The sequence below is a fragment of the Tyto alba genome, unplaced genomic scaffold, assembly GCF_018691265.1.
Source record: "Tyto alba isolate M040663 unplaced genomic scaffold, T.alba_DEE_v4.0 Super-Scaffold_40, whole genome shotgun sequence".
In the NCBI taxonomy this organism is placed as follows: domain Eukaryota; kingdom Metazoa; phylum Chordata; class Aves; order Strigiformes; family Tytonidae; genus Tyto; species Tyto alba.
In genome coordinates this window covers 9,424,720-9,496,808 of record NW_024881316.1, presented here as the reverse complement: position 1 = coordinate 9,496,808, position 72,089 = coordinate 9,424,720, and positions in this window count along the sequence as shown.

The window sequence follows — 72,089 nt, the reverse complement described above, 5'->3', positions numbered from 1 at the left end:
GTCTGCTTATAGTTCCCTAGCTGGGTCCATAACTATTGTCTCCCTTTCCTACTCCAACTAAATTATTTGGAACTGTTTATGCAATGAAGCTTTTGTAAAAAGTAGTATGTGAGCAGGATGGTACAAATAGGAGTTTCCAGGTAGAAGTTTGTGGAAAGTATGTTAGCTGTGGAGTTTACATGCAGCTGAGCACGATAGTACATGAAGCATAAACATAAGACTGGACTCCTGATCTGTTACCTGCAGTTGCAAGAGTCATCTATAGATGCCTGAAATCATGCCCTTCATTGAGAATTTGTGTGAACTTTGCCTGTCAAACGTGGAAGGGGCATTGCTGTAGGTGCACTGAAAGATTTCATCTAAGAAATTGTCTAATATGTGGGCAGGAGAGCTGAAGGAGAATGTAGTTAAGCTAGAAAACATCCATGGTTGTGAAGACAATTATGCACACAAAATCCTCCAATGATACAGAAACTCATTTGGTCAACAGAAAGTATGTTTGCCATTCCTAAGGAAAGAAAATTACTTTTGCTGAAAGGACACAGTGAGTTTCAGCTCTGAGTGGCACCTGCTGTGATCAAGAACAAAATCACAGTTCCAGCAACAACTGAGAATCTATATTCAAATGGCCTTATCCTGTCCTCCTCTCTGGCTGTTCTGGATGAAGGTCTGTTAGCAGGAAATGCATACATATACAGTATGTGTCTACTTACTGGTCTTAAACACCCAGGCCTATACAATAGCCAGCCCTGGACCCCTGGTCTCTCATCCCACCTGCTGGCATGTGGATGCATGAATCCCCAAAGCCCACAGCTCCAGTTCAGCTGTTGTTACTTAGATGTACATACACAGACACATGCACTGTGGATCCCCTTAGTGGCTGGTCTTACACTCTCAGGTTAACCAGTAGCTGGCCACCAGATCCCTTGCTAGCCCAGCTGCTTCGTGTGAGGACACACACATGCAAATGGGTTTTTCTGGTAGCTGGACCAGGCTTATGACCTTACCAGTAGCCAACTGACAGACCTTACATTCTCCCCAGACACCAAACTGGACCTCCTGATCTCTTCAGTAACCAGCTCTCAGGCTCTCTAGTCTGTCCAATACTTTGCCCAGATTTATAGCTGCTCTAATATCTGACTGTGAAGCTTCTTTTCTGCTCATTAACTAGTCCAGCTTTGTCCTTGCTAGTGATGACACATTGACATATACACCTGCACAATGTGCATACACTCTGATCTCTCCAGTTTCTGATGTGATGGGCACATAGTGCTAATGACCTGTGGTCCCCACACCAATTTCTGCCACTGAAACCTGCACACACACACACATGCTCACAGAACAGAGGTTACCCTCCTTTAGAAAAATAATTAGAAATGGAGTTTAATGAGAACACAGAACAGACTGTGCAGATCAGATGCAGGTCATGGCCAGGCATGAGTACTAACAAGCAACCTGTTTATGTGCTTGTTTGGCTGGTTTATCATCTTACCCCTCTATTTTCCCACCCCTGTTCCTCACCAGACCACCTTACTACATCCTTTCCCTGCCTTTAGTTCCTCCCTTAAACATCACATAATAAATCTTGTGCAATCCCAACATGCTTTTCCTCTGCATACCATAAGAAGTCTTATACCTCTAAAGGCAGTGTCCACCCTCAGTCTGTAAGGCTGCCTGGGGAGCCTATCCAACTGTCTGGTGGTGATGGGTCTCACTCCCTGCCCATGGGGATGACACACTTCTGGAATGCTCTATAAGGATTACTGGGGTTCCCTCAGCTTCCACTGTGCCTCTGAGTTCCTTTGTATGTGTGGAGATGAGCCTTTAATCACCCAACCTACCAATTTCAACGTAAATGTTTGTACATGAGATAGTTGCCTAGATCCTCCTTATGGTCACTATCAATATGTTCGGTGAAGCCTGGAGTATTCCTCTACACGCTTGTGTCTACTGCCATCTCAGGCTCCACAGAGAAGGAAGACTGCTCAGAGCTGCCAGATGCTGTGCAGTACCCCCAGGGGACACTCGAGTTTCTATAGAAACAGCTGGATGTCTGGCAGGATAACCTGTGAGATCTCAGATGGAATTAAAAGCCACCATGTGGTCAACTGAGTGGAATTTAGAGTGATGGATCAGCAGAATCTCTTACCAGGATCAATCAGTCACTGAGTAGATAAAATGGAGATCTCTCTCTTGACCATAACATCATTTAGTCATCTATTTCATTTATCAACACCTACATATAAACACTTAAGTTTAAATAGGTGTTATCAGTAGACAAATTAGTTTTCTCATCCGATATATTTTGTTGGGAGGCCCTGACTGCCTTGTGGCAGTTCATGAGGTAGACAAATGGCTGTCAGTGACTGCTTTGACTGAAACATGTCATGAAATCCAGGATATATCAGAGTGGTGCAGGGGGAACCTGGCTCTCTGTGTTTCAAACAGCATTCTTCTATTGTTTTGCAAGAACAGCAGAAGTGGGGAGTTTAAAAGGGGTCATGAAAGAAAGCAGAGGGAAAAGTTGGGAAGAGAAACTGAAACCAGTTCTATATCCAGTAGTTAGAAAAAACAGCAGAGAACTCTCCATTATCCAACAGTTAGGAACAGAGTACCAGACAGCGTCTTCTTCTTGCTTGCTTGCTTTTTTTTTTTTTTTTTTTTTTAACATATACTGCAGCTTGAAAAATGTGGCATGATACGCTGGAGAGAGAGCAAGGTTCAAAGACCAAGTGAACTGAAGTAGAAAGGATGGATGAGACAGAAGAGTTACAAAGGAAGACAACAAGCTAATGAGTCTTTCCCTGAGGTCAGGATATCTGAAGGTGATCTTCAACATTCTTTCTCATCGAAGACATACATCAGAAGTATTTGTGATTGTGCAGTGTGCAATGAGATTCATGTCCTCTAAAATGCATGCTAACAATTAAAACTGTTAAAAATTCACATTGTCTTTAATTCTATTTGAATAAATGGTTTCAGAATATGGTTTGTTTTAGAGCACAAAACATTTTTCTAAGCCCTGTCTCAGGGCAGTTTTTGGGGCCATGAATTTTATTTCCCAAAGCTGCATGTGCAGATTGTTAAACTCATGTTCTTTCATATCCATCATATTTACCAAAGGTCTAGGACTGAAAATGTAAGCTTCAAGTTATACTTTACCTGTTTTTACAGGTGGCCACTTTAGCACAAAATGGCAAATAACAACTGTCATCATGAAACTCAAAGGAAAAAGGTTTTAAAATGTTTCTTAATACTTCTTTAGGAAGAAAACAATGATTAAGTGAACTCAAGGAACAATAACTTCTTGATGGTTTCTTGTTTTGTTTTGTTTTATTTTGTTTGTTTGTTTTGGATTGGTTTTTTTTTTGGTTTATATTTTCTGTGTAAACACTGTAAGAATTTCTATGGGAGCTTTTCTGTCTGTGGAATTATAAATAGTTCAGAAGTATTTTAATGCTTCTGGTGTATTTTTAATGTGTCCATTTGTTTTTCTGTGGTGAATCTGCTGGCAACTAGAGATTATATTTGTAAAATTTGCAATGTGAATATTTATGATAGAAGTTTATATTTTCCACTTTTTCAATGCGTAAAAAGATGTGTGTGCAATCAAATTGAAGGAATTAATGAATTCCACTCTTAAATGAAAGCCTTCTTTCTAGACCTAAAATTTAGGAATGGGTTTTTAATTGTCTTGGAGGGCTTTTGGTCTCAGGCATTGAATACTCTATCTTGTTTAACTTAAAGTGAATAACTTTTTTTTTTTTTTTTTTTTTTTTTTTAAGGTATAAATGAGAGAAGGGTAATTTATGAAAACTAAGTAACATTAATCAGAGCTGATGTGAGATGTTACATAGGGACTCCAAATTCAATCAAGAATGAACAAATTCATTTTCCAGTAAACATGGGACAATAAAATTAGCAAGGTGCTTGTTATACACTACATTTCATCAATGCATTTCCCATTTAATTCAATGTTTTTTTCTCTCTTCCTTTACTGTCTCCTTGCAGATTTCTCCTATATTTTACCAGTTACACTCTTAATGGATATATTAAATATGCAATAGTTTCACTCCAGTTCTTCTAAGTCTAGAACAGTAACTCTGAGATAGGCCCTCTAATGGGATAGGATGTTGAGAGCAGACATTAACAGTGACGCATGTGGACTTGGAATCACTACTCTATCGTGGTTTCAGCCTTCTTAATTAAATTCCTGTGTTGTGGGACTTCTTCTAAAGGTATAGATCCTTAACATATTCAGTTTTACTGTGACTCCTTTCCAGATTTTTGTTTTACCATTCATAAATTGTCTCAAATGAGGAACCACATCTAATGGAAATTGCCCGTTTCTGTTGCACTGGACTTGTCTTTCATATTTATCTATGAATTTATGTTCTATTGAATCACTTGCTTTCAAATGCCAACTTTCTTCTCAGTTTGTATTCTTTATATTAAGTGTAGTATATTAGCACAAAAAATGGCAGCAACATATTTTCTTTTCCTGATGTGAAATTATTAAATGTCTACTCTAAGATCAAGCTGTACTCTCAGGTCTTTGAGAAAAGTAGGAGGTTTATGGGCTAATGATTTACTGAAGATCAGATTAGATTACTCTTCTGCGTTAACACTTTTTCTTGCACCAGAGTTGTGATGATCAGCCAAAGGTGGAGGTTGAAAAGTGACACTTGCATGCACTCTTTACTGACTATGAAAAGAGACTGGATGAATTTAAAGCCCCATTCATAAGAAAGCATACTTTCCCTCCTCTGGCCTCTAGTAATTCATTATGGATCTTACTGCAATATTTTTTCTTCTGGGGGTTGGAGTGTTATTTAGAGAAAAATATAGTGTGGAGTAGAATTATAATCCATATTGAGTCTGTCAGTTCCTGATTTGCCTGAGATGTGATCACAGTTGGAGAAAGGGTGCTGCTGCTATTTGAATTGATTACATAACCTTGCTTTATTGTGCTTTAACGCTTAGGTCAATGCTATGCAAGGATGTAGACAGATACTCTTTGATGTGAAGTGTTTAAATCAAAAGGGAAAATGAATAAATAATTAAACTGACTGCATAGTTTTCTAAATCCTAATCATGACCTGAAAATTAAACTAAGTTTTCTCTGCCTTTCTGGGGAGAGGGATGTGCAGTATGGTCCAAAAATAGGTTGTGATAAAGAAATAAAATATTATAATTAAGACAATTTTTTTATTTCTTTACCAATTTTCATATTTTCTAATATGTAAACTATTATAGAGCGTCTATCATGCTATGACAAGTTTCTGATACCTGTTCAAGTGAACAACAGATCAGAGAATACATTTTCAGAAATATACAAGGTAGTATTTATACATTTGAATTCTTTTTATGTTAACTAAAAAAAATTGGTAATATACCAGATTGAAAATTGGGCTTGTGAAAACACTTAGATACAAATGTAATGATGTTCACACTGCCAGTTGTACCGATGTAGTTATCTCACCTGTAACCCAATATACCGAAATTGACATTAAAATATAGATAAAATAAATGTTGTGAGAGAGATAAGAGATTGGAGAGGGATGGGGAGAAAAAAAGAGATCTGGGCATCAGAATTTACAGCAAAAATGAGTTTTGTACTTTATAACATGACTGGAACCCTCCTCTTTTTCTTTTTATCTTCTATGAAATTTGATTTGCTAAATGTCTGTTGTCAGTTGGTACTAGTTCTTACAATATATTTTACCACTGTTCTTTTGGGAGGAATGCTGGATGCTGCAAAATAGTATTCATTTGGCTGCTTAGTTTTCAGTTAAATGGTACAATATGAACTGCAGTAACATAGGCAGAGGGATGGTCTAGATGAACCAATGCTGTTTCGACCAAAAATGTTTGCTGCTCTGTATGTAGCATATAAGCCAGATGCTGTGAATAAATGTTCTCTTTTTATGGCCAGTTAAATCAGCACTTGTACTTCTGTAAAAAAATATTATAAAGGAAATTGTAGATATGGGAGACTTAGTCTAGACAATATTTTGTGAAAATGTAACACAGATATAGAAAAGCATATTTATTTTAACATTTTTACAAAGCTGAAAACAAGATAACATTTTATAAATAAATAAATAAGAAGAATACAAGGAATTTTTAACAAAATGCTTGGGAAACAAGGAATTATCTACTGTAATCAATCCATCAGGCTTAAATTATGACTCTCTAAGGATTTATTAGTCAGAGCAAGACCTTAACAATGTCAAATAAATGTGTCAGCCATAAATTCCCAGAAATGTTGACCGTACACTGTAAATGTTCCTCTTGCATGAAATGACTCCTTTTTCTCCTAGCTAATTCAATTAGTATAATGAACTAGATGAATTTATCTATCTATAATTCTGAAAAAAAAAAAAAAATCACATCCTAAAGTGAATATAGTGGTTCCAAATCTTACCATGTTTACAAACTTTCTCCTTACTTGTCCTTAAAATCTACTAGAGTGCAATGCTGAGTGACAATGGAATAAATTTTTAAAAATATTCATAGTCCAATCCAGTTTTGGGTGTAGGAAAGCAGCCTGACTGTGTACACCAAATTTTTAATTTTAGAGGTTGTGTTCTCTCTGGTGTATCTACAACATGTAAATATTATGGAGGTAGACCAGAACATGACCAGTCCCAATAACACAGGTCTGTATCAGACATGTACCTGAGGGTTTTTTAAAATCAGTCCTCATTATTCTGTGTCTCCCACTCCCTGTCAGGACATACATCACACATTTTCAGAATCACCCATGTCAGTTATATGAAGCAATAGATACCTTATCAGGAGTTTCTACATGTTACCTAAGCAGGTAGTGCCCCATGAACCATGTAACCTGAAATGAAAGAAGTTTTGGTGTGTTCTGACACAGACAGGGAGGTCTGCTGCCTACACCACTCATATGTAGGGTGTCCTGGGTTTGAGTGAGTGGTGGGTTTTTTTGGTGGCAGGGAGGGGGCTATAGGGGTGGCCCCCTGTGAGAAGCTTCTTGAAGCTCCCCCAGCACCAAGTCAGCTCCACCTCTGCATCAAAACTGAGCCAATCAGCTGCGCCTCTGCGATAACGTATTTAAGAAGGGACGTGGTGAGGAGGAGTCGGACTTGTGAGGAGGAGTTGCTGCAGCTGCGTGAACACCAAGGTCAGTGGAGGAACGGAGGAAGAAAGGAGGGGGGAGATGTGCCGGAGCAGAGACCCCCCTGTATCCTGTGGTGAGACGGCAGGGCAGCCCCCCCCTGCCACCCATGAAGATCTGTGGTGGAGCAGACACTGATTTATGGCCTGTGTTTCTCCTGGATGATCAAGGTGCTGTGTCCAAGGAAGGCTGGGGTCTAGTGGGAAAAGGTAGCCCCGCTGTTGTAGTCAAGAACTGGGAGGATTGCAGCATGTGGGGGTGTCTCACAGTGGAGCATCTTGGGAAGGGCTGTAACCCGTGGGAGGGACTCCAGTTGGAGAAAGTTGGTGTCCCATGCCAGAGCAGTGTATGGAAACGCTGCACATGGGAGGGACTCATGTCAGAGAGAGTTTGTAGAGGAGTGTCTCATGTGAGAGGGGGACCATGATGGAGCAGGGGGAACAAGTTCCAGAAGCTCCTCCCACTGAAGATGGAAGAAGCAGCAGCACTGACTGCAACGCCCCCCCCCCCCCATTCCCTGCCCTTGTGCTGCTGGGGGGAGGAAGTAGAGATATCGGGAGCAGAGCTGAGCCTGGGAAGAAGGGAGGGGTAGGAGGAAGGTGTTCTCAAGATGTGGCAATGCTTCTCACTGTCCTACTCTGTTAGATGTTGTTGTTAGTGTCTGTAATAAATCTGTGTTCTTTTTTTCTTCCCTTAATGAGTCTGACTTTTGCCCATGACCATAATGGGTGATTTGCCCCTCCTGGTCCTTTCTTGAACCCCAAGCCTGGATCATTTGTCCATTCTCATTGCTGAGAGAGAAGGAATGTGTGAGTGGCTGCGTGGTGCTCGGTTGCCCTCTGAGCTCAAACCATGACATAGGGTATGTCAATACTGAGTAACTTTGCTGAGAGGCTCTCTGGACCAAAGCTAGTTGTCTTTGCATGGTCCTGCATTGCTCTGTGCTAATTCAACATTAGATTCACAATCCTTAGTTTGGTGCACTGGAGACTGAAGATCTCTTGGTGCAGAGCACTGAGAAGATTTACGTATCCTGGAAAGTTATTTGACTTCATCTTGGGTACCAAAAATTACCAATGTTGTCTATAGCACTGAGAGCCTTGAGGTGTATGAGCACATACTGGCCCTGGTTGCTCAGGTGGGATCTGGACAACTACATCTCTGTCATTTAGATCAGTTCTCTGAAGGGTCCTGAAATGGATCTCAATTCAGAGTTATTTAAATATGTAACGTAAATTGAAATTTTCAGATTTTAATTCCTAAAAATATGAGAAACTTAGGTCAGTATCCTGTTAGACACTCCTCTCTGCCTTTCTTATCATAGGAAGAAGTTTTCATCATTTTCTTATTATTGAGATATGATCCCTTTAAGTATCTGAAACATCAGTTTGCCATGTCTCTTAAGCGAGTCCTGTGACATTTTACAAAGGTGCTGCCTTGGCCAGCATGCTGACACCAGCTCTGGGAGTTGTCATCTCCTCCACTGACAGCTGCAGCTGAAATGTTCCTCCTGCTGAGGTGGAACCCACACTTGGACCATTCTTGAGTTAGCAGTGCTCATCCAGGAATTCATCCAGGGCCTATCTGTATTCATTATACAGGCTTGGATCTTGGATCTTCTATGCTCTGTTCCTCTCTTTTGCTTTCCCTTCATCTTGGGTGAATTAGTTTTTGAGAGACATTTCAATCACCCACAGATTAATACAGAAAACCATACATTAGTTTGCTCCCTCATATTGTAAAGATGTCATCAGTTTGCAAAGGGCTCACAAAGGAGCTTTATGGGCTTATTGGACTAACTAAAGGATCTGTGATGAGCGTAAGATGCTCTTGGATTATTTATGTCCTAAACAAAATTATTCCTTAGTCACTGGGATTTTTTATCTTCTATGTACCACACTTCTGGCCAAGAAATCTGTAACTGAACCCTGGGCACTTCTTACCTTGTGCATACTGGAGTCAGAACTTCGTATCCCTCAGTAAAAGCTTTTGAGTCTTATTTCACTCTTGCCATAAATAGGGTGTTGCACATGCTTAAGAAAGAGAACATTTCTCCTTTCTTGACTTTGACATTGCCCACAAAGTATATTAAACTTTATTTTATGATCTAATGAATGTATTATTCTAAGCTGAAGTATACATCCCTGATTTGGTCTGCACATAATTATTTAAATTGACTAGATTTCAGGTTACTTTGTAGATCAGAAAGTTACTGTTTATGTCTATACAATTCTACACTATTCAATTAACCAGTGCCATTTAACATTCCTGACCATAATAAACTTACTGCCTATATTTTAAATAGCTTAGGACAGTTTGTCTACTTCTGAAATTCCATCATTTATAGAACACACAGACACCAGAATTATAATAATTTGTACATTTTCTAAGGTCTTGAAACACAGCTAATCTTGACATTTTAATGCTGAGTTGAAACAGAATTTAGAAGGCTAATAAGAAAGTATTATTTCAGATGATTGATCCTTATATCTTTACAGACAGTTGTTTTAAGAAAAGTTTGATCCCAGCAATATATCAAAGAGTATCACCTTTCTAAATGTCTTCTTTTCATAAACACATCACATATTTAAATGCTTTTCCTATAATCTGGAATTTTTGGCAGCTGGAAGAGTTTCTCTCGCTGGTCAAAAATTTCTGGTTCATTTTGGGTAATGACTGTTTGTACTGGGTCTGGATGGGATGGAGTTAACTTTCTTCATAGGATCCTTCATGGTGCTGTGTTTTGGATCTCTGGCTAAAACAGTCCTGATAACACACCAGTGTTTTGGCTACTGCTGAACAGTGTTTCTGCAGAATCACATCTTTTTCTAGTTCTGCCTCTGGCTGTCAGTGAATAGGCTGGGGATGCACAAGAAGTTGAGAGGAGATACATCCAGGACAGCTGTTCCAGAGTGACCAAAGGGATATTGCATACCATATAACTTTGCTCAGCAGTACAGTTGAGGGGGTAGTCTTTCCCAAAACTATGGTTTCTCTGAGACTTCTTGGGTTTGGCCTTCTTCTGGGAGACGGTTAGTGACTGCCTTTACATCACCTGCTTGTTTTATACCTCTCTTTGATTCACTTATTAAACTGTATTTATCTTGACCCAAGAGTTTACCTTCACCCTTCAGTCCTCTCCCCTGTCCCATTGGGGTTCATGAGTAGTGACTGAGCAGCTATGTGGGTGCTTAGATGCTGGCTGGGGTCTACCCACCAAACAAGTGTATTCACTTACATAGACTTATTTTAGCTGACAGGGAGAGCCTATGGACTTACCAATATTAAGAAAATAGTAAAAAAAAAAATCAGCAATGAGCTGCCTTCTGAAAATTGCAGAGGAATTAGATGTATTTCATCAGAGTGCAGTAAATCATTATCTAGGGCACTGGCCTTATCTTGCAGCTTCATTGTGTTTTGACTTTGATTTACCTATCTAGAATAACATTTTTTATTTACACATGAAAGCTAAAACAAATTAAGCACTTTACAACACAACAGTTTCCACTAGAAAATCCAAAATTGTTAAGGCCATCACTGGCCTTGATTGTCCTAATTGCCTAACATAACTGTATATTTCAAATTGTTAGTGTAGGACCTGATATTTTTTTGAACCCAGACTGAATAGCAGTCTCAAACAATTGCCAGGCACATTTCAGAAATTAAATTGAAGCAGGTGCTATTCACAGCGGATAGTTTGCAGGCCCTATATTTTGCTGAATATGAAGATTTAGAAGTATGGAGGTGGGTCATTCTGTGCTAGTGAATCTCAGTGCCAAAACCAGTCTGGGAATGCTTAATTTACTGGTGTATCTATCACCACTGAGTTTGTCACTTTCCTGTAAGATGAACTCAGTTACTGAAACATTTGCAGGAACTGCAATTAGTGGGTAGAATACCAGTTTATGATGCAAGGCTTATTTAAATAAATCAAAGATTCTTATTCAGAGGAGCACTTGAATGTAGATCCCTCATATTTGAGGAAGGATTCAGTTACTGCATCATTTCAAAGAGCTTTTCCCTCTCTCTTTCTCTCCAATTTTTGATGAAGAAATAAATAAAAATGATACTGAGATGGAATGTAAATAAATTTGACTAATTCAGTTGTTCATAAACAACATATTTTCTAGAGAACACATAACTATAACCTCCACTCTCCTGACCAGGAACAAATTATTCTTTTTACTTAATATCAGAAATGACAATGTAGATGGCTACCTCTGAGCTTTCTAGACATGTTTCATCCAGCCTATTTTATGCATCTTCCTTAGATGGAATAAGTCATCTTCTAGAAACTGCTTTTTCCCTCCATTTATAGAGGTTGTTTAGATGATTGGTTCATATTTAGAAATCTGCATTGTAGTTGTCTAAAAACCTAAGATGAATCCCTCAGTGTAGATTTATTCAATTTTTACTATGTAATTTAAAAATAATGGGGTTGTGAAAACCTGACTGTGTGAAACCTGATTATACTCATGTAAACTCTAGTCTGCTAGATATAGGCAACATTACAAGTTGTTTCTTGGCTAGGAATTCATAATTTCAAAAATACATTGTATTGACAGCTACAGGGACTGCTACTTTCTCTTCAGAGAATGGGTTTAGGGAAGATACCCTGGAAGATTTCCTGGACCCATACATCTTACTTCTAAGGATAATAAAATAGAAATTTAAAAGTGTAGCTGCTACAAAGTTATACTTTTGTGCTACACAGTCAACAGGAATTAAACTGATTTTTAATTATGTTAATGACTTTTGTGATAAATATGAATGTTACATGGGACATAGACCATGACTGACTCATTTATCACCATAGCCACAAGGCCTGTTAGAAGGTAACAACTTCAAATTTCTAACAGCATAATTGGCCTGGCACTGGCAATCTCCACTGAAGAGGCCTTACACACCGTTATTGATCCCATCAGTCCACAGAAGTAGTTTGAAGGTATGATTTGTGGATAAACAGGATTGGTGAAATTCTCCCAGGCAGAATGTAAACAGTAAGGAGATGTCAGGGGAACTGGTATATGAAAAGATGTTATTTTAATAAGTAGTCTAACATAGAAGAACTATTGAATTACTGGCCTACAATAGTATGAATTGGAAGGTTATACCACAGTGTCTCTACCAACTTCAGAAATCTTAATGTAAATACTGAGGCAACTTCTCCACAGATTACAGCCTACAAGAAACCATTTATTAAATGCATGTTGCCAGCACTGAAGGTTTTACAAATTGCAGTATGTTCAACTCAAATTATTCCAATCAATGAGCATTTTTCTTATGGACTGTCAAGCTTCTACTGTAATTACCATCCACATTGAACTTCTAGTGCTTTTTGCATGCCTATAAAATCAGACCCTTGCAATACTATCTACTTGTGATTTCATAAACATTCATCATAGCTTTCTTTGCTGTTGGCTATCCCCAAGGACTTTAAGACTTGTGCTGTTCGATGCACCTGCCCAGCGGCACAGCTCAGTGGCACCAAAGTTTATTGACATTTCTTTTGCTCTTATGCAGCCCTGCTCTGTAACATTTACTCTGTCAATTACATTCATTTTGGTATTCGTAGTCAATTCTATCTCTGTGTGACTTTAATTGTATTTCACTAAATTAAAGAGGCATTATAAAGTTGTTACCCTTTGATTCTGTAGCTTTTATTTCATTTTTCTTTAATCTTTGGAGCACACTAGATTATCAATTAGCATAATAAAACAGTCACTGTGGAATTTAGTAACAAAGCTGGATATCCTGTGAAGTGAATCAGCCCATTTAATGTTAGTAGCATGACAACAGTATGTGCACTGAGTAATAAAGTAGCCAAAATTCTACTCCACACTTCTACAGTATCTCTGTGCATGAATTAAAGAATTTTGATATTTTTTTGGGGTGTTGTTTCCAATGATGGTGGGCTCTTTTTGAATGTTTTGTATACTCTAAAGTTGTAAGAAATTTGCAAGATCTTAATTCTTTGAATATTTTCTTCATTTAGAAGATTCAGTCACTGTTATTGGTAGGCAGAATAAAGTCATCTGATACTTTAGCACTGTCTTAGAGAGCAACTTTCAGAACAGTGATCTCTGCTCCCATTTTGAGTCTTAGCACTTGCTTCATTCTAGTGGTCAAGACTTCCTAGATTGTTGTTTGTGATACTTGCCTTGGAGAGGCTAATAATCTTTGTGTTTTTCTTGTAGGTAAGTTAAGCTTCTCTGTTTATTCTCCTATATTATCTGTTTTTTGTAGGGATGCCAGTTCTACTGGTGCATATTATGCATTCCCTGAACACACAGAGGGAAATTAGATAGAAAACTACCTATTTCTTCTATCCCTGTCTGTGTGCTTAGACAGTGGTGAGGCCAGCCATGTTAAGTGACAGGATTCTAAGCATGTACATTTTGAATTTATTAACCAAAACTGAATGTTTGTAGTGGATTTAGGTTCCAGGGTTATATGAAAGCCAAGAGGAAGGGAGAAGGCTACAGTTATAAATCCCTTTGTAGTACTCCAAATCTTTATTGTATTTGGCAATTTTTACTTAAAATGCAGATGTTTATCAAGGTACGTAAAATATGCATTTCAAAATATCTTCTAGGAACAGTAGACAACTGGAAGAGATGACAATATCTAGTCATGCCATTTTTTGAAAAACAAAAAAAAGTCAATGTGACTAGATACAAGAATTACGAATATGAAGTCATTGCAATTACCTAACTATTTCTGAAGCAGTTAAAGTGGGAGGGAAGCATATAAAACAAAGGAGAAGTGTGGAACAATATAAAGGAAGGAGAAGTGTAAAAGAAAGACCAAGAAAGAGTGATCAGTTTACACATTCACAAAACCAGTAGTAGACCATCTGTTTTCCTCATAAGGAATAAAATTTCATTGTTACAAGAGTACAGCCTTTTCTGAGTCACTGTAAAAGATTTCTTACAAAATTGTACCACAAAAGCTTCTAAAAAGCTACAACAGAATTTTATTGGAAAAGAAAAGCCTTCGTGAGCTGTGGTCCCCTGATGCTACCTCCACTGTCAGTCCTGCCAGCCCATTTCCCTGGTCATTCTGGGTGAATCACTACCAAGGACTGGTGAAATTGGCCAATGACACCGTGACACTGGCTGCAAAGTCAGCAGAGCTACACTTCCCTCCACCAGGCTCTCCCTAGCTAGACAGCACAGGGCCAATAGGCAGAATGAGTCTATTTTAAGGTGTGTGAATGTGGGGAGAGAGAAGATGTGAATGAGAGCTCCTCTTCTGAAATATTTCTGTTAAAACATGTCAGTTGTTTCCCCTCCTCTGTTAACACCAAAGCTGATCTTAAACATGCTGCATTCCAGACATCATGTGCTTTCTATTTGTATTCATCGCAGATGTGCACTAGAACTACTGCAAATAATTTAGGTAATTGGCAAACCACAGGGGCACTTACCCTGTTCACTGGCCTATTTTAGGCTAGCTCATCATCACCATTCTAATTGATGACAGGTCTCTAGTTTTTCACTTGCCAGGCTGTAAGACAAGGAATACTAATAAAGTATTCTGGCAGTGGGAATGTTGTAACTGTTCCCAGCCTTTTGCAAGCAGTGAGCTCCCCCGCCCCTGCCCCTGCTGCTAATGCACAAGTGATGTGACGGGGAACTTTTTCAGTATAAGAACACTCTCTTCTCTCCATCCACTCAGCCCCTGCAACTACCTAATTCTAATATAACCATAGTTTTTTTAATGAAATGCTGTGCCCTGCAACATGTTGTTATTAAAAAGTAATGCCATCAGAGCAGCTGACATCCTTATTGAAATAACAAATTTTCTCCCTTATTTAAAGAATATCTCAGAAACTAAAATTGGTTTTATTTACTGTTTCCCAACGTCCTGTGCCCTAGGTGCTCAGCATTAGTTTTCATTAATTGGGGAACATATATGCATGTGCCTCACTGTGCTTTTCTCTGCAAGGACTCGCCACAGAAGCCAATTCCTGGCCCACATTTTCTCACTGTCTGACTAGAACACAGATAATGGAGAGCACTATTGAGTCCACTGTACAGTATGCAGAGGCAGAGAAGTCACAAGACTGTAGCAAACAAAGGACTCTCAGACCCATAAATTAATTCTTACTGTACCTACATCCAGGTTCATGCCACCCTGTAGTGAAAATGCAGTAGAATTTCTCTGCACTGCATGTAAGGCATAGGAAGAGTTAAATGCCTCAAGATCTGAAACACCAAATCTTAAATACCAAAACACCCCACACCAATGCCTGCTGAACAGAATTTGTGCTAGTCAATACCAAACAGTAAGCACGGGTGTATACAACACAAATGATTGCATGTTGCTTCTTGTGGCTTGGCTCATGGCTTTAGTTAGGTTCAAAGTCCTTTCCTGAGAGAAGGCAGTGGAAGTGGCTGGTGTCATACTTTTGTGCAACACTGTAGAACTGGAAGGCCCTCACTTGTGGCTGCTTTCCAGTCCTACCCTTCCTGATGCTGATGGGGATCATATCACATCTTCTGTGCTAATGAGTGTCTTTGTCACTACTCAGTAGTAAGAGTCAAAGGAAATGAAATACTTAAAGTACCAAAGCCCTTTACAAAATCTAACTTTAGTGACTAATTCAAGATGATATAATTAACCTTAGCCATGCAGAATAATTGCATACACATTTCCCTTTAGTTGGTGTTTTATCCACCCTCTATTCAGAGTATAGTCTCATCACCCATGTAGGGCCATAATTTGCTATATGATTTAAATCAACATATGCTGTTCTGCTGGTGAAACAGGCAATCTTGCCCACTGTTCTGCTGGTGAAACAGGCAATCTTACCCTCTGTTCTTTTCTCTTTCCTTTTGCAGTACAAGCACTGGAATGGCCATATGGTCATATTAGAGTACTGATCAAGGCTTACATGGCTGGAAAAAAAAAAAGGCTCTGATAAGTCATATTGTAGGGGACTCAGAAAATTAAACAAGTCACAGGAATTCAAATCTGGATAAATGTTTCTTTTAGAGGAGTATGGGAGCAAAGTCTCAGGAAGTTATGTCACTTGGTCTATACAGCATACCATCTGTCACCACAGTTTTCGAAATCTTTTGCTGTGCTTAGAAGAAGAAATTCATGCTTTCCATTCCTTTCATCTCGAAATAGAGTACTAATTTGTACCAAAGTGTTGAATGTGGATTTGGAAGACATGAGTGACCCAGGATTGACCATAGTTCTTCTTGAATATTTTCATATGTTAAGAATACATTCTTCACGGTTAAAGTCAAAATGTTTCATCCAAAGTTAGCTAAAACTTCAGTAAAAGGCACAGAAACCTTTGACTGACTTGTTTATTTAAGACCATTAAAATAATTCTCAGCACTTTGGTCCTCCTAAGTATTTGCATGCTAGTGGTCTAATACATGGATGAAATTCATCCTAACATAAGATATCTTGTGTGTAGGACTGTATTTCTGAATCTAAAGATATTTGTCAAAAGCACTTTCATAGTTAAAGGAGAAAAGCATCTCATCTCATCCTAAAAGAAATCTTTTAAATAGTACAGTTGAGAACACCTCTTAAAAGCTCTTATTTTTCCAATTGACTACAGAGTGAATTAAACCAGCTACTTTGACATTGTCCATCTGACATTAGATAAGGTGAAGCTCACTTTCAATTCCCTCATTTTAGGTGCTTCCTTTTGATTTACTCCTCCTACTTGGCACATTTAACTGCAAAGTGACACATGGTGTTCTAGGCTTCGCAGCAGTGTCAGGGTGTGCTCTAACTATCACTTTTTGTCCTGTTTTGTCATACAAGAAGTTTTCAGGCAAAATAAAATAAAACAGATAGAAAAGCTGTCTTTTGAAGAGTTTCTATATGGTTCCTTGTATAGGAGACTATTCCTTGGTCAGGAGACCTGCGTCGGAAGTTTCATCAACTTCTTTTCCTGTTAGGTTCAATGTTGCTATGATATTTCAACCAGCCTGGGTGGCAACAGGGGTTGAGTGATTCAGATGTGGTATTGCTTTCTTACCACAATAGAAATTCAGCAACTACTACAAGTTAAGGCTATTATCCTGCTTTCAGGATAATGAGATAGATGTCACATTTTATAAAGCAAGAATTGGGTTCCTGGGCAGAAGCATACTTCTAAGTATGATTTATAAAAATAGGAAAAAATAACTCTGCCCTCCATCTGCTTTTGCTTCTGTGCCTGATGTTCCACAGTGCTGAATTTAGTACTATGTTTCATACTGTAGCCAGAAGACCACCCATGTGATAAGGAAATCCTCTGAACCATTTGGCCTGTCAGCGATAACTGGTTCAGGAAAAGGAAAGTAGTAATGTTCGTTGTACTTAACACTTTTTCTAAATCAGGCCTGAAAGGAGAAAAGTGCTAGTGAAAGGGGAGAGCATAGAAGGGAATGTTATTTTATTCATTAAAAATAAATGTCTGGAGTTTAAACATGTCGACAGGCTAAAGCTCTGTTCTGTGAGGCACTGAGTGCCCTTGAATCCCTTTGAAGTTAGTGCTAGGTGAGGTAACTCAGTGTTCCACAGGACTGAGCCCTGAGGATCCTCTTGAAGGAAAGTCACAGAGAAGAAGGATGTCCATGGGTTTTGAGTTGAACTCTACTTCCATTCCACTCTTTCTGTCTCTTAAATCTAGGTCTATCTAAATGTGTGGTGTTAATTCATTTGAGTGTATTACATGCGTACTAGAAGATTTAGTGTTCAGTTCAGCATAGTGTCTTTCAGTTCAAATAGATGAAAGGAAATGTCTCATTTCTCAGAGACATGCTGTTGTTATTCCATTGGCGAGCACAGGAGGCAAAGCTTGTGCAATCCAAGCTGTTTGCTATGTACTCGAGTCTTACACATAATCCTGAATTTGACACACAACTCCTGGAAATAAAATGAACTACTAGAAATAAAAGGACAGTGGAATTAGATCCCTGAGGGATTTAATGACCTAGTTATTTTCTGAAAATATGAGGGATCTGCAAAGATACTTCCCAAATTATGTTTTGCAGCAGTTCTTACTCAACATGGTAAGGAAGTTCAGAACCACTTTATCAATTGCCTCAGCTTCTTATCATTTTGCTGTTTTATGTGAATAAGTTGCAAAATCTAGACCTCTCTCCGGTCCAGTGTTTGACCATCCTCATTGCAATTTCTTTTCCTTATATCAAGTGTCCATTGTTTCTCATCCTTTCACTGTGAACTTGTGGAAAGAGTTTGGCTCTATCTTCCCTACATCCTCCTGTTAGGCAATGGTAGAGTAAGATAATACACACAGTAACAGAGATCAGGTTGTTTCACAGAAGTTATACAACCTCACTGATGTACAAGTTATGTTTCGGTTAAACCCTGAAGTGTATCAATACTTGAGGGGAAAATGAAAAATCCTTTCAGAACCAGGATCAACACCATGTTTCCTGCCTGAAGGTGCGATTCCATATCTACTCTGCTGAGCAGCACAGCCCAATGGCTGATGTTTGTGGGGTGGTTGGATTAACAGTAGATGTGGCAATTGTGCTTGGGAATTTCAGAAAATTGGGTATTGAATCCCTAACTAAGTGGCAACTGTTGTGTATACCACTGGTGCATAGGAAAATTACATATGTATATCCATGCATAACCATGTACATATACGTATTATACACATGCTGTATATTTGTAGTTTTATACATAGTGCACACAATAGTCAGGTCATACACAGTTAATTCACATAAAATTTCATACGGTATAGTTAGTATATGTTCAATTTTTGTTTTGTTTTTTCAACAGTATATTTAGTGACTGAGAGCCTTTGATTTCAGCATTGATGAAAACAGGGGGAAGAATTATTTTTCTTATGTGAACTCATCACAAGCATCTAGAAGACTAGATAAAAGTACTTCAAGGATTCCCATGTTGCATGTGGAAATGATTGTTTAGTGCTAATCTGAGGTTTGTATACATTTTATATTTAACCTCTTATCAAACTGTCAGAAATCCCATCGTTTCTTTAGTATCAAAACCCAAGCCTCCTTTTAATGGCACTGATTTTATGAATTCTTACTGAAATAAAAATAAATATTTCTCATATTACAGTGAGGCCTTTGATGGTGATACTGGGGAGAACAGCATAATGTTTTACAGAGAGATTTCAAAGGTTAAATATGTGCATTTCCACAGCTCACTGCTGTATTTACTCTAAAACTGATGGATCTTGATAGATTGATTTCTCTTCTGAATAATATAATGTAGAGGTTTTTTTTTTTTTAAAATGCCACAAAAGATCTCTTTATTAAAGTATAGACCAATACGCACTGAAATCAGTGTCAAACCCCCTACTGAGCTAAATAAAACCAGGTCAAAGTGTTGTGCAATCGGAATTCCTCACTGTAAAACAGGCTACTCCTCCTTCCCTCCTTCTTCATGTTCTCTGTGTTTTTCTAGCAGCTGTGTGATCAAGTGATGGATGGAAGGAAAGGTTGACTCTGATGCTAATTGAAAAAGACTTATTTGGAGACAGCTGGTTTGCTACATTTGTGAAAACAGTTTGAAAGTAGAATTTTGAATAAGTCATCAAGATAGAACACTTAAAGCAAATCTCGTTGATCATGCAAATCCAATAAAAAGATTTAAAAAGAAAGAAAACAAACAAACAAAAAAATCTAGTAAAATTGTCTGAAAAAGGTCCAACATCTTAAATGGCATGAAAAAGTGTGATCACATTTAAATATTTTCTTAGAACAAAACACATTTTAGAGTAACACATGTAATTTTCGCTTTAAAAGTTTAATTCATCTGCAAGTACCATCTGAGAAACACTAATGTTATAATACCAGATAATCCATTCCCTATTCATGTAGATTTTTTTCAACCTGGTCTTTAACCCAAGCTCTTTAATGAAAGGATATTATGTAGATATTGCACTGAGGGGTAATTGTCCTGCTAGGTTAGTGATCAACAGTACAAAATGAGAAGAAAACTGAAATAGAAAATGTGTTCAAGGAGGGAAAATGTGGTTGTTTTTTTTTTGTTTTTTTTTTTTTTTTTTTTTTTTTCCAGGAGAAATTAGGCTCATTTATCTCTACTGATAAAGAACAGGGGAAATGGAAGAAGGACATGTTTGTGTGTGTGCTTCTGTGGGTAAATACAACTATTTTGGTATTCTGCTTGTGACCTTTTAATCTCAAATATTCTTACAAGCTTGAAGTCTTGGTATTTTAACACCTCAGTAATTAGCTTCCAAAGGAAGAAAGAAAAGAGTTAAGGAACAAATTATTATTGGTAAAGAGTTTCCTTATTCTACCCTGGATGAGAAGCATAATGAAACTTCAATGTCAAATCTGCCCATGGTCTGCCTGTTAGTCCCATGATCTGCAGCTTTTGGTTCGGTCATGGACTGCTGCTCTTGAGATCAACTGAAGTCTAACTTGGGTTTTATGTTGGATTACTTTATTTATTTAATGAGTCAGCTAAAGAATTTTGTATCAAGGACAGCTCATGTATCCAGGGCATGATTGTTAGTTATCCAGTCCCTTTCTGGCACTTGCTCAGCTGCCTGTCACTGATCAGGTGAGCTCCAAAATGTGATGGCAGAGGGGCTGCATGGACTCTTGTAGTATCTTGCCTGCCACACAAGACAAGCTCTTGTGGCCACTGCAACCGTGATGGCTAAGCATTCCTGAGAGTCATATGTGGTGCCACAAAGTAGTTGCACCGGGTAACATTTTTAAATGTTACAATATTTTTTTGACAGAATTTTGGCATGACAAAGGCTGTAAAGTAGGTTAATCCAAAAAACCAATGTGTTTTAAGGGACATGATTCAGTAATCTCATTTCCTTTAACACTGTAATGATTTGAATGTATCTGAATGTAATATTTGTCATGAATACTCCTATCCTGTTATCAAGATAGTGTCTGCCATATCTATATATGTAGCTTCACCTACAAGAAATATTATAATTTCTGCATCCATACTGTATACTATGCAGAGAGAATATTTTGTGTCTTTAGGTAAAGATAGACCTAATTATCAGAAATACAGTAAAAACAACAGGTATTTTGTAATGGAGTAGATTTCTTCATTTAATATATGGGAACACAGTCATGCAACTCTTTCATGATAACAGAGGTCCATGGCCAGAGATTGTACATCTAATGGTGAATGAGCTCCTAAGAGTTTGCTCTGTCAGTCAAATCTCTATATTTATGTTTAATAATATTAACTGTTGTATGGAAATATTAACATTTTGAAATTTTCTGCTGTAATGTGATGCACTGATCATTGGATCCTTTTTATTCTGTCATTGTGCGCAGGCCATATTACTTCTCTCATTCTCTTTCTTTCTTCCAGTCTAGAAGAATCACTTTTTGAAGACTTATGTAGCTATTTTTCAGCAGAGTACACACTTGACTATGGAGAATTTTGCAAGTTTGCAAAATGTGTCAGTAAAAAAATTAGTCTTAGGGAATGATTATACAGTTATTTCTAAATCAATACAAGATATATTTTTCCCATATTAATTGGCTATTTCCAGCCCAAAAGAATGACTATAATTACTCTGGCCAGCAGATGGAGAAGCAGAAAAGGGAGACTTGCTTTAGATATCTTTTCTCCTTCTGAAGAAGCTTGGTTAGCTCAATTGTCCTGCTCAGATAAATGATTTGAATCATAAAAATTCTGTTCCATCTGAAGCTTACATAAGGAAAAAATACTGTAGGAATAATCTTGTATCTCATAACACAAGACATAGTGAGATGTCAGGACTAAAGGAAGACACTGAGAAAATTAAATGAGCAAGAAATATCCTTTTCTCCAGGCAATCACTGGAGGCTTTTATTAGGCAGTGCTTTCTTCCAACAAGGACATAAGTGCCAGACAGATGATTATTACAATACAGCACAAAACCATTATGTGTTTTGCTATTAAACTCTCACAGTTTGGATAACAATACATAAAGATTTGGCAGAACATTTTATCATAATCTTTCCAGCTACACTGGCTAGGTTCAACTACCTCCTTCAAGGAAGTGAGCAGCATGGGGCCTAGGAACAGCCTACAGGTACTCACAGAATCCTTGTAGATCTCTATTATGTGCTTATGGGAACCCTTCTCTTCCCTTCTGTCTTGCTACCAACCAAAATGACCCAGGAGTTACTGAATACCATAAGTATTGTCCTCTCCAAACTAAATAGAGTGGGAATAGAATGGATGCTGGATCTTCATCACCAGCTGATTAGCTCTAGAGATCCACTGGGTTGTGATGCACTAGTCATTAGTATCGACATTACCACTGTGTATATATATATGTTCCACAGAATCTTCTACCCCTTTGCTTGCTGCTAAACGGCTTCAATAAAGAGATAATTATAGTGAAATGAAGAGACTATCATGGGAAGAACTTGGGAACCACTCATCACAATAAAACAAATGAGACTTTTGCAGTTAAGTGTCTTTAACAAGTTCATTGTCCTACTCTTGAGAGCTTCCTAGAAAAGGAGCTTGAAGGCTATCAAGTCTTCCACTAAAAGAAACCATGAGAGGACAAGTGATTCTGATGTTTATCAAGTATCATTTTTTTCACTTCAATGATAGAAGAACCTCATTTTACTTCAGTAATTTCTGTGCCAATGATGAGGGATAGGCATTAAGAAGGAGCTGGACACAACATGCTTTTGGCTGTTGGAGTGGAACGGAAAACAATACAAGATTGGTGAAACCATACAGTGGAAGAGGGGGAAGGGACCTTCCTGATGGAGAAGAATGATAAATTATTTCATAAGGTGTGTTTACTCATGATCATCGGAGAATGTTTTTCTGTTAGAAAATGCAACTTGGACAGTACCTAGGTTCTTAATAGATTTTAGGAACTGGGGTTCTTCAACTTGGAATTGAGGTTAAGTGCTAGAGGAAAATATCTGTCTGCTATAAGGCATTTTACACAAGATTAAACATTAGCAAATGAAGAAGAAAATTGACATAAAACCTAAGGGAGTTTAGACAAGACATATATCAGATTCCCCAAGAAGACAATGGAACTATTGTCAGGATTCCAGCAGGATTCAGATCCAAGCTAGCTAAACATGTACTAAACTCAACATGCACTAAACATAGCCAGGTACTAAACTAAACTTGTACTAAACATTGCAAAATGCACTGAAGCAAACTTAAGGAATCTTTACTTTTAACCCATAAAAGTTATAATAGCTACATAATAACATGACAAGCAATATATCCAAACAAGCTTGCTCTATAAGAAATGTTGAATAAGAAATTATTCTATAATTTATTATTCATGAAGAACAGTAAATTATTCTAATCACATTTTCTCCATTATGAATATTCTAAAAAGTGGTGCTGCAGGCAAATGAATGGACATGATTATTCATTCCAATCTTTTTTTAATAAACTTTATTCAAATTAAAGGAAAAAAATAATAATTACAGGGAAGTGCCTAAAGACTATCTTTGTGAAATGACCATTTGCTTTAAAAGGACATCAGAAGCCTCTTCACAGCAAAATCACATTTCCAATATTAAATCTTTAGGCCGGGTCCAGAGACAGTAACACCTGTGTTTAGAAAGTTGATTACAATGCTTTGAACTCTAGTGCCAATTAATATATACTTTGGGGCTCTCCACTTTGCATAGTCATTGAGATATCTTTATTTTGAATAAATGAATACACCGGACTGCAGTAAAATCCAGTGAATGTGAAAGCTTTATTTTTATTTAGTAAATGGAAAGATAGCTCAATGGGTTGTCTAAGTGAATTTAGGTGAAGCTTGACTTTCTGGATGCCAACAAACTGGTTTTAATCTGAATTAGTATTCTGTGTATTTTATAAAACTTCAATGTGTTGAAGAATTTGTGTCTCAGGTATTTTGAAAGTGTTCAAGTATTATTTCACATGTGTTTACACTGGACAGATATTTTAAAAAACACAGCTTTTATGGAATTTAACAATTATTATTTTTCCTTTCTTCTAGACTACAGAAAACAGATCCTGTACAGAACATCATTGCCTCCAGAGATAGAACCACTAGAAAGCTGCTTGAGAACTTTAATATTGCCATTCTGAAATACCAATAGGTGCTAAAACTGGGGGAATGGACTAGAAACCCTCTAGACATCTTTTTTGTTCCTATATTCTATAACTGTGTATTCCTATACTATTATTAATATTGGCAATACAAAACATCAGGTATAAATAGGGATTCCTAACAACTTTCCAAGAAAGGTATCTTGCCATTTTATGAGATTTAGTGACACCCTGAGTTTATGCATCATTTTACAAATATTTTTCTTTTTCTACTTTTAGTTTTATATCCTTCTTACTATGTTCTTATGAAGCTCTGAGTTCCAATTACAACATACCTTAAAGGACAGCTTCTAGATGTTATTCTTCTATGAGAATAACAACAGTACTGTCTGTACAGAGGAGAAATGCTTAGCCTGCACTAAGGTCCATACAGTCTTGATTAAACTGCTACTACATCAGACCATTTTAAAAATAGATGAGATGTGTAAGTTTGTGACTGAATTATAGACCCAGCCTTTGAGTGCTCAACTAACATGGATTTCATTATAATCAAGACATGCTAAGCCTCTGGAAAAAATAAATTAAAAAAAAATGTATATCAAGACAGCATCTTATAAGTAGACTTTTCATGAAGGACACAAAAACATAAGGAGAATGGTTTATGCCAAAAACATATATATTTGGTTCTTCAATAAGATGATTTAGGACATCATGAAATGAGTGTCCAATACAGGCAACAGTTGCTAAGAAGGGCGCTTACATGATTACATTGAGCTCGAGGGCTATTCTGTATGGGGCCAAACTTAGGTGAGATGAATCCCTCCCAATGGTTATTAGATATGGGAAGGTCAGCAGCCTCTCTTTTTTGCTAGGTAAATTAAATGTTTTGGGGAAGCCAGCAGGAAAATGGCATAAATAAAAGAAAGGTATAGCTACAGTGAGACATTATTTTCTTAAAAGAACTTGAGTCACATGTTGGTTAAGAAGGTAACCACTGACTTTATTATCATTGATTTATGTCTTTCATGTTTTCGTTAGAGGTATTTCTCTATCACATGCAAACAGAGAAAAGAGTAATCCTGAGGGGCAGGCCATGGCTTCTTCAACCTGCAGGGAAGTGTGCTGATATCCTTTTGGCATGGCATGCCACAACCAACTGTGTTTAGCAGAGAGGAAGCTCCACAGAGACATATTTCTTCACTCTGGTGACCAGGGACTCCAGGAGTGGGGAACATCCAGTATCTTTCCATTTTTAGAGTACTTTATGACATATAATGTGGCAGGTAGGGATATGGTGGTTTGGATGAAGGCTGAGGCTTGTTCTTTACTTTGGAGAAGATGGGAGATGGAGAAATAGTCTGTGACCCACTAGGTCACAATTTTCATCTCAGGCTGATATTGGGGCAACCAACTGCTCTGTACACTGGGCTAAGCTGAAAGCAGCAGTAATGAATGTCCTCCAGTATTTAGTTTGTCATTTCCCTCCACCCTTCCTTTCTTATTAAGAAGGCGATTCATTTCCCATTTCAATGAAAGGAAAGACCCCTGCAGACTGTATGGAAGCTGGATCGTGCTGCAACACAGTTAATGTTACAGGACAGCACAGTGTTTCCATCAAAACTAATCCCAGCAGTAGCATATCAAATCACCCCATTTCCATTTAGCTTTCGTCAGTATCATACACAGGCAGATATGGATTTGGTCTGTGGAATGGCATTTGCCTTTGAAGTCTTTTTTTTTATTTTTTTTTTTTTTTCTTCACTACATCATGCATTCAGAACTAATAGTGAATTTCTTTTCAGGAATGAATTCCATTCAGTTGCTGAGCATGTATCAGCTACACTGCTGATCAGCAGTGCGATAGGGAAATTTTAGGTTTTCTCTTCTGCATAAACCTCGTCTCTTTTTCTCTGCTTTGCATGGCTGTTCATTTTTGACATGTAGCAACTTAGTTGCTGCAATTGTTCCAGAGATTGCTTTGATATTTGCTCTTTTGTTGTGTTAATAGAACCACTAGTCTCTCTAACTTTGACCTTGCATTATTTTGTCAAGGCTTTCAAGCTCCACGTTCTTCTGTACAGGCAGTCCTTATTTTCATAAAGCTTTAATTACAGATTAGCCCTTCCTGCAGCACTGAAAATGAACGTGTTTAGGCTGTTTGATGACATTTTCCAGAGAGAAAGCTAATATTATTCTTTTTTTTTCTGGTCATGTAATTGGTCATTATTGGATTTAGTTTGCCCTTGTGTTTCAGTCATGCATCTTGGAACAAGGTCAGATTTTATTTTCTTCATGTGTTTGGTCCTGCTACTTCAGTGTTGATTTTGTGCTTAGGCACCACTAGATGCAGCCCAGTCAGAACTTGTAGCTTTTTCTTGGTTTCCACAGCATAATAATCTATGTTGACATATAGTTCATATTTCTTTCATTGAAGTGTTTTCTGCCAGCAATATAATTTTGGATGCTACTGAATGTACTGAATATTCTTTTACCCCTATATGAAAACTTAAAGCTTGGAATGGGAAACATTCAAACACTACTGTGAGTTTAGAAATGATGTTTCAAAGGAGAGCATGGGCAGACTTGAGAATTTGAAAATTTATGCAGTATAATTTTTAAGGCTCCTTTTGCATCGAAGTCTCTTTTGTCAATAATCACATTACTGCCTCAGTCACCCAGCACTTCTCAGCTCTTAACCACAATCTCCAACTGAATTCTGTGGTGTGTTTCAGGGATGCTTTACAGATGAATCTTATATAGCAGGGTCCTGTTCTCTTACTTGAATGCTTTCCCTTTAAATTTCTTCCTACTCTTGCTAATATAGTTTTGGGTGGAGTGGGGAACATTCTTTACAGTATAATGATTTTGTCTCAGTTAAGGCTAAAGATTGGAGACAAACTGAAATATATTACTGATGCAGGTTTTTATCTTCTCAGCTTTCTGCTAGTATTGTGTATTAGGAGCAGATATTCTTATAATTTATGTGAGATTATAATTATCTCTGAATTTTGATAATTATTGATCTTGTAGCAAGTTGTGTCAAAACCTAAATGTGTTATACAAGAAGATAATTCCATTAATCAGATTTTAATTTCCACTTTATTAATGTAATGTTCCTCTTTATCTTTCATAGAAAATCTCACACCTAGAAGTTTTTGTGAAATAGTATTTTAGGAAAGGAAAATAATATTTTCATATATATCTATCTATGTACAAATGTATGACTCAGATTTATTGTGTGTCAGGCTTCCTGCATCAACAAATGAGTCTGAATTATTTCTTTCTGGTATTCTAAAATCTCCTTCAGGCCAGATTATGTAGTATATTTATAATTTAAAATGTAACTATTTTGTTTGTTTGTTTTCTTAAATAAGCCCATTTCTTTATAAGAGACTAGCAATAAACCACATTGCACTTTCCCTTCACTTTTTATTATATCTGGCAGCATTTCTAATTGAACCATTCTAGTGTGCTTTTTAAAAAAAATAGCAAAAAAAATCATACTAATAAGGAAATTAATATGTTACCTTATGAAAAAGAAAGAAAAATGCCCTTGCAAAACAGCATTCACTAACATCTATAGAGGTCCTACTCAATATTAAAAAAATAATTAAGGATTTCTTTTGTTATAGAAACATTTATCACATTTGCCTTTCTTATGACTGAAAAAATATCTTTAGATAGATGAAATTAAGCCAACATAATAAAAATAAAAAACAACTTTTTGCCAGTAGACCTGATAATAATTAGGGAACCCATATGTATGAAATATCCAGTCATGTTTCTGTAGGTGTTAGTTATCTCTCAGATAACAGTGTGAGCTTCTTTGGATACCTCAAATTATCCTCACTAAAAAAATGTTTAGTATTTGTGGCAAGGTCTAAAATATAATGTGTCACATCAGGCTTGGTCTATAGCAGAGATTTTCCAATATATAACACTTAGTATGTTTTTTCCTGTCACCAGATGCTGATATAATCATATTGGTAAAAGCACTTGAATAGATATGGTTGTATTAGCAGAATATTCTTCTTGCATGTGTGATTTCTTTTCCCCCAAGAAACTGATGTTAGCTTAACACAAAAAAACTGTGTTCTGTGTTTCCAAGGTGAACTATGTCTCTAGCATAGTGGTTTGTTAGTATAATTCTATTGGCATGATTATAATTACAATTCCTTTTGATTGCACACAGGACCTCAGAAGAAAATAGATATGTGCTGTCTTCCTCTCATGTTCAAAAGTCACATTTCACAGCTTATATCCATAAATCAGTGGACTATCTCTCAGTGCAGCAACGAACTAGCATTTTGCCTCAATCTATTTCAGGCCCTGGCCTTAATGAACAGTTAATGGCTGAAGAGAAAAACAGAAAAGCCAAAATATTAGTCCACTCTGAGTTAAAATCCTCAGAAATGTCTTTAATTCCTTGTTGAATCTTAACCATTTTCTTGACATTACCCTGTAAAAATATCATTTAGAAAAAAAAAAAAATTTCCACTTATAAGCTTCAGCTCTGTTCTTTCTGAAGGTCATAGGAAAGTAGGGCTAGTTTTATTTTGTTCCTTTTTGAAGTCATATAAAAGATTTTTTTTAAAGACATTTGTTTTTCCTCTGGAAAACTGATGAATATTATAACCTCTCATTGCACTTTGAGAAATACATAATGTTAATATGAAAAAGCATCTGTGAGGAATGTGCATCATTATAATATGGATGAAAAATCTTTTACTAAACCACAAATTAAATATTTTAATACAGGTTTATAATCCATGCTATCTAGAAAAAATCTGAGTGTTATTATCACTGCATTTGATATATTCAGTTTAGAACAGCTTATTTTGTTTGTTCAGTTTTTCTGAAGCCTTGGGTTTTAAGCATACATTGCAATATTGTATACATCTTCTAGTATATAGTTTTGGGTTGTTTTTTTTTTTTTTTTTGGCATTTGCACCTCCTGGGAATGAAATTGTGAGTTTGAGCCATGTTAGTGCTAGACTGCAGAAAAAATGTATATTTAAACCATAATTTCTTTATAAATTAAACAAGCTATAAATATTTGAACACTCTCTGAGGATATATTTATAAGATTTGTAAACAATTAGTAGCATATACAGAAATAATAAAGTGTCAGGGATAAAACAAGTGCCATTCCTCCATAGATCATTTGGGCTCAATGAAATTAATATTATCTGCTGTGGAGTAGCTCTATTAAGGAGTTTCAAATGCATTAGATTTGAATGCATTCAGACTGGTTTATTGCATCATTGGGCACTACCAGCAATATATGTGTGAATTATACCTTGTTGAAGAATTCTTTATGATTACAAAACCACATTTCTTCTCATTGTCTTTGTCTCTATAGTTTTTTGTTTTGTTTTTTTTTTTTTTCATCAACATAACATAAAATATAAAACTGTGGGGAATTAAAGGGGTGGAAATGAAAAGAGGATTCCAATTTTCTCCTAGTTAGTTCTTTAAAAGCAGATGTCATATTTTCTAGAGTAAGTGTCATGACTGAAACACCTTAAACATTTCAGCCATGTTTTCATGAATAGAAATCTGCTTTCCATGTGGAATTAATGATATGTTCCTGGCAAGTCTACTGTAGAGAGCAAAACCTGGACAGTAGCTTTGGAAGTCCAAAGGCATTAATAAACTTTTCTTCAATCAGTCAAAGATATTGACAAATATAATTGAAAAGGCTTTTAAAAACCCACCGTAGTACATATATTGCAAACATACGAATATTCAGTTTTATTCTATATGAAAGACATATTCTATACCTGACCACTATTCCCACTTGACCTGTTTATTCCAGTTACACAGGAAGCCATATCTTAAATTCACCTGTGTCATTTACACATCACTTGTCTTTCAGTTTCCAAACATTAATTCAGCTTAGAAAGAAATCAGACTTTTATTGTCATTATGGCTTGGACAAAAGCACAGAAAATGCAAATTTCCAAATTTGTCTGGCATTTAATATGAGCTGTAAAACCTTTCTCCCAAACCTCTGCTGATGTCAGTAATTATCACTTTAAAAATTGAATTGATAACTTTATCCTTAGTTCATACAAGGGAAATTTTATTGATGGTGTTGAAATACATTCAAATTGGACTTTGCATCTTTGTCTCTTTTGGGGCATCTATGCTGGGTCTGAAGCACAATCTGCAGGGCTGGCTGGCATAACATAACAATGTCCTAAGTGGGAGCAGGTTATTGGCCACTGTCCACATAGCAGTGCTAGACTTGTTTTCTGGCTAGAAATATTATTTAAAATCATACCAGTATAGAGAAGATATAGATTAATTTTTTACCTCAGCTTACTGTTTAAAATATGGTGAGTTAAAACTGTAGCATTGGACTTAGATGTCAGACACAATTCCAAACACTGATTTAGATTTGAATTTACTCATTTAAGTGTAATACTAAGGACCTCGTGGATCAGCGCATTAGGACCTATGCCTGGCAAAACTGAAGAAAATCTGCCAGGGTGGCACAGTTGAAGCTTGCAGTGGGAAAAAAACCAAAACACTTTTCAAGCTTGCTTTTTTTTTTTTTTTTTTCTTTTTTTTTTTTTTTATGGTTTGTGGAGCTCTCTCTCTCTGGCTTTCTTCTCTGTCAGAGGAGAATTTGAAGAAAAAAAAGGCTCTTCATAGCTTCCTTGGTAGGCTGTTGAAGCTTTTCAAACATAAGAAAAAAATGTTGTGGGAAGGAAAACCCAGCAAAGCTTGGTCAGATTAGCTGGACCTTTAAAGAGATTATACCCAAAGTTCACAGTCAGACTTAGAAAAAGTTGAACTTGACTGTTATCTTGAAAAGCTTTCGAAGGCAGGGATCATCAACACCACCACAGCTCTCATCTCTGGCAAACAATTTCAAGCAGCTTTAAGTATCAGATAGCATAGTCTGGGGACTCAGGAAAGAATTTTCAGGGCTGCTGTTTCTTTATAGGTTTCTGATTTGGAAGCAAAGTTTACCATTGCTACATCTAGAGAAAGAAAAATAGTAGTTAGATGCTGAAGATGTGTAAGATGCTCATTCTCTCATTGTCGTCATTATTTTCAGTGGCACCAAGAGTAAATCTGAGGTGATTAGATTTATTTTAGAGCCAGCTAAAGCATTAGATGATCCTTGTGGCTAGAAACAACACTGTAGGAAACTTTTATCCCTCTGTCAGACATGGTATATTGTCTGCTTAAAAGATGGCTTTTATTGGAACCTCATGGTGGTTTGGTGACTAAATGAATTAAACTCTTGTGTTCATTTTGGCTTGTTAAAAGGAAAAAAACCCAGCAAAACCATAGCACTTCTGTTGAAAGCCTTATTATACATGTCAAGGGATGACTGAAGATGGCACCTGAAGTTATCTCTTAACATTTTTTTAGTATTTTCTTTGTGGGTACAAGTGACTGGACATTGTTCCATTCCAGGGATTAGCAAACAGAAAGTGCTATTACTTGCTAACAAGATTTTATTTCAAAGTCTTCTGTGTTTTGGAAAATGAGAGATGAGGTTCGTGGTCTTGATTCACAGAAAGAATGAATCATGTGTAAAATAATTATGCCTGCCTAGCGCAACTGTATGCACTGCCACAACCTGCCAGACCAACAATATGGGGGATACAGCTGTCATTGATAGCAAACTGTTATGTAGATCTCTATAAGATTAAATTCTTCCAGACTACCAGTCTATTACTAAAATTAAATAGGTATTTTAAATCAGTTAAGCAAGTCAAAGGTCAGCAGTAAAGATTAATTAAAAAGTTTTATATTTTTATGCTGCTTTGCCCGAAACAAAATCTTCCAGTGACACTTCCCAACTATGTAAGAATCACTTGGAAGCTCATTATTTTCAGTTTGATCAAAATTATTTGTAATTGATAACCTCTGCCTAAGCATCTCGGAGAATAAAAACATGATAGGGGTGACATGGCATCACTGAGGGACATCTAGAGTCAGGAAAATGTAAATTCTATTACAATGAAAAAAATATGGCTGTAAAATTCAGTAATTTTAAGGAAAGAAAAAAAAGTCACTATCTAAAATACCTATATGTTTATTTAAGGTATTCTACCCAATTCATCATCTTCTTTTCTTTATCTGTGCTCCATTGTAGTGGTCAGAAGCTAGTCCCAGCAAGTTCTGGGCATGTGCAACTGTTGGAAAGTAGCAGAGTATTTCATTGACCAAGTTGGACTGAAATGGAAAATTACTTGATTAAAGTCAATTATCTTGGACCTTATAAATAGTGACCCTAAGAAACATCCTTTAAGCTCTCCTGGTTCACAGCAGGTTGTGATCAGCATCATCCATCCGCTGGGATGACTCTCAGGCTCAGACTCCTCAAGGTTTAAAGACCATCTGCCAACAAAGCCAATGAAGGGCCAGGGCGAAGCCAGACTTATTCTCGACTCTCAATTATTGCCCGTTGAGAAATGCTGATGCATTGTGAGTATTGACACTAAGCTCAAGAATAGAGAAATTTTAACTACAGGCTAGCCTTTTCCATCCACCTCTCTACCTATCTATGTGTTTGAATACGCACATTTGCCTTCATGAGTGGAGGTGTCTACATTTTTCACTGCATCCAAATATTTCTGTCTTTCTGTGTGTGTATGTTTTGTGCTTATACATATGTACATACATATATTGTGATTTAGGTTACCTTGTAGTAAGTTAGTGTGAATGTTATAATTCTCAAATCTATAATTAAGTCACTGTTCTAATTATAACATATTCTAACAAATCACCTTGTTAATCTTTCAAAATCAAATTCAGATTCAAATCTGTCAAGTATTTCATCCATGACACCATGCTGAGGCACGGGGTTGGTAGCTCCATTCTCTGCAGATGTTAAGAAATGGACTTGTTCATTTTAGGAAATGGAGAAGGCTACAAAATCTCTAACAACAAAGATTTGTATAAATACTTCCTCTGCCTCTGTTGTGTGATGCTTTTCAGGATGTCACCTTCTTCAGTACTCAGAGAAAAGATGTTGTTTAGATTCATGTTTTGCTTTATTAACCTGTCCTAATCATTAGAATTTCAGCTCCAGCAAGTATGATATGTATATGCAATCTATTATAAGGAAGAATGTTGAAACAATAAGTTTTCTATGCTTATCTTAGCATTTATATAGTTTATTCATCATTAAAATAGATGCATAATCATAACTGGATATATGAGCAAGCTGTCAGGCACAGTGACAAATCCAAGGAGCCAAGTAATTTACCCAAGTCTGTACATTTGACTAAGGAGTAACAAGTTATGGTGGTAATCTTTCCAATTGATCATTTTCAGTTCATTTTTCAAATGCAAATTTAAATAGAGAAAGTATCTTTGAACACCCAGTACAAGGACAAAATATAAAAATATAGAACTAATGAAATATCTTATCTCAGAGTGCTCAGAAGTTGATAGGTACATGATAATGTAGCTGCTTGCACCTGTACTTTTCTTACCTGTATTAATATATTTGAATATCCATACTAACATGTGATTCAGAAGTCTTTTAGCTAACTGGGAATAAAACATATGAATAAGTAGTCTGTCCATGGCAATAAGAAGTCTGAGTTGAAGTATGTAATATTTGTAGAACAAACACAGATCCATTTCTTAGTCTTTATCCAAAGTTTCACCCATATCCAACAGAAGTTAATCATGGCCTAATCCTGTTGCTATTGCAGCCTCTGGAAAAGTCTCAGACTCTGACCCTCTAGTGGAAGTCTTTCCACAAGGTGACAGCAAAAAGCTTCCAGAGAAGAACAGAAGTAGGATCTGAATGACTGCAATGCTACAGAAGCAAGATTTCAGATGTTTCCCACTGGTCTGGATGAGGAAGGCACTTAGCACCTGTTTTGCAGGTTCTTAAAAGAGCAACGGTCTATAGAAAATTTACTTTTGGGAAAATACTCCCTTGAATTACATATACATAAATCTCAGACACTGGATGATAAGTTTATTTTAATTCTTGCTGGACAATAGTTTTCAACTCGGAAGAATTTTGGCACATCCAGGAAGGCACCAAAACTGGGTTAGATTGAATAGTGGGTGCCTTGCACACATTAACACTTTGGTGTTATATAGCAAGCCTTATAGAACACAAAGCTTTTTGCTTTAGATCATGGAAAGCTTGGCTAATTAGATCTCTGAACAGCTGTTCCATGCTAACTTTGAATTACTTATTGTGGTAGGTTGACACTGGCCAGCAGCTAAGCATCCACAGAGCTAATCATTCTTCCCCCCCCTTTGTAGAGGGACAGGGGAGAGAATAGGAAGAGGAAAAGCAAACAAATTCCTGGTTAAAGATAAAGAAAGTTTAAGAAGTGAAGGAAGGAAAGAAAGAAAAAGAAAGAAAGAAAAGAAAGAAAAGAAAGAAAAGAAGGAAAATAAAATAAAATAAAATAAAATAAAATAAAATAAAATAAAATAAAATAAAATAAAAGAAAAGAAAAGAAAAGAAAAGAAAAGAAAAGAAAAGAAAAGAAAAGAAAAGAAAAGAAAAGAAAAGAAAAGAAAAGAAAAGAAAAGAAAAGAAAGAAAAGAAGAAAAGAAAGAAAGAAAGAAAAGAAAGAAAGAAAGAAAGAAAGAAAGAAAGAAAGAAAGAAAAGAAAGAAAGAAAGAAAGAAAGAAAGAAAGAAAGAAAGAAAGAAAGAAAGAAAGAAAGAAAGAAAGAAAGAAAGAAAGAAAGAAAGAAAGAAAGAAAGAAAGAAAGAAAGAAAGAAAGAAAGAAAGAAAGAAAGAAAGAAAGAAAGAAAGAAAGAAAGAAAGAAAGAAAGAAAGAAAGAAAGAAAGAAAGAAAGAAAGAAAGAAAGAAAGAAAGAAAGAAAGAAAGAAAGAAAGAAAGAAAGAAAGAAAGAAAGAAAGAAAGAAAGAAAGAAAGAAAGAAAGAAAGAAAGAAAGAAAGAAAGAAAGAAAGAAAGAAAGAAAGAAAGAAAGAAAGAAAGAAAGAAAGAAAGAAAGAAAGAAAGAAAGAAAGAAAGAAAGAAAGAAAGAAAGAAAGAAAGAAAGAAAGAAAGAAAGAAAGAAAGAAAGAAAGAAAGAAAGAAAGAAAGAAAGAAAGAAAGAAAGAAAGAAAGAAAGAAAGAAGAAAAGAAAGAAAAAGAAAGAAACCCATTTGATGCAAACACAATTACCAATTGCTCACTGACTGCCTCCCAAGGGCAGACTGATGACCATCCACCACATAAGCAACTACTACCTTGCAAAAGAACCTCCTCCACCATTCCCACCTCCTGCCCCCTCCTCTCATTTCCCATTTTTATCACTGAACATGATGTTATTTGGTGGGGAATATCCGTCTTGCCAATTCAGGTCAGCTGTCCTAGTTTTACCCCATCACAGCTTTGTGCCTAGACTCTTGACACTGTTTAGTCACAAATCCAAAACTCAGCACCATACAGGCTGCTATGAAGAAAGCTAACTCCCTTTGAGCCAGACCCAATACATGTACTTCCCTAGTAGAGATACATCATCCACCCTGACAATGGCAAAGATGATGAACCATTTGAAACAGGATAGATATGATAACCTGGCAACAGGGACTGAAACTGAAAAATAGACATGCGTTCTAAAAACAGAAAACATTCTGTTGGGATTATGTATCTATGGAAGTACTTGGTCTGCGACCCATTTAATTTGGAGGCTAAAAGCACATGTTAGAAGGAAGTAACTAATTTTTCTCACTGTAAAACCAAGTGGCTGAATGGTAAATATACCTCAAATTTGATTTGGATTTATTTTTAAATAAGACTTTAAATGGAGTTTGCTATACACAAAAGTGCTTAATTTAAGCCAGTTTAGCCAGTCATAGGAAATGCTGAAGGCGGAGATAGTAGTAGGCCAATTTGTCACACATTCTTTACTCCTGCCATAAACTGTGCAATTACTGAAAACACCTATTTAGAGTTCCTACATCAACTCTAAGCCTTTGAATTCAACCATCATAGAACTATATGTATATTATAATTATATGTGCATAGTAGGGAAAGAGGGTGAATTAATGTTTCTGAATAATGTTAGGAAATTGATAACTGTACTTGTTCTGTTGGCTAAGGGGAACATCTGGAAGAGATGGAAACTAATGACATTTATACATAAAGATTACTTAATGAGTCAGTGCTTCAAGGCACATTATCTCCTCATGGGTATTGAATGTCCTCTTCTGTAATTTAATGAGGTTTTCAAAAGCATGGTGAAAGCAATGTAGAAGCACTTGTCTTGGTTCCCTAGTGGGAGGGGAAGTGTCTTAATGCTTGTGACATCAGTAAGAAGATGTTCAGCATGATTATGAAATAAATGTGTCCAGTGACACACTGAGTGGCAAAAACCACAGTGATCCTTCAGAAAATCAGTTCCCCCAGCCATCTGAATAGCTGAATTTTCTCTCTCCTTCGTGTATTGTGCCTCGGGGAAGAAACAGTAAAGAGTTCTTCTTAGCTTTCATAAGATTCCTAGATGTATGTTAGAGTCAGCAGTGAGTGCCTTTATATTATATAAATACGTTTGTGTTCATCTGGCTTTATCACTAATTTATTTTCCCCAAGATATATTTTTATGGTTAATTATCTACATACCTAGCAAGCAATTTAGAAAGAAAAGTCAAATTCATTTTACAAATGCATGGTCATTAGAAGCTCTATGTGAGAATCACTGGATTCTCACTGGAGAATCTCCACACACTGGAGAATCACATCCAGGGGTTTGGACAGTATATAAAGATAAGCTGATAGTATTAGCTGGTATTCTTTTCAGGAGTGGTACTGAGCTTCATTACTTTCGGAAGAGTGAAGAGACATTTATGCCTTAGTAGTCACAGTCTTCTCTAAAGATTTTTGTTGCATGCAGAAAATGCACTCTTAATATAAGATTGCACACATCTAAACTCAAACATATCCAAATCAAGGTGTTTGTGAGACACAGGGTGAGCACTCTCTAGAATTTTCTTTATCTCTTGATTATAGAGGGAGCCCAGATAGTGCCTTTGTTTAGATTTTTTTTTTCCTCAGATGACTGAAGCTGTGAAAACAAATCCAATCTCTAGCATCTTCTAGTATAGTTCAAATGAGATCTTTCTTACACTATCTTAATCTTTTTGCTGTCCAGATGGCAGATTCTGTAGGAAGCTGTTGTTCTTGAATAGAAGCATGCTGAGAGGATAGGAGTTTCTTATGTGTTATAAAATTACTTTGAATTTGTAAGCTGTGTGCAAGGAAAAGCTACCTTTTTTTTCCCCCTTTATTCTTTTCTTCGTAAACAGCTAAACCTACTAAATTAGTTTTTTAAAGAAGTCCGAGTAAGATTAGACAAAGCTGGTGAAAAGACAAATTCAGATTATGTCAGACCTGAAGTAGTACATAAAGATGCATCATTTGGCAGAGTGAGACATTCAGGGGGCTGAGCACTGGTTAGCGATGTAGATGATAAGGTTCTGCTTGATGCTGTGCTGGCCTAGAGTGATTAAATAAGAGTTTGAAACTGATCCTCTGTTAGTTTAGCTAAGTTTCCCAGGCAACCAGCTGTGTGGTACACAAGATACATACTTGCTTTTCTGCATCTAGAAAGAAAATCAGGTCGCAGTTTGAGAACAAACTTAATGACAGATTTATTTTTTACTCCAAAATTCTTAAATGTGTTCATTTTGAAATTAAATGCTGATTCTGCAACAGAAACATCATGTTAGGGATTGTCCTTTAGAAAAGTCACTTCAGAGCCTCCCTGTGTTTTCACCCTGGTGTCTAAAGAGTACGAGAAGGCTATTTTTCCTCTTTCCTTGAATAACTGGAGATCCTGGGGAATTGCATAGTTAAATTTCCTCTCCTAAGTCAGATAATGTTTTAAAATGCTGTTCTTGTGGAACAGCAATTCTATAGATGAGCAGGCTGCTAGAAATGCTGTGTTAAGAAGATTTTGCAAGACTGAGTGCAGCAATACACAGCAGCTGGTCCAGTATGTCAGAAGGGAAGGATGTTCGCACTACACAGATTCTTGAATCTTGCAGTAATTGCAGTAGAAATTACATGTATCAAAGATGTTTGTGAAAGAAGGAAATGGAATGTATTGCATTATCCCCTTTGGAACCAATATGCAGTTTGGGGGTAAGGTTAAGTATCAGTTGTTCCATTTGACATCTGCAGTGGTAGATTCAAATAAAAGAAAAATCCTAAACCTATCACTGATCTATAAAATATATTTTTAGCTATTAAATGAAATATTTTTTGCCAGAATTTTTTGCTCTTCATAACCCCTATTTAATATTTCCTCAGAAAACAGGACTTACAAGGATTCAGAGGTCTCCTAAATTTTGTACATTCTTACTTTTGTAGTACTTAGTGGCTTCTTTTCCCTATGCAGTACGACTTGAGACTTACTGGATTTGTTCTCTTTCTTCCTCTGTCAAGAAGCGTCTTCTCAGCTCTTTAATCCTGCATGAGCACATTTTTTCCATGCTATCTTTCTCTTCTGCTTCTTTCTCAGAAACATTTATGTAGCCTATAGATACATCACCATTTGGCATATTATGTACCTAAACTGTTTTATCTATGCACTAGGTTGTAAAGTCCTTGATATAGAGACAATTTACTTAAATGCAGCATCAGATGCATGCAGCTAACTTGCAGATGATGCATAATAAATACAACCAGGTCTTTAGAAGTGACTACTAATTTTTAAGCATTCAAACACACAATTAATAGACATCAGAAACTGAGGATGATGAGTGTCACCATTAAAATGTATCAGCAGGAAAAGTGTTGGTGCTAATGTTTATGACATCGAAAACTTGCTGGAGTTCTGACCATTGCAGTGCTTACTCTACACTAACTGACAGGAGGGATTTCTGTCATAAGAAAATGAATTTGCAAGGTCTTGGGTTTTCTGAAGGCTCAGAACAAAATCTCAGATCTCAGCAGAGCCCAGAGCTTAAACAATCTCTTTTATCCTGACTGATGAGTCAAATATAATTTCAGTATATTAGGATTACATTTCTATTCTAAAAATAGGATGGACACCTATGTTCTCAGGCTTTTTACCTGTAGGCAGTTTATTTTACGTTGTAGTGATTTTGCTCTAATCTAAAGTCCAAAGAGTTAAAGAGGCCAAAGTGTTCACTTCTTTTGCTGGTAGTAGGCTCTGATAACTTTTGCTTTAAGAGTCTGTGAAGAATAAGTGAAAGCAAAAGAATATATTTTTGCAGCATATATCAATCTTCTGGTAGTCTTTGATCTCTTTAAGGGTATTCATGGTCTAAATGACTACCACACTTTTATAGAAATAAGTGAAACCTGGATTTGAAATAATTGACACCAAAGGGAAAACATATTAAAAGTAGTAATCTCTATCCACCGGTTATTTTTTTTTCCCAATGCCAACATTAAAGGTAAACTAATCCTTACTTTTTTCTTGAAAACTAGTGATTTAGCCAAAGTAAAGATATATTATGAAAGCAGACATGTACACACTATTCACAAGGAGGACACCTAAGAAAGATTTAAGAAAAAAATTTTCTCAGTAAAAGTAAATTGCCTTAAGCATTTTTTCTTACCATTTATTTAGAAGATTTTTATTTCTTAGTTCAAAGTCATAACTGAAAATAAATAAAAAAAAAAGCAAAACAAAAACCTGTAACACACATTGTGCTCAAATAATTCTGCAGAAAGTCTGAAAGGAACATGTATTTACTTCTTATAAATTTTCCTTTTGCAAAACTAGCTGAGATTTTGTGATAGCATCATTTCTCCTTTACTGACCTAGGATGAACTTTTGATTAATACAGCCAGTAGGGAAAAAAAATGTGGAGGACCAGTCTCTACTGGTTTATGTGAGTAGATTTTATAACAGAAGAGGGTATGCTGGGATTTAATCTTGCAAGCTCTGCTAAATTTCACGGGCCAGATCATATCCCACTGTGCAAAAAAAAAAAAAATGTGGTGCCCAAAGTTAATCAGAATAGTATGGCATATAGTTCTTTGTAAGAGCTGTAGATAAAAAATGAGGCAGATCTTCATAAATTCCCTGCCTAAGAACAATTTCTGAACAAGTTGGGGACCATAAGGTATCTCAGAGCCCCTGTTGATTAGTGGGACTGACAGAGGCACCCACACTGGGACTGAAGTTTTCTTGGCTGCTCTGTCAATTCTGGTGGTGGAACTTCTCCCTCATGGGCTCATCCTTTTCATAAAAAGATCATAAAAACACCATCTAGAAAGGAATGATATGACAAAGCATTGAGATACATCAATGGTATGTCAGAATTCCTTTCAAAATGAATGCTGATATCATCAGATATCATCAGTGTTAATCTCCAAAGAGAATTTCTTCATAGGTATGTCAGAGGGTACTGAGGTGCTGGGCAAATTATTTTTAGCTTTTCCCCTTTTTGTGCTCATCCATACTTACGTGAAATCATGATCATTTAAGTGACAGAGAGCTGCCTTGTAAGAACAGAAATTCAAAGCCTTTTACCTAAAACTAATGATAGAGAATTGAAAATGGGATAGAATGTAATTAAATCAGATCCAATTTAAAAAGTAATATGCATGCCTTTATTCACAGCTAATGGCTAAATTTCACTTCTCTAAAAGAAAAGTAGTAGCCCCTAATATTAACATTTGACATAGTAGCTTGCAATTCAGTTGGGATCTTGCTTTCATTTTTGTAGGATATTTTTAATCCTCATTGTGTCTTGACCACCACAGCCAAGAGCAAGAACAGCCTGTTAAAAATGCCACAAAAGAGGTGGTTGGTCCAGACTTATTGGGAAGGTGTTCTGGGTTAAGCCAGGTTCATCTGATCAGCCACTGTATTGTTTTTTAATTCATATACGTTTCATTCACTGATTAAAAACAAACAAACAAGAAAACAAACAAGAAAAACAAACAAACAAACAAACAAACCCAAACCAATTAAAATTAGCATTAGAGGTAAAAATGCATGCTCAAGTAACAGCTGTTGGAATGGGGGGCACCAGAAACCATTTGTTTCATATTGCAATCGCCATATTACAAAACATTTGAGGTTCAGAAACATCTGCAGATTCACACACTGAGTCTTTTTTTTCACTGATGTACACAATGTTAAAGCTCTCTTAGTAGTCAGAGATGTGATATTGGGCTCCATGTCACTCTACTGAGATGCTAACAGCAAAGAAGAAAAATGAATAAAGTTCAAGGCAAGTTTTGAGAGATTTCCAAAGAAAAAAGTGATTATAACTTCTCCTTTTTCAAGGGGTCAGTTGCTTGTTGAGGCAGTCTCTGAGGATGACATTACATTATTATACCAATTTGTCACCTAAATTAAAGCCATTTAGCCTGTTATTTAGTGTGCAGCTGCAGAACTGATGTGTTTTATTTTATTTTTAATGTGTTTTTTTACAGATGGGAAAAAGAAAACTCTATATGGTGGTAAAAATCACATCAGAACTGTCTAAAGATGTTGCTTATGATAGAAACTGTCTCTGGCAAGAGGAACAATAACCCGAACAGATCAAAGTGCTCTCCTTTGTTACATACATCTTACTTGCTGGTTAAAAAAACACAGCAGTAGAGAGATATCTCTTTACACAGCCATCTTATTTTCTTTACTTTTGTTCTGTTTTGCTGATAATGTGCTTTCCCTAAAACAGGTATAAGTGCATTTGTGTATCTACAGGAGTTACTTTTTATGTCATGACCATGGATAGTGTCTTCTTAATTATGAAATACCTTAATTTCTATTTTATAGGTCAGAGTTACTACTATTTTATATGTTTATACATTTTGGGTTTTATGTTTAAAATGTTTAAGTGATGTACCAGGAATAAGAAACGATATCAACAGGATAGACGACCATATGGAAAATAGCTACTGGAGAAAGACAAGAGTTTTGTAAAATGGTACAAGATGAAATCTGAACAGCTCTACTCCCCATTTGAATCTAACTAGAAGCATGTTCAGAATTTCTTGAAATTCTGGTCTCATTCTTATTTCTTTCTTGCTTTACAATCCAGAGTGCTAATTCACCATATTGTGTTAGCTAGAGGCAGCATTTCTATCAGGATTATAAAATGGTGTCCTAGCTGGTCAGCTTTCCAAATTTATCAATAGTTTTTACACATACTATATACTACACAAATTTACTTGCCTGAAAGACTGTCCACTCCTGAATTTTCTCCCTATTTCTATATCTAGCTTTTATTTTGAGGGTTGCTGACCTTCTAATAACCACACTCTTTTCACTGTTTTTTGCTCCCTTTTCAATTTTATTTCATACTAAAGTATCATTTTTCATTCCTTCTCCTTGTTTTTTCCTTCAGTCTCTTTGCTTTCAATTGCTTTTCTAAATTGCATTTCAGTTCTTGACTGTCTCATTAAAACTCTATCTTTTTTTTTTTTATTATTTCCAAAGAAGCGCATTTATATGTCAGAAGATAATAGTACTGGCTTATTCTTATAACAATGTTCATGTCTAGTTTTATTCAACTCAAAACAATAGCCATGTGAGCATAATCTTATGTCTGAAGACTCTGAACAAGTAATTTGCTTCCAGTTGGACTTTGTTACTTTTTTCTCAAGCCTGTCAGATCCATTTCGTATTTTCAACTCTGCACAAGAGTAAATGTCCAGTATTTATAAGTTTTATCAAAGCACATATGCACCAACAGGCATATGATGGAGTCTTCTTTTCCGTGGGAAATAGAAGTGGGATTATATCACAGGGTGCCAGGCTGTAGGGGGCTACAAGCACTAGTGTTAGGCTGAGCTTTTATTGGCAGGATCATATGCAGGTTTGTAGCTGGCGGTTGGTGGAGTGAGCTTGGATTAGCTATGAAGGCTCACTGTTCTGCACTTTGACAGAATTGTGTGATGGCTGGGAAATCCTGAACTGCTACACTATGATTACAATTAGTGTAATTTCATCTTTCTGCTGCTGCAACTGACACTGAGGAGTATGAGGAGACCCCAGACTGAAATTCAGCCCTAGCTGTTCCTTATTTCTGTCTATTCAAATACTATTTTGGAGATATTTTCTGAAATTATTCATGACCCATCAGCATTTCACTGAGGTGTTGTACCTAGTTCGCTCAAGTGGTCTTTCTAGTGCAGAATGGTAGGAAGTAACATCAACTTTCACAAAAGAACTCTGCAGGGAATATTTTAGCACCCTGTCAAGGCATCTCTGCAGCTTTTTATCACAATGCAATAGGAAAACACTGCTTTGTAATGATAACTCACTGATTTTGTGCTGTTCAAGTGAAAAGAGCAGAAAAAATACTACTCACAGCAACTAGTTTCCCCTCCATCCCTTAGTTCTTCATCCATATACAGCCTTCGTTTCTTTTTGCAGGAACTAGCACATCTTCACGCAACTGCTTTTCAAGAGAGATCTGTGCTGTTAGAGAAAGGGTCTAGCTCTTCCTTGCTTCCCTCAATTTTCCTTTTACCTGGAAGAAAGCAGAATTTTTGTACTTCTTCCATGTTTTCTCATCAACATTTTTCCTATGATATGCCTGTCAGAAATATGTTTTCCTCAGGATTTTCCTTTTGATTTGAAGTAATCTGGCAAATCATAATTTAAACTGCAAAATTAAATTACTCTAATTTCTTCATCTAGGTGTTTAATAGAATTATATTGTGACAGATATGAACAAACTAAAGCTTCTAAATTGTACATAAAGAAATAGATGGATTCAAATTCTTTCTGTCTGGTCACAATGTGAAGATCTGTAATCTGTTAGTCTTTCTCCCAGAAACCTCTTATAAATGGCCAATGTTTCCTGCCATTCACATTAAGAAAACAAATTTACATTTAACTAACACTTGATTTAAGTATTTATTACTTAACTTTTCAGTAAAAATGTTTCTTGGTTGTAAATTAAATATTTAAATTAACAATAAATAACTTACATTTAACTAACACTTGATTTAAGTATTTATTACTTAACTTTTCAGTAAAAATGTTTGTTGGATATAAATTAAATATTTTAATTAACAATAAATAATATAAAAATCTGTATTTAAATGTTAAATCTGTGACACAAATTAGCTCAAGGCAAGCAACTCCAAACTCAAATTAAAAGTAAGTTGTTAGTTGTTTTCAATTTAAAACAAAACAAGCCAAAGCACAGTGGTAAATTGGTAAAGCACAATTGGAAAGAGTTATGGAAGGTACAGGGATGATAATAGAAATGTTCTGAGTGCATTATAGCTGCTATATTGTAAGTCTTGTTTAATTTAAGTATTAAATATAACCAAAATGGCATACATTTGGAACACATAGTTTCTTTAACTGTTCAAGCTTTAAGAAATTTAATGTAGAGTTCTATTAACTTCTTAAACATTTCTTTGGCCAGATCTGGAAAGTATTGATATTTTAAAAACTAAACACAGAAGCCAAGTCATATATTGGTCAAAATTTGCTGTTTTATCAAAGCTGAGTTATTTTGTATAGAGATAGCTGGATCCATGGCATTTTCAGGGGAAGACAAAGACAAGGACACCTAAGGCACCAGAGACCCAGCTTCAGATCCTTACCATATTTTATTTGGTGTAATTTAGTGGAAACAATTTTATTCTAAGTCAGAAAGGGTGGAATGCCCACTTGCCATTATTTATGTCTGTACCTTAGTAAATGGACTAAGAACTATCAAAAGACATATTTATTTAAAATAAAATTATAAAAAGCTTCTAATATTACACAATTCGAAGAGAAAAATTTGTAACCTTGATGCTTGTTATAGTAATGTATTATCACTTTCTTTGCAGATGTACTCCAAAGGCATCTTTCCATATTCCATACAAATAAAATGACTCATATACAAGCTCCTGCTCATGATTCAGTTGCTCACACATCCCTGCCTAAATTATATCACCTGCTTTGCATCTGTTGCATTTGAAAATCACAGATGTCCCCTAATTCCTGTGCAAATCCACCAGGTGCACATATGTGTTTTGAATGTTGTAGGATGTCTCAAATGAGACTAGACACCTATGTTTAAGCACCCACCCCCCAAGGAGTTTAAATCTACAGTTGACTACATCTACCACATGACTTTTAATATTCCACTGGTTTCGAAGAAAATACCCAGGTTAGCTAGTCTTTGTAGACAAAAATAAGGATTAAGGTTGCATTTTTGAGGTGGCTCCCTAGAACTGCTCAGTGTACAAATGGAAAAAGCAGTTACGACTGTTTCACCTGACCTGGAATACCAGAGAAGTTGTTTTAGGTAAGTTAGCTTTGTTACGTATATACTAACTATGGTATTATCTAATGAATAAACTTTTTGAACTAAATAAATGAACACCATTCAAACTTTTGAATGTAAAATGCTTCTCAAGATTGTTCTATTGAAATAGTAGTTTCTCATTCTTCTCTCAGATACACTACTGAGAAGGCAGCCAGAAAGAATACCTGTTCTTTCTGAATAGTGTTTGTGCATATTCTGCTCATTCCTTTTCCTTCCCTCTTCCTTGTTTTCTGTGGATTTCGGATTTAGTTTGAAGACAGGAAACTAGCCTGGTTTGCAAATATGCATAGTTTATTTGAATACTGTTGAAGCTGAAGAGACAAACTTTCATCTGAGGGAAGTTTCTTAAACTTTCAGCTTTCTGATTATGATTCATTCCTCTTGTTACTGGCATTAGAAGCTACTCTGGGAAGAAAGATGAAAAGCAAGTGGGGACCATATATTATTTCATCCAGAGTCCCTGGAGCACACTGAAGATGGGAGGAAAGTCACATCAGATGACTTGACTGATATTAAGTCAATAACTTTCTCCATTTTACCCTTCTTCCTTTTCTTCCGTTCCCTCAGTTGGGATACACTGATGTAGTATGCACATGAATAACTGATCTTAAATTCATGGAACATGCAGTTGGATTATACTTTATTATAGAAGCTAGATGAGAACATAAAGGCAGAATACTAATCAATCTAATGTAGTCATGTTTTAGCTGAGATAGCACAAAAAGTATTTATGAACTGATGCTCAGAGAGATAGTTTTTTCCAAACTGCAAATTTTATATGTAAAATATTTGAGGAATAATATATTGTCCTGGAATGTATACTCAGAAAAATTTATGGCAAAACAATACTACTAAGTCTGCAAAGGCACACTCCTCAACCATAAAGAAATCTGTTTGCCTCTGCATCTTTAATTAAGACCTGTTAATTTCCTATCACTGTAATTAAAGTGATCATATGCTATTTTTTTCTATGAGACTCCTTCTGTATCTGATGCTTAGAGAACACGCATTAGTCAGTGGCCTTTGGTCAGATTCTATCTGTAGAGAGATGTGGACTTGTTCTTAAGGTAATCAATCATCAGTATACTTTTTTAAGACTTCCCAGAGAGCTGCAAATCCACTTTCACATGTCCTTGCAAGTCTGTGGAATAGTATTATCTATGTTTTACATAAGAAATAATGCATGCACTGAAAAGTTTTTTAAAAAATATTCATTATTCACATATGAGATGATTGAGTAAGTGATAGTAGCAATAGGGGGATAGGTTGTCATTCTTTAGTTGCTCACATTTGGTGAAATTTGTTGTCTGTTGTGAACCAAATATCTGCCACAGCAAATTTCAGCATAGTGGATTTAAGTTTGGCAAAATTATAACAAATTGAGCCCCAGGTCCTATGTTGGAAAAATATTACCCAATTATATTTCATTAATAGTCAATATGTTAAAGAACAGCCAAAAATAATAATCATAGGTTTCTTGTCATATTTTGTAGCATGCAAACAAGTCTCACTTTTTGAATTGGGTCTTTGGAATGAATTGTACAAAGTATGTTAATGCCCTGTAGATGGTAATAGGCTTAGTCTAGATGAAATACACATCAAATATTTAAAGGATCTGTTATATCCAGAGAAAAAAGTTTTTGAATACTTATGGAAATTGTGTTGTATTAAACTTAATCAAGCTTTGTTTAGTCAAGAGTGCTGAACAGATATGTAGAAAATTAGGGCATAATTAAAATTTACAAATTAAATTATCCTGATTTCCAACGGTGTAAAAAAGTAACTGGTATTTTATGTCATTTTTCTTCTTTTACCTCCAGGACTGTCAAAAGAGCAGCAGAAAGTAAAGGCCATGACACTGAATTGGGAGCCTTGAAAATGAGTTCTGTTCACAATTCTGCAAATGATTTGCTTTCTGACCTTCTCATTCTCTTTTCTTTTAGGATGTGATGGTTTAGGGGTTTTGGTTTTTATATATTTATTATTTTTATGTGTGGGAGGGGCAGAATTATACCTTGATAAATATTTGGTTCATGCCTAGCCAAAATGGGAAACTATACATAAAAGCAGACCACAAAAAGAAAATAAAAGTTAGGTTTAAACCTTGTCTTTCTAATAATCCCTGTGACAAGAACAGGAAAGATTTGATTTCATGCATTTTTAATATTCCATTTCTAATTTCTGAAATCTCCAAGCTCTTATTTAAACTATGACTAATGGTGATATAAACCTGTCTATAGGAGTTGCAACCATTCAATTTTATCCTTAACTGATGAAGTTACTTTGGTATAAATTTCCCACAGTATTAAATATGTGACAGTCTTGGCCAAATCATATCCTAACTGGCTTTAAACAGTACAGAAACTCCTGCTAACCTTAGTCCTCCAAGAAGAGTCTGTTGTTATTGGTCATACTAACTCTGGCTCATCATGTCCTATTTGACCTAGATTTGCAGGTAGAGCATTAGTACTTTTGTTGCCTACCCCACTTTAGGAACTAAATCTCATCCAAAGACTGAAAAGCTGAGATCAAAAACTGGATTACTATCATAATAAGTCTTGAATTTAAGTGTGTGGTGCCAGGAGGCCTATCTCGTCAGTCTCTACCAGTTAATTATATTTTTTATTTTTTTCCTAAACCAGCCAGGGACAAACCTAATGGTAAGCCAGTATCCTCTTCTACATTTAACCCTATGTTATGATCATAGGACCCAACTACACAAAGATTTTTTGTGGTGTTCAGGTACATGGTTTAGTGGTGGACTTGGCAGTGTTAGGTTAATGGTTGGACTTAATGATCTTAAAGGTCTTTTGCAACCTAAATGATTCTGTGATTCTATGATTCTATGATAAACCTAGTTTTAAACTTAGCCTGTAGCCCCAGTAGGTCCTCTAGCTCTAGATTATTTTCTTAGGATGGCGATATTAAATCAAAATCCTGGAAGCCTTACCAACTAGTGTCTCCTTTTAATTTAGTCAACAAACTCTGAAAACCATGCACTTCAGTACTAGTATTAATTTAGTGGCTTTTCCTGGCCTGAACTCTAAACTCCATTTGAACTCTAAACCCTGTCCAAACTTTGTACATCTGACTTTGCCAAGCCAAGCCTAGCCCAATGGGGTTCAAAGCAATAATAAATAAAATAAAATAAAATAAAATAAAATAAAATAAAATAAAATAAAATAAAATAAAATAAAATAAAATAAAATAAAATAAAATAAAATAAAATAAAATAAAATAAAATAAAATAAAATAAAATAAAAAAATAACATGTTGTCATCCTTTGCTGTATTTAGCCATTGTCCCCAAATCCTAACTATCCTTCTACTTTGAACCATCTACCTTTCTCTGTCCTATCTGTAACTCTAGGTCAGATTCTTAGGAGTTTGGAGTTTGCCTAGTATGTTGAGCCTTGTTAGCCAAAATCCTGACCTCATATTTGGACTTGATGACAAGATGACAAGATTGACCCTTTCCATCTCTAGAAGTAATTTTTCCTTGCAGACTCCAAAGGCCTTTGCTGTCATAGTACAAAAGAACGACTGAATGACATAATTTTTTTTTTTTTTTCCTGGAGTCTGCTGGTTTTTCTGAAAGATATTTAAGGTATAGACATCCATGTAGATCTTCTGCAAGAGGTACTGTAAGAGAGCTTATGTGTTACAGTGTTCAGAATGCAGCATTCTACTTTTAGACATCTATTATTCAATTCAGTTTACTGGGAGGTGAACTGTACTTGTATTAAGCATGACTATCAGATGGGGTACTTTGGACAAATAAATGTTACCTGCACTGTAACTCCTGATAGACTGCAAAATGACTTAGTACATGCAGTACAATGTTAAGTTGGTTCTTTAAACCTCTGTTCATGGAAGTGAAGGTATCTAAGGCACACATGTCTAAGGATGAATGTGTTAGGCAGCAACCATTGGTAGCTAAACATTGGTGATAAAGCTGTAGCTGGTTTATTGCCTCCTCTATGAATCTGGAAAATACTTGTTAACTATTGTAGAGGTTAATGACCAACCTCACAGACTTAGGGATATCATTCTGAGCCAGGACCTCACACAAATGTGAAGTGAAATTCACAAAAACAAAGAGCTTTTTTTGTGGTATTGAAGGACTGCTTAATCATTTTCTTACATTATATTTTTCAAGCAGTGGAGACATTTGGCCTCAGCTGACTGCTTAAACCAATTGTTCAGACATTTGAGGAATATGAAGAATATGACTCTACTCCTAGAAATAATTTCTTTGCAGCTGAGCTTTAGTCTGCAGGCTTTGCCTTCCATCTTGGTATAGTTTTTACCTCAAAGATTTTGTTTCATCAGTATATATCATAAAAGAGGCTCAGGGAAAAGCCAGCAATTTCACATATGAAAATCTATGAAACACTTGTTTCCTAACTGTTACATGTTGCTTTGCTCTGTTCTTAGTGACTGTTGTGCAGTACTCATCTTGCTCAGATTGAAATGTAACTATATGTAAGCATAAAGTATGTATGCATAAAGTGTATATGCACACACACACATACATGCATACACACACATAAACATGTCCTTTTTTACACAAACTACCATGCTCTGACCTGACTAAAACAGTCAGTGTGTGGCAAGATCTCTCTCAGCTGCTGTAATAAATGGATGCTCCTTTTCAGACTGCAAATGGCATAGCTTTGTGGCATAAGAGGATTTTTGAGTCTTGTACTGATGTAAAATGTTTTGATGCTATTGATGCGGGTGTGTGTGCATTGAATAGTATTGTTCTGAATAGAGTTAGTTTGTAGCAAATCAAGACACTCTGTAGTACAAAGCATCAAAGCATTGACTCTTTCTGATCAAGCATGTGGAAATGGACATGTGGATTTGCACCAAATCAATCTGTGGCTGCATTATTCACAACACATGATTGCTGATGATTGTTCTGATGAAACTTGTCACAGGATTATTGTGAGTCATCCGCTTTTATAGCAGCACAGTTTATAAATCCCACGCAGTAGGAAGACAAATAGAAAGAAATGGTGTAAGGTTGCTGTTTTGCTTTTTTATTCAGTAAAGGGTTCTCGGTATTCACTCTGATATTGAAGTAGGTCTCTGAAATACTTTCTGAAAATTAGGCACATTCTATTATTTGTATTTAGTTTGTTTTTATCATAGAATTAAAAATATTGCACTGGTTCTTATTTTAGCTTCTACTAGGTTTGCCCTATTTAATTACCAGATCACTATTCTGTCAGTGATGGGGGTTCTGTAACTGGTGGAGAAAGTTATCAGGAGTTGTATCTTATTCTGTTTCTTTACACTCCCTGAAATCTCATTATTTTATGCTTATGGCTTACAATTGAAGTCTACATTTTAGTGTAGTCACTTACTTATTTGCTTTGTGATGAATGCTGGATGTTAGCTATATTGAAAACCCTTTACTCAGTTTAAATTAAAAGACTTTATTTTGTTTTGATTATGGTATATTTTCCAAGAAACAATATATTGAGTTAACTTGAACAGAGCATATGAGAAAACGAAGGGGAAAAAAAATATTCTGATATTCTGATATATTTAATAGCTGTGATTTGAATCACCTGAAGTAGACTTGTGGGAATACTCAGAAGCATAGAGTGGAATATATATGTGTAAATTTCTGATGAATGAGGGTCTGAAATGTTATAAAATATGCTCAGAATTCTACAGGTTAATTCATATAGACACAAACCTTGAAAACATAAAGTAGCTGTTGCACATATCTCTGATGGTACCCTTCTTGACCATTAAGACCACTGCTGATTTTTAATATTAATCTGATATCATCTTGATTTTTAGTGTTCCTCTTTCAGATACTTACATGCGTGAGATGTCATAAGATGATTCTTCTGTATTCTGGATTTTGAAAAAATCTTTAATTGGCTGTTACAGGTTTTTCTGTGTTTTTTGCAACAGTTTGCCTGACCACGCAACATTTAAAAATATTTTGAAACGTATTAGTAGTACTTTTGCAGACATTTCTGTGGTTGTTCTGAAGTAGCACATGAAGTAGCTTTAAAATAGCTTTCAATTCAACTATTAAAATGAAAAAAAAAATCTAAAATAAGGAGTATCTTATAACATTCTAGGCACGTGTTCTTTGCTGGCATTTTGGATTAGGATGTTCTCCAGTCAGTTGCATTTATTGTGGAGTGATCTGAGATTGCATGAACTGGTTTTCTTTCATCTGAAGCTAAACTGGAAGATGTGACGGAGATATGGATCGAGTTAATACACTTCACCCACAAGTGAACTTTCACCTTATACTAGCCATATAACAACTAGTCCAAAGTAATCCCCCTGCAATGGAACATGTATGGCATGGATATCGGATCTTTGCCACTATCTCATTCCACAGATTAGTAGAAAACATACTGGGCCATGTTATTTGCTAATGCAGATGCTGCCTAACATGCACCTGCACTAGCTTCTAAGAGTTCTGAAATGTAATGATACCAGTAGCAATTCTGATTTCAGATGAGGCCTTAATACATATCTAAAACCCTAAACAGGAAAATTAAGCAAAATTATAATGTTCCATAGATACATAAGCAATATCAATAAGAGTTGCTTAAACAATGCAGCCTGGGAAAGATTGTTCATCAGTCATGGACTACGTATTTAACCCATAGATTTATTAAAAATAGATGCAGAAAGAACAGAAGAGGAAAGAGCTGCCTTTCTCTGAAAAAAAGTTTTTGAAGCAGTCTATGTGAGATTTTTTGAGGAAATATGGGAAACTAAAGCTTGAAATTAAAAAAGAGTAAACTGGCAATAGAAATTCGTTATACATTGTGTGATCAGAAGGAGCAGCATGACAGGATAACAGAAATCAAAAGGGGAAACTGTCTAACCTCCACTCCCAGGCAAAGTTATTTAGAGAGTGGTAAACATACACCACTTGTGATGATGGATGACACTATTTTCATGTTTCTAATAACACCCTTGAGTGGGTGGACTGTTGGTCTGAGAACATGCCAAATTACATGTGCTGTCTTATTTTCATGGGAAGGATACAGTATACACAAGATTTGATGTTGTCACCACTACTATGATGATCAGTGTAACATCATACTTTGTGAGTCCTGGCAAAAAAGAAAGACTTTGCAGTACTTAAACTCATATGCATTTATGCACATACATGCACATCCTTGTTCTATAGTGCATACATTCTAAAAAGTATGAAGTTCTGATTTCTTCTATAAGACCAAGGAAATACTGGGAGCCTTGATCAAATCTGAAGGTAGTGTAAAATTGGAATACCATTCAATGAAATGGTTAATAAGCAGCCTAAGCAATGGGCCACAAAATGGGTAGCCTACACAGTGACTTCCTCATCAAAGTTTTTATGAAAGTATTTAGGTAAATTAGGAGCAGTTTTATTTTTGTGGAACCTGTACAACTAGGTCACTGGTCTAACTTCAGTTATCTAAAATTTGTCATCAAGTTTCAGCAAAGGTGACATTGTCCCTTCGTTGCCCTTACATGAGTAGCCAAAATAAGTGTGCTGACTTATACCTACCTCCCTGAATTAGTGAGATATTTAGGGTGTGCAGGATCATCTTTGGGAGTCCCTAGTTTGAGAATCTAAAATGGCTTAGAAAATTATATGTACTAGATAATAAATTGTTTAGAAGGCTGAAGATATTTGAGTTGAAAATCGACAGAGTCTAGCATCTCTAGAAAGCAAACCATTTCACCTTCATACTGACATAAAATAGGTGGATGTTGGGTTGAGACACTATTTTAGACTTTGCACCTTTAGAAATCAGTGGTGGGATCCACATGACCTCCTCTAAACAGCAGAGACTGGCACCTAAGGTAGTCTCCTTAGACTTCTGTTAGTCTCTTTAGACTTATTTTCCATCCAATGAAGAGAAGGTGCTTCTGAGGTGCAGTTAATTTCATCCTAAAGGAGTTGTCTAAAATATTTCTGATATAGTGCCCTAAAACACCCTTTTCTCTTTATGTAAGGAGCTTAGGGACAGTATTTCATGTTCAGGAGTCTGTGTTGTGGAATTTTCAAGCTAAGTGATAGAGATCAGCTTCTGAAAATTAAATCCTTATCACCAAAAGACAAAAAAAGGACTTACTATAGTGTTATCAAGACTAATAAATATCTGATCATGCCTTCTCTCTTCACACTGGATGTATGTCGACAATTTAAATGGGCCACTTGTACAGTAAGAAGCTATTTACTAGTAAGAAGAATAAGATGACTGGAAACAAACTTTACATTGCATTGCAACAGATTAGTCTTGTTGGGATGAGTGAGGAAAAATACTAAAAATGGTGGTACTCATCCTGTTACTAATGCTGCCTCATGGCAACAACACTTTGGACCACGTAAGAGAAGAACAGCTGAATCACTGTGATCCTCATCAATCTAGGCAACAGCAAAATCTGGTGCTTTACTAATGCTTACAATACCATGTAAAGATAAATAATTAAATGCAGTTTGTAGATGGGGAGGCTGTTTCTCTGTCTTGCCTGTCAAGGCTTCTCAGAACTGCCATTTTATGTAGAATATAGCTAGTAGTAGAAGGCTAATTGAAATAATAGCTTTTAACAGTTGAAAAATCCTCAAATTTTACTGGCATTTGAGAAAAGTAATTTGAGACATAATTTATTTCAAGAGAAAGAAATATGGCTAAACGCAGGGTAGAAGTAAAAAAATAAATGCAAAGAAAATAGGAAATATTTTATTTTTTTATTTGGAAGACTTTGTTGATGATTCTTCTCCCTCTCTGAAAGCTCCCATTTTTCTTTGCTTCTGTAATCTGCCTAAGTGATTGCACAGTATTTGTTAGCAGAATACAGGTTGACTACCTGACCCTGTATGTGCAATCAGACAGAATCCAGGCAGCGAACTAGTCATTACTGCACACTGAAATGTTTCTGAAAATGATCACTTGATGTGACCATTTTTCTTTTGGGTCTCTGTTGCTGCTGTCAACAACCAACTTAGCAAAATGACCAAGGGTATTTTTCTCTCTGGGCATATATGTCTCTCATTTTGCTGGATATATGCTGTACAATATGTCCTAGGGTATGGAAGGGAGTCAAATCTGCCAAGGACTACAATGTATTCACATTTTAGAAACACTGACCTTTTCTTAACCTTTCCATGGTCCGCTTACATATAGCAAGGACTAAGACCTTGTCCTTAATAGAGATAAAGTTGTCATAATAATAATAAATATATATATAAATAGTAACAGAAATTTTCACACTCTAGGACCTCAAGTCTTGCTCTACCCAGATCAACAATGTTTGTTTACTGTTGGAGTCTTATTAATAAAATAAAAAAAAGTTTTTGTGAATATAACATTATATTCTTAGAAATTGAATAGAAATTAAAGTGAAATTTTGAATTTGAAAAGTTCACTGATTTTTCTTTTAAACATAACTAAAATATTCCTTCCACCTATCCTTGTGCATAATTACCATTTATAGCAATAACCTGACATGATTCTAGGGTGACTAATTACAAAGAGTAAACACAATAAGATGGTTAAGGGATCTTCCTTGTTTTATGTCATTCAAGGCCTACTTCGGCCAGAAAATTTGTTTCATGTTGTTCTTTTCCTGCAGCCCCTTGGTGACAATTGTACCCTGGGTTTCAATGGGGCTTAGCTACCTAGACCCTTGGCCTTAGTCACTTATTTTCCTGAAAGGATGTTTTCTGAGGGAAATCATGTTGACATCTTTATTCTGTGCTCACAGAATGGTCACATTTCCTTTTTCATACCATATTGAAGATGGGAGGAAAAATTTTATATACAGATGACATACAAACTACTCTGCATCTTTTCTTGTGGTTCTATTTTCATGGGGAAAGCCTTTTCTTAGGCATTTGCACAAAAAGAAAATTGGTATGTCTGTGTTCTGGCTCACTATTCAACTATCTAATGCCATTCAAATGTCCTGTAGTTTACAAAGGCAGATAAAGGCTTGTGTATCTTGAAGCTGTTCATACCAATTCCTTTGCATCGTGTCTTTAATGTAATCTGAGCAGGAGTTCTTTCTTCTCTCTCCAAGAAGAGCTACTGGCCTGTACAGGTGACAACACAGCAGTGCTCACTGTTGGCATTAACTGAGAATTCGAAAGACTTAACTTTACTGATGAGTAAAGTCAAAGAGAGAGCTGCCAGTGGCTTCAAGTTTAGAGGCTTGATCCATTGCCTGTGGACAGCACAAGCAATGGAAGGACCCCCACTGATTCCTCTGAGATTTTTTTTTCCTGTTTTATACCATAATTTGCAGCAAATGCTTAAAAGTAAAGGTGATTTTTTTTTTTTTTTTTATTTATGGCATTAATGATACAGAAATAGATTTCAGCAGATGTTTTACATCCTCTTCAATGATTTTCCACTAAACCCATGACCTATTTTTAACTAGAAATCTTAAAATATGATTGAGATAAAAGTGGTGAAAAATTATTTTGTTGTGAATAATCCTTTGGTAGTTAGAACACATCCTTCTTTCTTTCCTTCTCTCCTTCCTTTATTCCTCCTCCCATCTCAAAGCATCATAATGTAATTTTTTAAAATTAGATCATCTACAGGTCACCTACTTATATGTTGACTGCAGCAATTTTTTACTGTAGTTGTAGACATGCATGTGCCTTTGTTCTGCCTGGGCATTCAAGAGCTTTTTTGCTGGTTTTGTTTGTATGTTGTTTGTTTGTTTGTTTGTTTGTTTGTTTGTTGGTTTTTTTACATTGTTTTTCCTTTGCTTTATATAGTCTTAATTACATTACTGTTTTGGTCGGGTTTTTTTTTACAAAAGCTTTCAAGAAAAATGACATTCTTTTAGAATGACTTTTCTCAATTAAAACAAAGGTATCAGATAAGATTAGGGAAAATGCTTGCAAAGCACTGGTCAAAGAAAATGAGCCTCTTCATGTTAAATAAACTTTAAGAAAAAAAGTTCTAAATGATCCTGCTTGTATTATTTGTTGAATGCAATCACAGATTATATTTGAACAAGCAAATAACAACATGATCTCAATTTCCCCAAGAATAAACAGAAGGAGGATATTTTTTATGTCTGTATCTATAAATAATAAATGACTTAAAGTTTGTATACGGTTAATAAATCAGTAGTTTAGGATAGAGCTTAACTCTGCTCTCACATCATTTTTACTACTGCAATGACTTCAGTGAAACTTCAGTGGAACTGAGATTCACTAGTTGATGAGAATCAAGTTTCTTGGTCTGATGCAATGAGTCTGAATTACAGGCATTTGACCGAGGCAATTTCATTAGTGATTAAAAAGCATACAGAAAGCCGATATATGGGACATAAGGGACAATAACTGGAAGTTCTGGAATGGATCCAAGGAGGAAACTGCTATTACTTCACAAATTTTAAAGGTATTGTGGTTGCTTCTTGCCCTTGCTGCCCTTGGCTCCTTACAGGCATTCTCACTTCCAATGGAGCAAATATTTGTTATGGGTTTTGGTGGGAAGATAATGTTCAGTTAAAAGTGCCCAACTTACAATGAAATATTAATTTTAACTTGCATCATCCTATTAACCTGGTACCCCATGAACATACACAAGTATAAAATGGCTGAGGAAAGGAGTGGTAGTGCAGGAGCAGAAATATGAAGCAGTGACTAGTATATGATCTAAACTGTAAAATTACACAGCACTTCTGGCTTAATGAGAATGAGCTCTGCTTGAGCACCTTCTGCTGGCAGTAGAGAGGGACATCTCCCCACCTAGAGCCTAATTTGCCCACCCTGAGTTGCCTTCTCTAGGCTCATACTAAGTAGGAAAAAATCTCAAAATATTTAGCTTGCCCTCAAAAGAAAATTCATGGCTGTGGTCTGCAGCTGCGGGGGGGCTGCGTCCCCTCCTGCATGCTAGCACCACACTCAGCCTTTCAGAAAACACTCTCAAACTCTCTTTGTTAGTGAGTAATGTCATCTGTGTTAATATGTCTGCCTACAGTGTGGGTGAAGTAAAGATCCAAACGTGCTTCTGCATTTCAAGCTGCTGTGGGACAGTGCCTCTGTCTCTGATGCATCGCTCTGCACCATCTGGCTCTTCTGGGGGGGTCCTGGACATGGAGAGAGTCAGGAACCCACAGTATTTTGTCAAAGTAGAGAGTACCCCAGGAGGTGAAGAGAAAAAGTGTAGGTAATAGTGAACAACATACACTTTGCTTGTGTTTCTGACAACTGTAGTTTCACTTTAATTTTCATATGAATACTTTGCTGGAATACTGCTGTTGTAAATATGTTCTCGCATACTTTATAAAAGTGATGACTTTCAGGCCTAAAGCCTGTAAGCCATATTCAGTCTGACTGGCAGGGCAGGAAGCTGGACTGCTCTTTGAAAGAGGGGACAGAAAAGTAAGATCAGAACCATCTCCCTTAGTTATCTCAGAGTAATAATACTGTTTCTCCCCAGATTCCTGTGCAGATCAGGGATTTCAGTATGTTGGAAAAAAATCCTTCACACGACATAGACTGCATACCCATGGAGCTACCGTCATTATTTAACTGTCCTACACGTCAGAGAAAAAAATGTCATATATGGAGATATTGTCAGAGATCTATAGAGAGACCATGCAGCTGGTCCCATTTTGTACAGTGAAACAACAATCTCTATTTGTGCTTAGGATCATTGTTTTGTGGCAGGCTACGACCTTAAGCAAAGACACTGTGTTATGATTTTACTTCCCTGCTAAAGATGTGTCTGTGCTATGATATTCTAGACAGATGTTTGTCTAACCTATTCTTAAAGACCTCCAGTAGTGGAGAATCCACAATGTCCCCAGACAATCTATTTCATTGCTTCATTATCATTACTGCTAGAAACCTTCCTAAATTGCATTTTTATCATAATTGCTTGTAGTTACAAGCAACTAATTTCTAGAATGCAAGATGTGTAAATAAAAAGGACTGTTGCTTCATCTTCCATTAACACTTTTTGACAAATTTAAATAAAAGACTGTCTGTATTTGAAAAAAGGGTCATTCTAGAAAATGTTTAATTCCTTGCCCTAACCAGGACAATTTATATCACATTTTCCAACAGTTCAGTGCCCTGTGCCACTAAAATAGCACAAAATGTCCAGAAACTGGCTGTGAACATCATCATTGAAATCTTGGAGGAAAACCTTCTGATGGTAAATACGTGAAAATCTTTCATATGGGTGTAAGTATTTGTAGACATTCAGCTTTTCTGAAGTTTTGACATGCAGCAGCAAAATTTTATTTAGCAATAAACCAAGTACATTGCTTAGTCTGAAGATGTTATAAGGCTACTGTTAAGAAAATCAGTCTTCTCACTTTATTCTTTTAACTGTAGCAAGGAAAGGAGAAAGAACCTGAATACTTATTACTTTACATAAATAAGAATGGACCCAAGTCCAAACTGGGTATAGAATGCTATAATTCTGATTTAATAATGTTTGTGCTTTGCATAAATGTAATTGCCTGTAGAAGTAAGGCAGTAGGAAATCAAGCTCACTAGAGATCTGTTCTTCTAGATGCAGATTAATCTGATGAAGTCCAAATATAAAACCTTGTGAATTGCCCCAGATATTGAAAAAAATATTTTTGGATGAGTAAGCTCTGTATACATCTTCTAATTGTAAAAACGGCCAGCATTGGATGTGGGCTGGTCAATTAAATTAATGCTTGATTTACAGGTTATCAAAGCAACATGAAGTACTGATGCACCAGAAAGGCACAGTACGGTACAAAATGTTAAATAGTTTAAACTACAAATGAAGAAATTTCATAAAAACACTATATCCAGAAGTCTTATGTTATATCTGCAATAATACTCAAATTATACAAAAGCTCACATGGTGCCTAAAATTTATATGTAAAATCTGACTCTAGGATTGGTGGGGCTTCTGTGGACACTGAGGTACAAATAGATTCAGAAGTAAATGAGTAGACTCTGATATTCTAATTTCGGTCTGTCTAGTTAATAATAAGTAGAATGTGTTTTGATCTCAAATATAGAACTTAATGGAAAATCAGCAGCGGTGAATAAAATCCCAAATGATTGCAGAACTTTTCTCCTAGTAGTAATTTTAAAGAGTAGAACAGTTTAAGGGTCAAGTCATCCAATCAAATGAATTTAAGAATATTGCTGTAGCAATGTAATCTCAAGGAAGGATATAATATAACTATTGAAACATTCTACCAAGAAAAAAAATCGCATATATAGAGATGCATAGTGGACAGGATGGCTAAATGACCTTCCTCAGGGATAGTGGGGGATAGAATCATCACCAATGCAATTGTCTTTTTTCTTTTGTGTTTCAAAAGTATCAGTTTTGCAAAATAATCTGAAAAGAGAATAAAAGAGGTTTGCAAAAGACAGCCTGAGCAATTGAAAATGAAAATAGAAAGAGAAATGTAATAAAACCTGAAATATGTTAACTCATACTACAATTCATGTATTATCTTTTCAATAGTCCTTCAAATAACAAAACTGTGACAATGGTGCAAACCAATAATTAACATTTCCTGCTTCATGACACAATAAATACCGTAGCTACAGCAATGTTACATGATTATTTTATGTAACATATTCAAGGTTGTTAGATGGCATCTTACAATGAAAGCTACAGAATCCATAAATTAATCAGGATGAAAGGAAAGGTCTGTTTGCCCTTCTTGTATGATTTTGTTTCCCTTGGGAAAGGGAAGAGAAGCTGCAAAGGGAAGGAAAACATCCCCTCTCTTCTTGGCTGGGAATTTCCCTTATGGGAGAGTCGCTGCCTGGTGTATGATCACTTCAGCTAGCCCCGTACTACCCTTGTTTAACCATTTCTGATGCACTTTTGGGCAAGCAGAACTAAATTGCCCCTGCCTCCTCTTTCCTATGCATGTTGATGTTCTGTGCCATGAATATTTGGGGACAAACTTCGCATTTGCTGTTAGTTCACTACTTCTGGTTTAGTAATAGTCTCTCTTACTGTGTATAATCCTGGAAGTCTGATTTTATATTGATTTTCTACTAAGCCTTTCTAAGAGATTCAGAAGTGTTATGTCATGTAACTGTACAAAATAAGATAGCCTTATTACATTTATAAAGATAGGAGAAGAGATGCATATGGAGATTAAAGCTAGGAATATTAAGAGTCACCCACTATGGGTGTTTCAAGCTTGGCACAAATAAATGTGTGGCTTAAAAAAAAACCTTGGTAAGCTTGATCTTAGTGACTTCTTAAAGGCCAGACAGTGATTCAGTGAGAGATCCCAGAATGGATTTAAGAAACCTGAACCTTCAATTCTATGGTCTAACCACAAGAAAAATAACTGTATCACATGGAACAAAGTCATACACTAAATCAATAAGACAGATCCGTAGTTGTTCAAAGGAACTTTTATATTTGACCTAGGTTTAAGCTCATCTATGAATGTGGAGGCACAAAGGAAAAGAAGACGGACAAGACTCAGAGTTAGAAGTAATAACTTCTGATGCTCTTGATCACCTTCTGCATCAGAAACTCTTAATAAATATTTGGTTGCACTACTGCAGCATACTGTCAAGGTGACCATCTGTCAGTTAGCTTCCAGGGAATCTACAGAAAATCTCTTCTAAATCAAGATGATTATTTTATTTTTAAATTGGGGAAGGGGGCTCTTAACAAACATCTTTAATTTACCTGATGACTTTATGGGATAAATTGTTAATAGGATAAGATTTCTCAGAAATAAGAAAATAACATAAATTCTCATCAGATATGAAGCTCATGCAGAGATTGAATGATGAGAGTGAAAGATAACATGGAAACTTGAATCAAATTTATTAGCAGATGTTCAGTGGTGCAGAAGAATTATACATGAATAATAAAGTGCAAAGCTAGCTGAGAGCTCTCAATTTCCCACTTTTCCCAGGAAGTACCTTTTAATGGAGGTCTTTTCCCAGAAGCTTAACATTGTGTTGAATTATAATTAAACCAGATTGAGAAAACATTCAAGTGACAATGATTTACAAATGATCAAATTATTTTGGGCTTAGCTTAGGGCTTTACTGACTAGAATGATTTCCCTGTTATGACCATATGTCTGTTAAGAAACTTGAATCAAATGTTAAAACTGTTATAGGGATTTTTGAGACAATTAAAGAAAAAATAAATTGAAGATGTTTCCTGAGTTTTCTCTTGTTTAATCAACTAAACCTTTGTGTAAATGTCAAAGATCAAGAAACAAAAGTTCATAACAAATGTCAGTGTATGAACCGGTAAGACTTTTACCTTGCCTGCCTGTCACAGACAAGGACACTTTGTTTTATGACCTGTTTAATCAACCCAGCAGTAATAACTAGTGACATGGATTAGAAGAGCTGAAAGCCACACACTTTTACCTTCCCTAAAGATATTCTCATTGTCATGGTCCCCCTCCGTGAAATTGAACTGTGGTTTCTTTCTGTCTCTGAGATAAACTACACCTCAAGACAATCTTTATTTTAAGCAGCAACATGAAACTATGCCCCTCTGGTCAGGGAGCTTAATTCACTACCCAAAAATGGGTCCTAAGAAGTGTAGAGAAAGATAGTAATATCCTAAAGGCTAAGAGACTGAGGATGAAAGATGGGAATGAAGAATAATGGGTGGAAATGTAAAGATGTTGTTTCTTTCTGTGTGAGATTTTACAGTTGTTACCATAAGTATCTACATGACAGATCCAAGGTGACTCAAATATCTGAAGTATAGGGAAAGATTTGAAGCTATGGATAACTAATTTAGTCACCTACCATAAGTTCATCAAGCTTAAAAGCTTGGCCAGTTAAATTCCTCTCCCACTGCTTCTGAAAGGTGTTGAACTTGATACTCAAGGCGAAGGGAAGATTTTGGTAAATCAGAACATTTGTTTCTATGCATGGCTGTGCTTTATGATCCTCCATCTATGCCCATGCTTCTGCTCAGTGTCCTGGTGCAGCTTCATCAACCAGAGGAATAAGGGATTTATTCTTTTCCCTTTCTAATCCATTGTCTTAATCATTAAGTCTACTGATGAAAACAAGCACAGGCTCTACAGCTTGACTTAACTGGTTGTAATTTCACCAATATGCTGAACATGCTAACAATGAGTTTGCAAAGGGGATCTTGATACATTTGGGGGCCTGCATTACCTGAGGCCTGATGATGCTTGCCAGAGGACACATTTCTAGAGTCTCAATTGAATTCTAAACCAGCCTTATTCCTCTTAAATTTGTTTTATTGCAGGAACATCTCATGGTAAGGTAGTCCAAATAATAATCTTTAATGTCTCACTGGTGATCTCTACCATTAAAAGTGAATACTGGAATACTATGTAAATTATTCAAGCAAACTGATTACCAGAAGATGCATATTCTTTAAATTTGTCATCACAAGTCAATTGGGGTATATAATTGTAAATTTTGTTAGCTTTTTTCTTAAAAATATACTCAAAATTTACTATCTGTAAGAGGCAATTTAAACTGAAGAAGCTTAGAATAAAAGAAAAAAAAAAAGCTAAACAAAACTTTGTCTTTAGTATCTCATTTCTAGATCATATAAATGTGATTAAGATGTCTGAAATGCATACATGACGAAAGACTGTGACGCACTCTTAGTTTCTAGTTTTATATAAGACTGAAGATATCTTTATTTTGTTACAGCTCATCATAACTCCTGTGCAAACCTACTATCTATTGGGAAATGAATGAGTGCAGACTTTTGCCTCTCCCTTAGAAAAAGTGCTGCCTAACAGTAGATTTATATCAGAATATTGGAAATCACTGTATTTCCAGATAATTGGCAAAACCTGGTCTTTTTAATACCTGAATTCAGAGAACTGTGGAAAAACAGTTCTGATAAGGCCTTTGAATGTCCATCCTCCTGTCTTATGAAGATGAACTATGTCTATAGGATTTGTCTGTGATAATTCTCAAATATTAGGGCAGTATTGTTTAGTCTTGATTAAGGTGTATTCCCAGCTGAAGTTCTTGAGTCCTTAGATGAGGAAAGACTGAAGGATATGGCTATGCATTAATCTAATAGAAAACTTTGACATTTAAAAACATGATTTCTATTATCGTGGTCATTTTTGATTTTACTTACTATTTGTTATTACTTAGCATCATACTACTATTTCATTATTGTTTTTTATAGTTTTTATATGTTTATTGCTTTGTACTTTTTACTATGACATATATTTGGGAGGCTATTTTCCTTCTACATTGCAAACTATAGATATGGTATGTACTGCAATTTTATCGATTGGGCTTCTAAAGGATATCTGGAATAAATATGCCTTAGTTTTTTAAAAAAATGTGATGTGGCTTATTATTTGAATTTTTAGTGGGTAGGCAATGAAATTTACTGTTCAGAACTGATGAGCAACAAATCCAACAACAGGTAGATGGATTCATCAATTCCCTATTAAAAGGAAAAATAAAGCACATTTCTAAAGGTCAGAGTATTAATATTAACACAGATAAGAGGCTGAAGTGATCACATTGAAGGAAAGCAGTTCCATATTCAGTATCACATTTGAGACTTGCAGAATTATTTCTGGCTGGTTTTAGTTATCTCTAAATTCCCCTTTGAGGTTCAGTAGCAGATCTTACGTAGCAAAAGCTCTTCTAGTGCAGTAGTCATTCTTCAAAAATAAAATAAATTGATTTTTACTTTAGATAACTAAACAATGTCCCCACAGAATGAACACTACTCCTCACACGAAGCAGACATCTGGAAACATTATGTAAGCCAAAACCAGAAAGTCAGTGTGTCTAACTAACCTGAATTTCTGCATAGCTGTTTGCAGTGCTTGTAATATCAGATTTGGACAGCACATACTGCATGGCAAGTTAGTAGTACAGTCCTGCCTGCTTCCTCCATGAATGGGAAGCACTGAAGAACAATACAGGCTACAAAACCAATGTGGGAATCTGTAATGGTAAGACATCTTTGAACTTCTGTCTTTGAAGTAAATCTTCATTAAACACTGTTCTTGAAAGACAACACAGTTTTTCTTTAGACCTGTTGCATTCTTGATTCTGCTGCAGCTGGATGAAGTTAGCTTATTGTTGGTGTATTGTTGGTAAGCTGATTTAGATCTTTAGAGCATGGTTTGACTCATCTATCTTTAGCTGAATTAGAAATGGGTCTAAATTGCCATCTGGACATCAAGTGTCAGGTGGAGTATCCCACATGACCTCCCCTCTCTCTGCAATTTCTTTTTCATCCTATGTAATATCTTTCAGCTGTGTGCAAATTTCTGCAATACTTTAGGAGTCACAGGTGGCACTACACACTTTCGGTTAAGCCATTGATCCCATCCTTGCATGACCAACCTAAGCAAGGTGTTGAACTATGTAATCAAAAGGAAAAAATAGGCACCTACAGAATCATTAAGCAGATCAATCATTCTTTGGAAATGCCAGCCCCTCTGATTGACTACACAGAGTAGACAGTTTTTAGAAGGCTAAAGTTAAACAAGATGAAAGTCTGTCTTGGAGACAAAGGTATTAATTAAGTAACATTTACAAACAGAGGTTCATGAGAAAGTCTTTGTTGCCCACAGAACATAAAGGTCTCTGCATTATCCTCTACATCAAGAGCCATTTTATTCCTTTTTGTACTTTAAATTCTGCATGATGAAACTTAAGAATTTCACACTAAACTAAAACAGAAATTTCCAGGTCATTATCTGTAAAGTGCGTTTCAGTTTTTCATGACAAAGAGCTACGCATCTGAATTTCTGAGGCTGGGGAGGGAATGTAATCCATGTTTTCATCTCCCTGGACAAATGTTTTAAATACTACATATTATACAGTACTCAATATTGTTTTAAGTGTAATTACTGACAGCTCAGTTTCCTTCCAATTTTTTTTATTAAAAAAAGCTACTCCTGCATTATCAGAGGCCCAATCTGACAATGTATGACTAAGATATATCAGTATATTTGTTTAAAGGTGGGACTAAGCTTGACCCTTATACCTGACCTTATCACTTCAGTAGCAACCTGGGGACATCTCTGTGAATTTCTTGGAGGTTGGACAACAATGTCTTTATTTTCTCAGATTACTTCTTAGACTATTTTCTTGAGATGGCATCATGCTACGGACCCCTCCTCCAGGCTGAGAACTGTAGGATTAACTCTCCTTTTCTTCCTTTCCTCTATGTACAGCAGCATGGCTAGGGAAGACAGAACAGCGACCAATCTTGTGAAAATTAAATCAGAAGTTAGCTAACAACTGTCTCCAGTGAGAGTAGCTGATTATTTCTCTATAGAGATACCAGGAAAATGAAAATCAGGGCAACACAACAAATGATTATCTGGAGAGAAAAGGAGAACCTGGAAGCTTGTCTGATCCTTGGAAGTATCTTTAAGTTTGACCAGACTGACTGAAGTGTTTTCTCCTCCATTTTAATTCTGGAGAAAGCTTCAAAGGGAAGGCGTTGTGGGTCGCATTGTCACACAGTAGCTCCTGGGGATCCAGAGTGTATGTCTGGCCTTGCTGAAAGGAGGGCACAGCAGCATGAGCACTGTCTGAACTTCAGTCATGGTAGTACATCTCCCGGGGAGACAGGAATCCACATGCAATTTGCACATAAGACCTTCTTATCCTGTGTTGGTTGGAGATAAACGCAGACATCCCAAAACATCACTCCTATCTACCCCCTTCTTCAGACTCCTCTCCTCAAAAGCTGCTTTTTGCATAAAAATCATTAGTATGGGAGTAGATTTGGAGATATTTCCCAAGAGCTGCTTGGGATGTCTGTCCCTTAGATGTATTTCACAACCTTCCTTTGCTTCTTGTCTGAGAAGCAGCCTTTTTGAGAGACTCTTGGATTACTTTCTCCTCCATAATTTGACTAGTGTTATGAAATAACCCTTCAAATCAATTGCTAATGAAATAGAAGTCATGCAGGTTGCAAATATATCCATTATATGTCATAATTTAATTTGTTTTCCCACACTTGTCAAAAAAGTTTAGTGAAGTCAAATCTGATGATGGTGCCTCTGTGGGTCACAGGCATGATACCCCAGTTTGTGGGCTTTTAGTACTGCAAAAATTTCTCTCACTTGGCTGGAACATCAAATTTAAATTGTCAACTCAAATACTGTAGGTTTTAAACTTTTGAAACAATAAAGTACAATAAGCATCCGGTCTCTAGGTATGTAGCGGCACAAATATAATTTGCATTTTGAACTTTGAAAGGTGCATTTTCTCCTTGCTATCATAAGCTCAAAACAAAAAGAAAGATAATTACAGGAAAGATATACTTTAATAGGTTTCAATTTCTTAAGTAAGTTGATCACCTTACAATGTTATTTAGGGAAGACTTGTCTAGTAAGCCTGTGAAAGAGGTAACATTTTCAGGAAGATGAACAATCAGCAGCTGTTTATGAGGACAGTGGTGATTTTTCAATACATATTTCTTCACTTTACTGAAGATTACATTGTGATCTCACAGTAGGACAGCAAAGGAAACCAACCCACTAAGCACTACTCTTTAGTTGAGGCAGGAAGAACGCAATCAGAAGTGGCTGATTTCTGGGATCTTTCCAAAGGAACTGATTTTGTCTAATAAGAATGAACAGTAATGAAGTCACATCAACAGAATTTCTTTGTAATGGGGAGGCATTTGGATGTTATAAATGGCAAAATGCCACTTAAACTCATGTATATTTTAGGACATAGGCTGTGACATAGGGCATGGACTAAACCTTGAAGTTTAGATAATGTGATCTTTAATCTGAAAGGCTTTTTTTCAGTGAAACCAGTCAGTGGACTGCACCCTAAGGTATCTAAACTGAGTCATCAGTATGCAGATGTGTACCGGTGAGTGAGAGCTTGATTTTCTTATCTGCACATAGGCATCTACTGCCCATTTAGACATCTGAGAATTTCTACTAGGCCTGAAAAAGAGAAAATCTTCCACAGGTCTTTGCCAAATCTCCACACTTTTGCATATGTTTTAAGTCTTCTCAAACAATACTGAATACCATTGTGGTAGCCAGCTAAAATAACGTCATGGCTCTAAAATTCCCATTATAAGTTACAGATAGTTAACACCTACTTTATATGAAATTTAGGGAGTGATTCAGCTGACCAGACATGAACTGTCTAAAGCACAAATGTCTAGTAGCATTTCAGTTGCACAATTTTGCACAGTATATCTGCACAAGCTGGTCAATGTGACACAAGGACCAATGAATGTCCATTGTAACACAAGGGCTCACACTCAAAAAGAGGCAGTTGGAAGCTGGTATGTGTGTGGATTGGGGGAACTCAAGACAGCTAAAGTGACACTAGAAACTTATGTTTAAGTAGCTAAGCCCCATCATAAAGGAAATATTTAATTTCACTTTAGGGTGGGCTGAATCTCTCATCTCTACTTTCTGCACTGACTTTATCTCCACTGACAATATTGTGAGGAAGATATTTTGTACTAGTTAAGTTATATTAATCTGTAGGTAGGTGCCTTAATCAGGCTCTGAATCTGACTTCTAGACTTGTCTTAAACCTGGAGAAGTGGAGAATTTAATACCAGCACAAGTAAAGTTCACCAATATCTAATTGCTGTCTGCATTAAATTAGTAAAATGTGAATCATGTACTCATAACTGTCCAAAAGATAAAAAGAATATGTTGCTAGAATAGCTCAACTCTTTTCAACTAAGTGGAGTATACTTCTCCCCTCAGCAATGTGGCAGATGCAGAGATAAAAGATGGAGCTGTTCTTGTTACCTTCATTCCAGCAGGCTTCTTAGATGTGTCACATGCTCAAGAATTCTTGGAGACAGAAGGAATTGGCAGCAGCTCAGAACAGCACTGAGGTCTGCATGAGGGAGCTATTCACATCCCTCTGCACCTGCAAACAAGCCTAGGATTTGGCAGAAATCTATTTCATAATGTTTCCTTTCCCAGATAACCTTTGATAATCATCCTCCCAATTGCTTTTTCAAAATTAAATGCTGTAATTCCCTGCTTGGCTTGAACACCCAAGCTGTACAGTCATCTAGACAGGAGAAGTGAGAAAGTGCTGGCTTTAGTGGAAAGAGGAGAGAATGTCACAGAGGAAATAAAAAGGACTTGTTCTAATGAAGTTTAGCACCTGAACTCACAGTGATGTTGTACCATGAATTCAGTGGCTAGCACAGGTCTGCAGGACCTCACTAACATATATTTTTACACACCAGCTTCTTGCTGGACTAGACAATTCTCCTAAAGTTAGGAAATACTGGAAACTTCAGGGATTTGGAAAGGGAACTGTTTTTTGTTTGTTTTAATATTTCCACACTTTTATGTTATTATTACTATGAAAACATAATATGTTGAAATACAATTTCATATTACATTATTTTCATTTCCCACTCTTTCATCCATTCCACTAAAAGACTGCACACATTTATCTACATTCACTCAGTTTAAACAAATATATACCTAGAATATGAATATGCCATTCTGTGTTCTGATTCTGGTATTTTACCCAGTTTAATTCCTCTGATTTGAGCTGCACATTCTGTTCTTTCAGTTCTACAGGGACTTGATTGTAATGCACACTATATGATCCCACATGGAGGAAGAAAATGAGTCTGAATCTACTTACAATCCTGAGTAAACTACTGAGATCAAGCTATGCAAGATGAGATGCCTGAATCCTTCCATAACATTCTTTTTATGCCATCTTGGAGTCCAGAGGAGAAGGAGAGGTTCCCAAGGCAAGGAAGGGATTAAAAGGAGTTGAGGTCTTAGCGTTATCTTACCTCTGAACAAGAATGATATGATGTAACAGCACGACAAATTTTGTACTGTTTGAAAGCAAAGTGTTGCTGGGAGAATGCAAAGAAAAAGATTGTGAGGAACTGGCATTCTAAGGGCTACTGCTGTACTTTGCGGTCCTTCCTAGATTTGGATTTGTTCTAATTTTCAGATCTGAAGAATCTGTCAAAATACTGCTGCTTCTACACATTATTTAATTTTAAGTCTTATTTAAAAAGGCAAAAGTGAAGATATTTGAATATCTGCAAGTTACACACAGAAAAACAATCCTGTCCTTTCTCAACTTGTACTCTTCAAGAGTTTAGTTATGTGACACGGAGGCACTCACACCATATAAAAACTGTTAAAAATCTCTCCAGACTGTAACTTAGGTGAACAAGTCACTTGTGTATATTGTCAATGTGTGAAAGTATGAAAAAAAATACTACACTAGTCCAAAAAATGGTAGAGTTTCTTGTCTTGTTGCATCACTAATAAAATATGTAGAGAAAGTTGGTTTGTTTTCAAAATCCAAAGTGAGAAATACCAGTACAGGCATTACTGTACTGTAACTTTATTTGCAAAAAAATAATGATGATGGTTGTTTCTTCCTCCTCATTTGTACATCTTAAGAGGTGGGAGAGATGAAGATGCACTGAGGGTAGCACACCACTGAATTCTGCTGATTTGGTTTCACTTATGGACTTCAGATATTAAATGCAAATATTTGCTGAAGCCTGCAGATGTGTGCTTCTGATACATTGCATTCAGAAAATGAACTTGAAAGAAGTTGTATTGCATACAAAGTTGCTGTGCACATTTGCTTTTTCCCATCCCAGAATATGCTGTTTTATCCCCTGACAGAGTATGCTGTTTTATCTTCCGCTGACTAAATATCTGTTAGAGGGAGTCACTAGTGAGCTGCTCATTCTGCTTTTCTTCTGATGGACCCTGAGTTGAAGGGTCTCATATCACCCTACTATGCAGCTGAAATGCAGGTAGTGCATGCATGAAGACTAAGGAAGCATTTCCTCATTTCTTAATTTAAGTTAAATTTCTTAAATTAATTTAAGATACTTATAATCTGTCTGTCTAATGAAACAAAAATGATCAGAAAGTACAAGAAGGACTACTAAGAAAGCCCTTAAATTATGATAAACTATAATTAATAAATGAAACAATTTTGTTTTCTGGAACTTTTTTTGAGAATATGGACTCCTAATTAATAAAATTATAATTCAGCATTCCAAAAATGTAACCAGAATGTAAGTACCAGAGAATGTCACAGTTTCCAAAATGCTGATTGTCCTCTTTCTTTTCCACTATAAAGCTAGGCCAAACAGTTTAGGTGGCATTACCACACATTTTAAAAAAATATGGTCAATTGTTAGGCTAGAGGTCTTCTCTCAAGCACTTTTTTCTTTGATTTTCTTGCTGCAAAGAAACTGCAAGATGTCAGCTTCAGGAAATACAGAACACATACAACTTCCCTATTCATAGATCTCACAAGAATCTAGATCATGAAAATATTTGTAAAAATTTCCTGCCCTGGGAGAATTTTATTCTGTTTGGTCATTAAACTTAGTGATGCCAAACCCAATCTTTTCTTCCTGCATTGATTTCTATGTATTATTTTGGTTTAGCTGTTGTTGATTGAAGCAAGAAATTTCTATTCCCTTCATTCTGTTCTCTTGTTCTCTCCTACCTATTTGCTCCAGAGGTATGATACCAATGTTATTTTTTTTTTTTTTTTAATACTTCTGTTGCTCAGATCATAGTTAAATATTAGCTCAATCTTATCCATCTTTTTTTTCCCTGTGATGTTGTTTATTCCTTGTAATTTTTATGTAGGATATATTTAGTTAGAGTAAGGTATTTTACAAAGTTGACTAAATGATAACTTATAACAAGCCAGTTGCATTTTATCTATCAAAGTCCAAGTACCGGTGATCTGAATCAATCCTGTGTGGCTGTCCACCTCTGTATTTGACTGTTCCTGTACATCTGTGAAGTGAGTGAAACTATTAGATTCCTATACTGGTATACATATATAATTGTAACTGTAGGTAAATGTCAATTTCTTGCTGAACTACAATTTGAAGTGGACTAGAAAGAGGTATTTCATAAAGAAGACGGAGAGTTTGTTTTATACAAAAGTAGTGACATACACCAAACTACTAGGTTTTTGGGTGCTCAGTTCAAATGAATATTTTTTCTAGGTCTAGCTGAAATAGCCTAAAGCACATCACAGCTTATGTGTTCATTTTGCTAGTAAATGCCTAAGATTTTCTCTGGTGCCTTTAATTAAATCCAAAGAAATAATAGATTAATATCATCAGTAATATTTTGGTTTATATAAAATGATACCTAGCTCAAGCTGAAAATAAGAAAAGGAAGAGGGGCTTGAAAGCGGACTGTCCTAAGAAGTCCTTTGTTACTAAATTAATTTTAGATAATTCATGAATAAGTTTCTAAACTCCAGGTGTATACGCAATACTTTTTCTTTTTACTGTGTTTTTTCACCTGTAGTGGCCTATATAGTGGCAGGTATTTTCTCTTTTCTAGTTTAAGAAGATTAACAGAAGAAAGAAGTATATGTCTGTGCATATTCACATGCACACAACTCTTAATTGTTGAATTTAGAAGAGATATTTCTAGCAGCAGATGCATGTGGTTACTTTTAACCCATTCAATATTTATTCCTCTGTTATTTGAGTATGGAGGCACAAATTGAAGTTATGTGTTAAATTGATCCACTAAGTACTTTAGTTTAATTATTAAATTTGACTCAATATTTAATTTGGCTTAATAAAAGTGGGCTTCCATAAATGTATGCATTTAACTGATATATATTGGGACTGTATAATTTTGAATAGATTAAATATTTAATAGAGAACACTTCTTTGAATTATTCAATATGTAGACTAGATAACTGATCTACTCTTTCAAAATAGTGGAAATACAAATG